This window comes from Chenopodium quinoa, unplaced genomic scaffold (assembly GCF_001683475.1).
Source record: "Chenopodium quinoa cultivar QQ74 unplaced genomic scaffold, ASM168347v1, whole genome shotgun sequence".
Taxonomy (NCBI): Eukaryota; Viridiplantae; Streptophyta; class Magnoliopsida; order Caryophyllales; family Amaranthaceae; genus Chenopodium; species Chenopodium quinoa.
This window is the reverse complement of record NW_018745024.1, coordinates 8,720,953-8,793,041: the sequence shown is the minus strand read 5'-3', so window position 1 is coordinate 8,793,041 and position 72,089 is coordinate 8,720,953. Positions and strand designations below refer to the sequence as shown.

The window sequence follows — 72,089 nt, the reverse complement described above, 5'->3', positions numbered from 1 at the left end:
TTGTTGTTTATTATTTTCCTTGAAGTTACTAACGTGTGTATTTTGTTATTAGAAAGAGGTACGAAGCATCAAAGTAAGTACTTTATTGATTTTAATTGATGTTATGATGTAGAAATCATGTTTATATTGTTATTATGATATTCCTAGTATCATGTCTAGGGTATTTTTAATATTAAAAATGATTGTTGCGATGCTTCCTATATTCTTCCTAATATTTATGTTTGTTAGTATCATGTTAGGGTTAAAGATTTGATTTTTAATGCTTAGTGACATGCTAGAGTTTGTTATTAATCTTGTTAGTATCATGCCTAGGATCTTGCTATTTTTATTATGCTTTAATGTTAACATGAACATGATTATAATTGTTATAATTTATGATGATTATGAATATTATTATTATTATTATTTTGATGATGATTATTTTATTTATGATGATTATTATTGTTATGATTATAATTATTGTTCATGATTATTTATTATGTTGCTTGATATTTTACATTATTCTTTATTGCTTGATCACCTTTTATGCATGTTAAAGGGAATTTGGTACTTGTAATCATGCTTGATAAGATAATTAATAATCTTGTTAGGTTAACTTTGACTATAATTCAAGTGATCGCCAATAATAGTTTATTTGTGCATTAAATTCAACCAACATAGATTAAACAGGTTTAGGGTTAATCCTATTGATTGCATGTTAATCAGAAAGCGCACATGAATATGATCAGAATAGAGTAGAGGCCTATTATTTGTACCATCATCCCCGAACCCTTATTTGGTTCATGACCTTATGGAGTTGACGATCTCTTGGATCGTTAAGGGGTGTAACCTTCACTTCGTGAATGGTTTACAAGTTCCTTAAAAACTTGTTGGCGACTCTTTTGTTCTATCTTCTTCCCTTTTGGACACCACCGTACTTTAGTGTATGATCACAATGGGGTTCAAGCTAGTGGGATTTAAAGGCTTGAAATTATTCCCTACAGATACATATATGATATTTTTTAGGTAATTATTTTATGGCCTCGTATGGTTCTTTATATAGATAAGAAGATGGGAGGAATGTCATTAACTTAGACGTTCAAATTAATACAATTTTCACTTTTAGCCTTTGTTCTTTTGAAATAGTGTACAATCATGAATTACCATCCAAATAACGAAGTTTGTGCTATTTTTATTCATGCTAATTATTTTTTCTTTAGCTAGCTCTGGGAGTGGAGCAAGATTCAAAAGCCCTATAAAACATTCAAATGAAAATCCAAAACCCAAAAGTTATTATAATAATCGCAGTTTGCCTCCACCTTCAGGACCATCAGGAAGACACCACGGTGGTGATTTTACGAAGAATGATGATGTTGCTAATCAAGTTAATCATCATAACATCTTAGCTTGATAAGTCAATTACTTTGAGCTCATTCGATGTTACTGTAATTTTCAGTTTTTTGTTCTTAAAAGTCATATGACATATGTCATATAATAAATAAAAAAGTAGTCTTACGTAATGAAATCAGAGCATTTTGTTTTATTTTTAATTTTTATTTTTTATAGGGAGTATCTTTTTATTGTCATTGTTCTTTTATTTCGTTATTACCGTCAAATGTTCAATTTTTCCTTACAAGTAGATGGAATTAAAGTGTGAAAATTAGCACATGGTAATATACATACTAATTAACTCCTAATTAAATAAGTGACTAATATTTATTAAAAATGTTAATTATTTATTAATAATTATATAGTAATTGCTTAATACTCCCAAATAATCATTATAGAATAATAAACTATAACCTATTAGATAGATAATAAATAGATAAGTATGCATTGCCAATTACTATTTTGTAATTACTAGTACTCACGATATATAGATGAATACTTACACATAATAATAATGTCCTTCAAAGTCATTTTGCATCATAACAATCAACATTCAACAATGTAACAAATAGCCATTAGGCAATTACCAAACAAGCTAGGTCTAAGGCTCGTTTAATTTCTGTTCAGTAAAAATAATTTCAGTTAATTAAAATTCTAGAAGAATTATAATAGAAAATCAGTAAAAATAATTTCAGTTCAGCAAAAATAATATCAGTAAAAATAATTTAAGTTCAGCAAATATAATTTTGTTTCAGTAAACATAATTTTGTTTCAGTAAATAATTTCAGTTTAGCAAAAATAAGGTGAAGTTAACGGGGCCTAAGTCATACATGTCGTGTTTATATTAAGATTCTATTTTTATTACTATATTTAATTTTTGTAGAGGGCTAATTAAATCAGAAAAGTGATACTCCGTAATTGATAATTTTTATTTTATAAATCAGTATCTCCATTTTTAATGACTCTTATGATACAGGAGCATTTAGGGATGAAAGGCCTTGTTCTCTTCACCTTAAAAAAAATATTAAGTAAATATAATTTCAGTTCAGTAAAAATAAGTTCAGTTCAGTAAAAATAATTTTAGTTCAGTAAAAATAAGTTCAGTTTAGTAAAATTCAGTTTTCTTGAAGAAGAATTATAATAGAATCGGTAAAAATAATTTAAGTTCAGTAAAAATAATTTCAGTTCAGTAAAATTAAGTTCAGTTCAGTAAAAATAAGTTCAGTTCAGTAAAAATAATTTTAGTTCAGTAAAAATAATTTCAGTTCAGCAAAATTAAGGTGAATCAAACAGCGCCTAAATGAGCTATACATTCGTGAATTACTTGCGAACAAGCTAGTCAAAGCTTGGTCAAAAGTCGTTTGTTAAGGTAACAAACAAGCTTGAACAAAAATCTTAAGCTCGTCAAATAAATGAACAAAGCTCGAACAACATCATGTTCGACTCGGTAACGTTCATGGACGACTTGTTTAAGTCCATTTATAAGTTATTTCACAGCCAATTAAAACTTGGAAGATTTATAAATCTTTTATACATACATATTTGTAAAAAGTATTAATTATTTCATCATGTAAAGGTATGAAAACTCCGTCGTTACTTTTTTTCAACAGAAAGAATATAAATATCTTATATAAAATTAAATGAATGTGTTAAAATTTGAAAGGAATCATATTTTTTATGATAAATTCGACTCTTTTATTTAATCAAGCCCGATTTAGACCCTTTCAAGCTCTTAAACATGAAATGCAAACGAGTATGTTCGTGAACAAAGTGTGAACAAGCCAAATTTTTAACGAGCCCAACTCAAACAAGATTTTTAAAAGCTCGTTCAAGCTCGAGATAGTTCGAACATAAATAATTTTATCAAACTTAGCTCGAACAGACTAAAAGTCGGCTCGGCCCGGATCGTTTGCAGCCCTAGGAGCATTGTAGCTTTGCCATCAAATTAACATTGGAATTTTTCACATTTTCAAAAGCTTATCAACTCCATTCTTGCAATGTTGTATTCTAGAATAACTTTTTTTTTTGACGGGAGTATTCTAGAATAAATTAATGGAGAATTAATAAAGCAAAAACTAAAGAATATTCATACAAATATGTTTTGAATCGTTTTCAAATATGTTTGTGATCAATGATCCATGCACTTTGCTCTCTTCACCATTTTATTTAAATTTTGTGAATATATATATTGTGATCCGACTGGTTTAAATAGTTTCTCGCTTCATATATACTCCCTCTAAATAATTAAATATAAATAATAATAATGAGCAATACCCAGTCAATTCCCCAGATAAATAAAATTTGTTTATCTGAGGGTATAATTGTCTTTTTAAGAATTAGTGGAGGGGTATATGTGTCTTTTCATGTACTAGTTGAGGGGCACATGTGTAATTTCCTCAATAAACAGTAAAAACAAAAGGCAAATAATAATTGGACAACTCACCAAAAATACTGAATAAATGACCCTGCTTTTTCAATATATTTACAAAAATGTCATCAGATTAACAAAAATTCGTTTATCTGACAGATTAACTTGTATTTTCCCAATAATAATAAATAAATAAATAAAAGAGCTCTATATAACTATTCCTCACTATTTCATGTACGAAAGATCTTCTGACTTGTGTAATTTTAGTTTTTTTTTTTTTTTTTGACAAGACGAACAAACAAAGAAAAAACCAAAAACAACTAAAAAGACCAAAATAAAAACTGACGACGACGACCTGGGAGGACTAACCAATGAGCAGGAGCGACCCATTGACGAGGGACCTTTCTGAGTTCGCAAGCAGAGAATCTTCGAATGAGATCTTTAATATCCTGTATCAACCAGCAGCAGGAGATATCCTTACTTCCCCTGTCTTGAAGCAAAGATAATAAAGTGAAACAGTCCGTATAAATCAACAAGCTTCTAAAACCACGATGACCAGCAGATCTAAGAGCCCATAACAATGCCTGTAACTCCGAGTGTAAAGCAGAGGAAGAAAGAAATGCTCTGGAACCCCCACCAATCACTAATTCCGAACTTGGCCTTCTAAAAACCCAACCTGCTCCTGCAGCATTATCATGACATTAAAAGCCCCATCAAAAACCAGGCAAATATCAAAGGAAGAACCCCAGAACCCTGAAGACAGCAAGAAAAACAAGAAGACTTTGTTCGAGGCTTCGCTCGAGTACTGGAGCCAATGCTGGGAACTAAAGAAGAGGATTTAAATTCCTGAGATGCTAAGCCCCTCGACGTCCAATCTTGCATTGTGAGGAGAATAAACGCTGGAGAAATCACAGCTTGTCGAAAGACCTTATGATTACGAGCTATCCAAATTGCCCATAAAAACGAAATCAAAACCATTAAAGCTTCCCAAGACTTGGATCTTCGTAAGAGTAACACCTTATCGACAAACCAAACAGAAAAAGGCTGATCACCACGAACTGTAAGGCTCTGAAGAATTGGATTGGCAGACCAAAGACTGTTGATAAAGGAACAGTCACGAAACAAATGATCAACCGTCTCCTGATTATTATGACAAAGAACACAATTTGAGTCTACCGGAATTCCACGAGCTTGAAGAGTCCCGAATAAGGGTAAAACATTATGTACGAATTTCCAACAGAAGCATTGCAATTTTGGTAAAATAGGCAGATTCCAAAACACCTTCCACCATGCAGAGGAAAAGGGGAACACCCCATCAGAAGGACTAAACTGACGAAGCATCATAGCATAGGCGGACTTGGTAGTAAAATTTCCATCCCTTGAAAATTTCCAGTACACAAAATCATCCATCGGTCTGGTCGGATGTTCCAAAGCCAAAATAAGATTTGAAGTAGAGGAATCAAAAAGCCAATGAACTAGAACCATATCCCACGCGTAAGAACGCGGATTAATAATAGAAGAAACATGAGATGGAAGAGGCATCTCACAATTGTTGCGAAAAGAGAGAGGTTCCCCTGGAACCCAAGCATCCTCAAGAACACGAACTTGAGAACCAGAACCAACCTTCCAAGCTATACCCTTTGACAAAACAGATAACCCTTGCAACAAACCACGGCAACCCCAAGAAGATCCAGAAATCGATCTAGTCTGAACAGACCTAAGAGAAGGATACTTCGCGAAAAGAAGCTTGGAAATAAGAAGTTGAGGATTGTTTTGTATACGCCAACATTCCCTAGCCAAAAGTGCAGAATTGAAGGAATCCAAACGACGAATGCCCAGACCTCCCATTCCTTTTGGGAGATGCAGAAGCGTCTTGGATCGTAAAGCAAGGCCCCGAGAATGAGGATCCGACTTCCACCAGAAACGAGCCAACAAATTATCAATCTTAGCGCAGATCGAAGAAGGAACCTTAAAAACTGACAAAATATGGTTGAAAGAGGCAACCAAAATTGAGTTAATGATAACCAACTTTGCAGCAGAAGAAAGGCGTAATGAAGCAAAACATGATAGACGTTGAACAACCTTATCTATAAGGAATCCAAAATCTGCCACTTTACTGCGACTTAACTCCACGGGCAAACCTAAGTAAGAGCCCAGAGAAGGCGTAACCTGAAGTTTTAAACTCTGAGCAAGAAAATCACGGTAATCCGTCGGAGTATTAGGACTAAACTTCACAGCAGATTTCTGTAGGTTAATCACCTAACCAGACAAAGAGCAAAATTCTGATAACAAAGTCATAAGATTGGCACAAGCATCAGGGTTAACCTCCAAAAATAATAATGAATCATCAGCGAAGAACAGATGAGAAATTGAGGGGGCTCCTCTTGAAAACTAAATTCCTTTAAAAAGCGAGGAGCGTTCCCCTCTGCGCAGCATAGCAGACAAGACTTCCATACATAGAACGAACAAATAGGAGGATAAAGGGTCGCCTTGTCGAAGACCACACTGAGGCTGAAAAGCCTTAAGAGGATTACCATTAACCAACACCTGAAAGGAAACTGTGGAAACACACTGACGAATAATTTGAATCCAATATGGGGGAAACCCATAAGCCTGAAGCAAACGAAACAGGAAATCCCAATTAACCCTGTCATAGGCTTTATTCATGTCCAGTTTAATAGCTGCGAAGAATTTCTTCTTAGCTTTTGGCTTATTCACATAGTTAAGAACCTCATGAGCGATTAACGCATTATCCGAGAGAAGACGGCCTGGAACAAAAGCGTTTTGAAAACCAGCTACCAAACTAGGTAACACTTGTCGAAGACGACCCGTGAGACACTTCGCAATACATTTGTAGATCACATTACACAAGCCTATTGGACGAAATTGAGAAACAACTTCCGGACTATCCACCTTCGGAATTAAAGCCAAGAATGTACGATTCCAGTCTTTCAACAGATAACCATGAGCAAAAAAATGTTGAACAGCTGAAACCACCGAAGAACCCACTAAATCCCACATAATCTTGAAAAAAGCAGAAGGAAACCCATCAGGACCAGGGGACTTGCTATCTTCAATACTAAAAATAGCAATCCTGATTTCCTCCGATGAAAAAGGCGTCATTAGAAAATTCTGCCGGTCAGAAGATAGAGTGGGTAATCGGACACTATCCCACCATTCTGCATCATATGACGAAGCCTGATCTGAGGTCGTATAAAGGTCCTGATAAAAGTCCAAAATCATTGAAGCAATTTGAACTGGTTCCCTATGCCAAGTTCCAATAGAATCTCGAAGGCCCAAAATCTTATTCTTCCGTTTTCGAGATTGAACTGAGGAAAAAAGAAGACGAGAATGAGAATCCCCCAGCGCATCCCATTTAAGCTTAGCCCTTTGTTGCCAAAACAAGTAAGCTGCTTGAGCTTCCGCCACTTTTTCATTCTTAGTAGAAATAAACAAACATCGATCCACTCGGGAACAGAGAGAATTTGAAGCCTGAGTAACCTCAAACACTAATTGCTTCCAATTTATACCCCATGCCTTCTTGTGAGAAATGCACCAAGCAAGAAGACGATCCCGAGAAACAGAAAGTTTATGGGACAAGGAAAACATGGGAGATCCTGGAAAGAATAAGGAGAAAACGGAAGCAATGATATTATGCACCTCTAAAGCAGATAAACACCAAAGTTCAATTCGATAAGGACGTTTGTTACTGTCCGAATCAGTAGTATCTGACAAGATAATAGCCGCGTGATCTGAGAACAAAATTGGTTGATGGATAAGATGAGTGTCAGGAAGTTGGCAAACCAAGAGGTGGAACCGTAGGCTCTATCCAAACGTTCGAAAATGGGATCAGAATCAATCCTATTATTAGTCCAGGTATACTTTGGACCTGAAAAAGGAACATCTACCAAATCTAAACCCATACGCCAATTTATGAAATCAAATTGACCAGGAATCGAGAAATTACCATCTAACTTATCCGAATAAAATTCCACCTGATTAAAATCACCAATAATCACCACATTCGAAATTGAGTCCAAGATACTACTAATTAAAAACCAGACCTCTAACCGATTAGCAACATGAGGTGAACCATACACAAACATCACATATTTTTATTTCATCTCCTTGCACCAATTTACAGAGAAAAACATTTTGAGATCTAAAAACCGGAACTAGTCCTAAAGGAGCAAACCAACATATAAACACACCACCACTAAGCCCTATAGCATCAATGCCTGTGTGACCCAAAAAAGGCAAAGAAGCTAGCTTTTGTACAACATTATCTACAGAAAGCATAGTTTCCAAAAGACACACTATATCTAAACTGTGAGAGCGGACTAGAGAGTAATATAAGGAATTTTAGGGGAGTCCGCTTGTCCCAAACCCCTACAATTCCAAAGAGCTACTTTCATCCAAAATGTGGTGACCCTTCACGGGAGGTCACCGATCCCTCAGAGGAAGCACGAGAATGAGTACTTGTATGTATGTCAAGTGTTCATGAATTAAGCAGTGATACACTGATACCACTCCTTACTTCAGCTACATTAGCTAGCTTATGCAGCAGCATCCCTTCTCCTCTGAACTAGCTGATGGCCTGATGCCATATTCTCCCAGCTCTCCAAGACACGATTTGTGTTTCGGCCATTTAGTATACACATGGCTAGATCATAGAAAATTGTAAGATCTCCTTCTAATTTATAACATCTGTTTTGGATGATCTTAAAGTAACTCAGATGAGATGGCAGGTGCAGTGGTAAAGACGATTCTTAATAATCAGGACAGTCAGTCAGGATCTCATCTAACATACAACGTACAAGCTTTTTACATTAGAGAGACATACAAGAACTAAGGAGATTCAAGTAACATAAATTCTGAATTTTATTGAGATTAAATTCAACAATAGACTTTCAAAACTATTGAGGATTGTTTAGCATATACCTAGCAGAGCATTTAGTTTACCCCATTCTATTAAGAGAAGTAGCAACAAAGAGCAAGATAAAGCATACAATTTGATCAATATATCAAAGCTCAGTTATGTATAGTTGTATACTGCATCTCGTAAGCATCTGTCAGCATGCATTTTAAAACGCCTTCTTCTCATAAGACACCAGGCCATGGACTCCACCTTCAGCTTGTGCTGCACCAGTTCGAGCCTATAAAAAGGACCATTCAAACACTTCAGATCACATAAGCATAAAGAACTTTTCAAGCACATCTCATTACAGAATTAAGGTTACACATAAGAGAAGCGGTAAATCAATAAAGACATACCTCCAGTCTTAATACTTCTGATCTCAATAGATGATGGGCAGACTGAATTGACGAGGCACCAAGATCCTGGAAACCTTGTTTAACTGCTTGCATTGCATATGGCAGAAAGTGTAGAATAGAACCCCTGTCTGCAACAGCTCCAACAACACCTTGTGCAATTTTAAGCTTAGACTTGTCCCCGAGATACCGTTGATCACTTCCTTTTGTCATTGCTTCCAAAGAACCCATGCCTCGATATTTCTTAAGACGGCGACCATCCTAACACAAATTATCATCCCAAAATTTATCAAATACTTCACTAGAGGAAACACTGCACCCCAAGCGTCTAACCACAATCATAGTACAAGAATACATGGACAATACATAAAAAGCCTCTGGTAAATAAGGAATCAATGTTTTAGCATATATTTGTAAACTAATTTACTGATATGAGGGATAATGAAGTATTTAACAGGACATACCTGCACTACATAAGCACCAGGAGCCTCAGTGCTACCAGCTAGATAGCTGCCCATCATCGCAGTAGAAGCCCCAAGAACCAGGGCCTTACCAATGTGTCCGAAGTTTGATATGCCTCCATCAGCAATGACAGGGACACCACTTTGTGAAGCAATAGAAGAAACTTTGTATACAGCAGTAGCCTAAGTATACAAGAAATATTATGTTAGTATTATAGTTTCTTGAAAGTACAAAATTAACAAGTGAAGCAACATTAAGAATTTCAAGACTCGATTTTATGTAAGCACTTAGGCTCAGACTAAAGTAATTTTACGCAAAACGAAACACTGTGTAGCTTTTATAATAAGGCAACAGAGTGCTGATACAAACAATGACTGCCTGCTGAGCTTAATCGTCATTTCTACCATGGGCCAAAATGTAACAGTGGAATATTGTTAATTGTCTTCTCTCACACAGATATGTTATAATGTTGCATCCCTATATAATGTTACATCAATTTACAAACACCACCTAAGCTATAATGTTGCATCCCTTTATACCCTGAGAAGCTGCTGATTATAGGTAATTATAAGATATAACAGGCAAATATATCCCTCCCTATTCTATATTTGATTCAAAATAAATGGATGTAATAAGCAGAAAAAAAATAGAACATTGCACACATTTAAAACATAGTTTCAAAAGGACCAAAGAGTCACCTGTCCTCTGCCCACGGCACAAACCTCCTGAGTTGTACAAATCGACCCCGATCCCATGCCAACTCTCAGCCCATCAACTCCAGCTTTGATCAAATTTTGAGCTTGGTACATAGTCACCACATTCCCTCCAACAACATCCAATCCTGGGTATGTCTTCTTTATATACTTAATCATATCCAGCTGATAAATAGAATTCCCTTGAGAACTATCCAACACCACTGCATCAACCCCACCCTTCACCAAATACTCCAACCTCTCTTTATCCGATTCTCTAGTCCCTATTGCAGCTCCCACCAAGAAATCCCCATTAGGAGTTAACGACGGCAAACCACTCATCGGATACTTCTGAAAATTCTCTATATCCTCCAATGTCATCACATCAACAACTTCCCCATCACTCTCTCTCACAGTTGGCACCAATTTAACCCCTTTATCTCCCAAAAACCCAGCAATTTGATCCAAATGATAGCTACTTGGCACTGAATAATCCAATTTCAACATATAATCACAAACCCTACCATCCTTATTCTTCAAATTCACCCAATCAGACTTCAACACATACCCCAAAACCCTCGATTTCCTGCTCCCCGTCTCAGTAACCAAAATCACAGTTCCATACCCAAAATCACTCAATTCAATCACATCAGATGGGGATTTAACCTCAAAATCAGATACAAAAGGGATACGCCGCGACTTGGCAGACTCGAGTAGAGCTAACTGCTCAGAGTGTGTGTTATTGGAATGTAAAATACCAATCCCACCAAGATAAGCCATAGCTACTGCCATGTATGACTCAGTAACAGTATCCATTGGAGATGAAACACAAGGAGTTGATAAAGAAATGTTCTTGGTAAACTTGGTATTAAGCTGAACTGATTCAGTTGCAAAATCAATATAACCGGGGAGAAAGATAATATCATCATAAGTATATGAATACCCTTGATTAAAAAGCTTTACTGCTGGGAAACCATCTTCAAGAATTAGGTTTTGGGGTGTTCCTGCCATTGCTGCTTCAATGATTCTGGGTTTAAGGTTTAGGGTTTAAGGGAAATACAATCAAAAACAATTGAAACAAATTAGCAATTAACAACATTAAAATTCACAAAATAATTAAAATTGTAACTACCCAGATGAAAAATTAAACACCCACTTGGAATTTTTAGTGTTTAAGGTTAATAAAATCAACAAGAATTGAAACAAATTAGCAAACAGCAAAATGAGAAAAGCACAAAGAAATTTAAAGTATACCTCAGATAAATGAGTTGCTGGTTTTGTCTTCGGTAGATACGGCCAATTGCCTTTTATAGAGTTGATGATGAATGTCGTTTGACCCTAGTTCTACTATGGCCATTATTTTAATTAGGTATTAAGCTGACCCGATCCGATAGCCCAATTCGAAAATAGCAAATTTGGATTGAGCTTTTACTGGGTTGACACAAACCTGACTTGAAGTTAAATGAGTTAAGTGGTTGGATCATTTATTTGTCTTTCTATCATTATTTTCCAAAAAAAAGAAGAAAAAAAAAATAGACCACTAATGGATAATGTTCTATAGCTTAATGTTATGTCTAATGACAAACTTTTAAATGAAACGGATGTTCAGTAACATCCGGTATAAAGCGACAATAAAATGTGCAAAAGTTACACTAAAACGCACAAAAGTTACCCTGACAAATATAAAAGTTATTTATGTTTCATTGATAAATTTGACAAAAGTGACACTAAATTTGACAAAAGTGACACTAAATCTGACAAAAGTGTACCCGATGTTCAGTAAATTACTGAAAACTGGGTGTATACAAAAGTTTTCCATGTCTAATTTACCTGGTAATCCTAACCCGACCGCGACCCAAAAACTGACCCAAACTAACCTGTACCTTACCTAAAGTGGAGTTGACCCAAACGTGATTGTTGACACCGAAATTTTGTTAATTTTTAGGTGTCAGATATATGTAAATAAGGTGATAATATAAAAAGATATAAGATATTTATCTTCAAGATCTCGTAGAATATTTCATAGATATCTTGTTTACTACTCTACTACACTCTCTATAAAGAAAGTCGTTTATAGGGTTTAAGAAGGCTCGGATGGAACAAGTCACAAAAATCCCATCTCCTCCCTACTACAAAACATTGTAGTTACATAGTATAGATTAAGCTAGCCGACAAGGCCCCAACTATAAACATATCAAGACTCTTACCCTTTGGAGAGAGGAATCAAGACATCTACGAGAGTTGTACCCCACAAATTATTAATAAAATCATTGTTGCCATATATCTTCTTCCTCTTTATTTATACATTGCAAGTTTGAATTTTTTTTGGTTCATAATGATCCAATACTCGAAATGACTTGACCCGAAATTGACCTGACCTAAAGTGAATAGGGTGAAATGGTGAATTTATGATTCTAGCCTTCTAGGGCTTCTTACTTAGGTAATCACTTTTGTTTTTGTTTAATTATTTTGAAATGAATAGATGATGTTGTAAGACCGTCTCTCAAGAGTTTTTGTGGAATATGTTGGTAGCCAGGGCTATAGATGGAACTGAGCTGAAGCCTCGCACGGCCCAACACGAAAAAGCACATTATGCCACGGGCACAAATAACTTTTATACCTTTCGATAAGTTTTTATTAACTTTTTTTTTTTCCCATTATACCATTTGATAATTCAAACTTTTTATTTGTATCACATTAAATTTTAGTTATACCTATTACTTAGTATAATATTATACTTGTATTGAACAAGAAAAATTTTAATAAACCATTTTCTCCATCATTTAGGTTTGTGTGATTATTTTAACCCTGAAGTACATGGGACATAACACATATAACAATGAGTAAATCAAAGCCTCACAGTATAGCATACAATAGTATAGATTTGTGTTCAAAGTCCATTGCATCCTGAGTTCCTGACTGCCTCACACAAGGTTGCGATTTCAAACCGATAACAAAGAAATGAATGCCACATATTGGCTAACTTAAACCAAGTCACTAGTTGTAGGCGAGTCTAGCGAGGTGGAGGACCGAATGGGGAAGGTCCATAAGGTCCTGGTGGTCCGCCAAAACAGTCTTGTATTAGCCAGCAGCAACACAAGCAACTCAAGCTGACAAAAAAAAAACAATTAAGGGGTGAGTTAAATTTCTAAAAAATTATTCTCCGTAATATAGAATGAATATGTACGTATGAGTTGTGCATTACAAAGTACTAGTTAACTAGTACTCCGTAGTCCGTACTAGATCATGGTAAGGTTGTCTTATATTGGCTCGAAACATCGAGCCTTATGAATAAGAGCTAGCTTGGCCAAATCAAACTAAGAGGGACAAAGATAAAAAGTGGGTTAAACACTGCTCGATAGTTAGATTAGATTGTATCTATAAGATGGCTCATGTTGGTTGAACATGCCAGATCATTAATTTTCGTTATTCATGCGCTTCTCCTATAGTTAAGCTAAAAAAATTGTTACTTTTAAATTTACGAATAGGATAATAATTATAATATGAGTATTTTTTTTTTCAAATATTTGACTTCAAGACTCAACAAAAATCAAGATTGCAAAAGAGTTGAACAAAACAGAAGAATTGAAAATTGATTCCTTAGAAAAAAAATATATACTCCCTTAATCCCATTTTATTTTATTTTATGATTTTAACAAAAAAGAAAACATTTTACCAAGAGGCTAACACATTGCAAAGACCACCAACGAATGGCACTGGTACGGGTCCTAACAAAGGAGGGCTCCATGGTCCTGGTCCCGGGCCAGGTCCTAGGCCTGGACTTGGTCCTGGTGGCCCTCCAGGTCCCATGGCTGAGTTCGAACCCTTTCACCTGGCTCACTGAAATGGAGGCACAACAAACTTGAGGATTTTTATGACTTGGTGAAAGTTGTAAATGGTATGTACATAACTTATGGATTGGTAGATTGACGTATTTATATCAAGATAATAAGATGGCTTATGTTGCAAGACCCTTAGTCACGATTTTTTACCTAACATTCTCCTCATCTACCACTCAAATCTAATGACTATTCAAACGTTAGTCCTTAGCATGTGCATACATTTTGAGTATACCTATACTTCCCTTCAAACATATTTGTATAATAGAAAGGCATACCACGACTTAGATAGGAAATCTCTGTCTAGGTTTTTTTTTAGGAAAATTTCACATTTATTACCAGGGAAAGCACCATGTTTCACATTATTTGCTACCCCTTTAAAATTTTATTTTATTTTAATACCATCGGAACACACTAACTTTCATAATCACTACCACTTAACGGAATCCGTTAGATTTTCGTTAAGTTTATTATAAAAAATTAAAAAATTAAAAAAAATTAAAATAATAAATAAATAACTATAAAATGAAAAAACCACCCAAATAACCCTAGCCCTCCCCGTCATCCACCCTTCCCCCTCCCCCTGCCGGCGGCCGGCGTCGGTGATTCGGGTCGGAATCGGACCCCTCCCCTTCCCCACCCAAAACCGACAATCCTAACCCTAATCCCCCTGCCCGAAACCACCCTAAACGATTTTTAGGGTTTCGCTTAGGGTGGTTGTTGGTGGCAGGGAAATCCTTCGTCGCGGCCAGAATAGGGAACGGGGGACGAGGAGGGGCTGGATCTGGTTTCGAGGGGAGAGGGGCTGAGATCGACGGGGGTTTCGAGGGGAGATGGGCTGGGATCGACGGGGGTTTCGAGGGGAGAGGGGCTGGGATCGACGGGGGTTTCGAGGGGAGAGGGGTTGGGATCGACGGTGGTTTCGAGGGGAGAGAGGGGCTGGGATCGGCGGGGGTAGGGGAGAGAGGGGCTGGGATCGATGGAGGTTTTCGAGGGGAGAGGGGCTGAGATTGAGGTGGGTTTCGAGGGGAGAGAGGGGCTGATCGGGTTTTCGAGGGGCTGGGAATGCGACGCCGACGCCGACAATCAGGGTGGTCGGAGTCGCGAGCAGCAGGGGATTGGGCTCAGGTGACTATGGCAGTGGCTTGGTGGCTGGGCTGGACGGTGAGTGGTGGTTGCGGCGGATTGGAAACTGGTGGGTGGGAAGGAGTGGTGGCTGGACGGTGGTTGGGTGATGGTAACGGAAATACTAACGGTGTAAGTCAAGTGGTAGTGATTATAACAGTTAGTGTGTTTGGGTGGTAGTAATATAAAATAAAAAATTAAAGGGGTAGCAAATGTGAAAAAGGGTCCTTTTGCTGGTAGCAAATGTGAAATTTTCCTTTTTTAAAAAAGCAAAATTGGCCTCAATACCTGAATTATGGCTTGGGTGCACCTAGCACCCTATACTTTGTGTAGTAGCCAAAAAAAACCATAAATTGATGACTTGGGTGCAAAGAATGCCTTTAGTAAGCTTTCCGACTAACATTCTCGTCGAGGCAGGTGAATTGAATTTTTATTTATCGATTTGCGTGCTAGAAAATGTCTCGTTAAGGTTTCATGGGTCATTTTGGCACTTAAGGATCCAAATTGAACTTGAAATAAGCAAAAAAAAAAAAAAAAAAAAAAAAAAAGGTAATGACTCAACTCGGCTTAAAAAACAATGACACGCAAATCGAGATATTTTCTAACATGTAAAGCGAGTCATTTGCGCTATTTTTTCTTAATCCGAGCTCAATTTGGACTCTTAATGATTAAATTACTATCAAAACCTTAACGGGACATTTTAGACACGCAAATCAAAAAATAAAAATTCAATTTACCAACTTTGCCGAGAATGGTGGTCGGAAAGCTCACTAAAGGTTTACTTTGCACCCAAGTCATTAGTTTATGATGTTTTAGCTATCCCGCTGGTCGAGTCTAAATCTTCCGCAAGTGTACGGGTCAATTAGTTCTAGATTTCGGATATCGCCATTTACTCTATAATGAAATTAAATTAATTGTAGGGTTGAACATATATAAAGTAGCAATGATCGAATTACCAATGGTATGTAATCTCCTCTTCCAAGGTAGAAAACGTATATTTAAATCAACATTATGTCTACTTCCGTGATCACAACAATTGAAATAAACTCAATAAGAATAGAAATTCAATAAGACCACCCCAAGTGTATAACTAGTCCTAAAATTATACTACTTGACGTTGATAATCCCACGAACTAGTATTGAAATTTCACTTCCGCTAATAATCCAATACCATAAACATACAATCAATTGGCCAGATTAAAAGTACGAATTAAAACAAGATAGTCAAATTGCAATCATATAAATAAAACCCAAACAAAGTAATTCAATTCATTGATAGAAAATAAAGGACTACATCCCTAACCTAGAACAAACGAAATTAGCTAGACATAGAAATCAAGAGGACACAACTAATTAATGAAGAGTCAATATTAAACATATCAAATCAAGCAAAAACCAGTCAATTGCATAAAATTAAGGGAAGAAATAACGCTGCTCCAAGCTCGGTCCAGTCACGACTCTCGCGAGGTGCTGCTGCTCCGTCCTCAATCTCGGGCTGTTGTTTGCCTCCTCCGTCTTCTCCTCTTCGTCCGTCCGTCCCCTTTACTCCTCTACTGCCTCGTCTCCTTAAGTACAGTGGAGTATATTGAGGGTTTAGGATTTCTTCCTCTCTGTTTTGCCTCTTCTCCGCCGCTGCTGCTTTCTTTTTGGGAGTATTGAGTTCGTCGGTTTTCAACCCACTTTCATTCTTGGGTTTTTCTAAGCTATACCTCTAAGGTATTCGAGTTTATAAGGTGTACCCATGCTTTTTCGAGTTTCTAAGTTGTGCCCCTCAACTCACTACCATTAATGAATGGTACCCTCCTTGGGACTTCCACGTCACCTAAAGTTAACTATAAATTTAATAGAAAGATGATAAAAGGTAAGGAAATGGTAGGAGAAAGAAATCTTAGCTACCGCAACCATAATAATGAAAACTGAAGCCACGAAATCACACTCTCAAATAACTTTTAAACAACTAATAAGAGTACATTTTAGTATTGATAAGGAGTTGAAGGGCACAGCTTAGAAACTTGAAAAAGCATGGGTACATCTTAGAAACTCGAATACCGTAGGGGTATAGCTTAGAAAAACCCTTCATTCTTTCTTTGGTGAAGTGTATCACGTTAGGAAGTCAAGTGGGCTTTCTTTGTTTAATTATTTTCTTTTGCTCCATTTCACTTAACTAATGAACATTGACTTGAGCTCCTTTCCCTAAAATAATAAAAATAGATTATGCTCATTATAATTATCTATTGGAAAACATATTAAAATACAAGGGAAATCAAATTCATTGATTAATTCTAGCTTATTATGAGTATAATTCACTAAATATAATTAATCGAGTATTACAATATAAAATCTCATAATAAGACAACAAAGCATTATAATTTTATAAATTTATACTCTAAAATAGCATTAAAATGATATAATAAAGTATATAAAATATTGACTTATATCACCCGCAAAGTACAGGGTATTGGATGCACTACTTAAACCATAATTCAAAGTGTTAAGATCAATTTTGCCTTTCAAAATGGTCACGTGCACATACTCACACTAGGCCACTTAGAAATAATACGTATATATATGTACCACGTATTATCTGCACAATGCAAAGTGCTTATTTTATTTGTTCGGGTGCAAAAGATTAAAGATTTAGGATTTAGGGTTTCATCGTCTCCGAAAGTATCTAGAAGGTCATATGAATTTCTTCACCCAAACAATTACACATCCGTGGATCTTAAGCTGAATTAGTGCTAACTCACAGATTATATTACATCAGATGAAGTTTTTTTATTAAGGCGATCGTTGATCGGAACTGCGATGTAACTAATTCTAAGGTGATTTGTACTTGTATTGAAATTTTATATTTCCAAGGAATTGTTTGTAAGTGTCGTTTGACTATCTTTTATGAATGAAATCCTTTTCCTTCTCGTCAAAAAAAAATGCTAATTACATGTATAACCTTTGTTTTTTTGAAAGGTAATAAAAATGAAATTACTAAAAAGCCCTCCTTATCACAAGGGGAGTTCCTAATGTATAAGAAGAAAGAATAGTAAACATATAATTACAAAATCCATATCTATACTACTAGTTACTAAACGTTTTACATTAGATATCCAATCTGCTACACGGTTTGTCACTGGTTTATGTGTTGGATACTCTAATTGCGAAAATAAAGTTAGAACGAGTGTCTTCAATAATATACTCGTTCTGATAAGGTATACTTAAATGCCTTTGATACTAATTAAGCCATATTATGTTCATATTGCACTCCGTGTAGTTAATTAGGCTATTATATACTTCGTATCTTCCACGGAGTAAAATGGAGCGAAGTCACTAGTAATTTTCATTAGGAACCCATTTTCATTTTCCGGCGAGTTTCTTCACCCTAACTAATATGTTATCTCTATTATATACATTATGTAATATGTTATGATAAATTTCAGTGATTAAGATAGTAAGTACATAGGCGGACCTAGGGGGTGGCCTGCCCAGGCCATGGCCCGGCCCATAATTTTAAATAATCATATATACTTCTGGTTGTAGTTATAAACCTCCGTTAATGGTTATTTGCAATTTTGGGGTATTATTTGTGAGATATAAAATATTCCAAAGTTGCAGATAACTGTTAACGGAGGTAGTAGATTATATTGATTTGGCTAAGTTGGTTATGTGCTTCCATTTTGTTACAATTGGTTTGGTGTTCGACTCCAGTAGCCTACCAAATTCAACTTTTAGTTATTTATTTTTCTTTGTTTTTGGTTGGGTAAAAGCTATTACTTGAATAAGCTTTAGACAATTGGCCCGGTCTATATAAAATTCCTAGATCCGTCCTTAAGTAAGTAGTCTTTGTAATTTTGTTAATGCCTTTAACTCTTCATTGAGCCATGGCCCATGCATAGAGACGAAAGAGTGACACAATAATACTAATATTATTCTACTAGATCAACGCATGAGCTTGAAATTTCAAAAACATATACTACCTCCATTAATTGTTATCTGTAACTTTGGAATATTTTATATCTCACAAATAATACCCCAAAGTTGCAGATAACAATTAACGGGGGTAGTATAATGAGTTGATGACCGATGATAGCAATGACTCATAATGTATTACGGAGTATAATTACACTATTAACAATAATCGGCATAAATATTTTGTATTGAGAATGTACTCCCTTGGTCCCCAAATTTTCGATCCTTTTGGGTTGATTTTGCGATCATTAAGAAACTTAAATAAAAAGAAATAAAAGCATTTTGGAAAGATAAATTTATATGGGGCTTGTAAAAAGTAGATTGATAAAGTATTAAAAATACACTATGAAAAAACAAATTTTTATATGGGAAAACTAATTTTGGACAAATACTGTTATAAATTAGTGGGTATTTTAATGCAAATGGATCGATCATTTTAGAACTAAAATTAGGCCAAAATGGTCGAAGTTTTAAGGACGGTGGGATCGAAGGTAGTTTTTTTAAATTTTTTTACTGTAAGTAATGATCGATTATTTAAGGAGTTGACTTTTATATAGAATAAAGGTAATAAATGACGATTAAAAGTTTAAAACAAGTCATCACAATCTACATACACAATTACACACACCATGCATACATACATATATACATACTAAATTACTAATAATTCCAAAAAAAAAAAAAAAAAAACAATTAGACGTGTATGTAAAGTTCCCTAATTAATGCTGTTAACCACAGATCTGAGGAAAAAAATTAGCATACTTTCGTTAGTGTTGAATGAAGTAATAATAATACTCTGTATTATTATAAGTAAATAAGAAATAAGGACATGTTCACATTTACTGAAATGAGCTGAATTGAACTGAACTGAACTGAACTGAACTGATTGGAGTTGAACTGAACTGATTGGAACTGAACTGAACTGAATTGAATTGAGCTGAAATGAATATTTTATGAGAGAGGAAAATTAAGAGCTGAACTGAACTGAACTGATTGGAGCTGAACTGAACTGAACTGATTAGAGCTAAACTGAACTGAACTGAACTGAACTGAAATTAAGTAAATGTGAACAGGCCCTAAATCTGTTTACTTTTTTTTCATACTTAACTAGTGTGTGGCCTGAGTTTTGCCCCGGGTGATACTTTGGATAATTTCGTTTATATATTAGACGCTTTAAAAAATGTAGTACTTTACAATTTTTTTACATGGTAAATTTGAAAAGGAAAAATTGTCAAGAACTACATACTTAATAGGGGTATTTGGAAACAACTACCCACTAAAAAAATTTATAAAAAAACTACCCCCTAAATTTAAAAAGTTAGAGTAGCACTCCCCATTTTCATTTTCCGACGAGAAAGTTCGGCGTGTGGGGCCCACTTTTTCAATTTTTCTTCTGAAAATTCTTAATTGAAGAAGTGAAAACAAGTAGGGTATGCAATTCATAGGTAATTCTTCTCTTTTAATCCATTAATTATGAATTTTGATGTTAGGGTGTAACGATTAGAAAAATTAGGGTTCTTAGATTTTAGGGATAATTTGAAATTGGTTGAATTTGTTGCTTTTAATTCAAATTGGTTATCTTAGGGTTACAAACTAAGGTCCAATTTGTCATTGCATCGTGTCTTTTCAAAGAAAAATTGAAAAAGTGGGCCCATGCACCGGACATTCTTGCCGAAAAATGCAAATGGGTAGTGCTACTCTAACTTTTTAAATTTAGGGGTAGTTTTTTTGATAAAATTTTTTAGTGGCTAGTTGTTTCCAAATACCCTTATTAAGCATGTAGTTCCTGACAAATTTTTCATTTGAAAACAATGACAACAATAACTCATTTTGGTTTTTTTTTTTTTTTTTTTTGTGTTTCATATTACATTATAATACTTGTACTATATGTATTTATACATAAATGTTGAAACATAGATTATAATTTAATTCTAGCTAAGATGGCAATGCATGTGCTTTTTGATGGTAGAGGTTATTGAATGATGATATGGTGTAATACGGGTGTAAGAAGGGGTACACAATTCTATAACCGCCTTTTAATACTGCAGGCATACTCGTATCAATTTTCAGATGCTTTTCATTTAAGGATAGTGAGGTTGTCTGAATTGTCCTGGTTGGAAGACTTGGAACTAACTAAAAGTCAATGCCTATGGGAAATTAATTAATTTCTCAATTAGGTTATGATTTTCATTTAGGCTAATCTTGACCAATTCCTTATGTGGTAAATGTTACAGAGTATATACGAGCATACGTTTATTGTAACTTGTTAGTGTAAATGTCATCAATTATATATAGTACGGAGTACTTATTAATTAATAATTCGTATTATGAGAGTCGATTGATCTGATGCGACGATACCTTTAGAATTTAATTTCATCTTAAGATTATATGCGTGTATGACTCTTTGTACACCAAATTAAGAAAGTTGGCGTAGCAAGTCTAACGGACAAAAGAATTTTTTATCATGGGATCGTGGACGTAATATATATGGAATATTGACTACGGAGTATTAATTTTGATATATACTTGTATGTTCTTTTGATTATTGGGTATTTGGGTGTATATTGCTTGTATGTGCCTCATGTCACATACTTCCTTTTTTTTTTTTAGTTGCAACACTTCTCTTTTTACGCTTGCTGATGTATATTTTGAATCGTTAATAACTTTGATTACCAATATATAAAAATTATAAATTCTAGACATTAAAATTATACAAATCGAGACGATTCTTACAAGATCCCACGTGATTGTATTTTTATTTATGTATATATCGTCAAAGCTAGTCAAAGTAAAACAAATTAATAGTGTAAAAGTCAAACGGTTGCAAGTATAAAAAAAAAAATGGAGGTTGTATATTTTTTTCATTTGTCCTCTTTATTCTTCACATTATTCTACCGTTTCTCTACTTGAGATTTCAAGTAAGAAAAGCAAAGTAACAAAAGGCTCAATTTGTCTATTCTGCTTCTTTTTCTTTTCTTTTCTTTTCTTTTCTTGTTTTTCAAGATATTCAGCTTATTTTTGTTTGAATGTATCCTATATTCTTATCTAATAAATTGATGTTGTTTGATATTTCTCACACACACACACACACACACACAAATAAATAAATAAAATTACAAAAAATATTGTGTAGAACGGACTCATGTGAGTCCGTTCTACTTACAGGCCCATGCGCGGCCCGTTTTTTAATAGTTCGGCCCGCGCGCGGCCCGACTATTAATTATCAATCATTTTTTGATTTTTTTTTTAAAAAAAAACGTCTTCCAACGTTCCGCCTTTCTCCTCCTTCTTCTTCCCCACGTTTTCTGCAGTTACACTCCATTACTCTCAACTTAACTACATTTTCCCTAAAATTTCGCATCACTCCTTCATTTTCTAGCTTATATTTTACTTGCATGTACTTAATTTTTATTTTTTTTACATAAACCCTAAATTCCGTCTTCCTCACCTACATTAATGGCTGGCCTTCCTCCTGTTGATGATTCTCCTTTAAAAGTTTATATGAAACGATCATCAAAACAGCCTCCGAAGATAGTTGAAATGCCAGAAAGGTTAATAAATTTTTTAGTTATTCGTTTTTTTTAAAAAAAAAATCAGTAATTTTTTTTTTTATTCTTGTTCTTGTTTTGTAGGGATGATTCACAGCATCCTAAGAAAGGTGGTCCTAAACAAGGTTCTAAAAGAAGTCGATCTATGAGGTGTGATATTCGAAATAAATTCTTTTAAATTCGGAAAAATATTGTTTTGTATATTCAGATGCACGCCAGGTGTTCGATGAAATGTAAATTGTTGTTTTTACTTTGAATATTCTTGTGTAGGATTATGTTATTTTTGATTTAATTACATTAGTTGTAATTTTGATTATTTTGAGGATTGACTATTATATAGTCAGGAATTATATTATTTATATCAGAAATAAGCATTTTATTATATTATCTTTAATTGTATTATTTTATTTTGATAATAGTATATGTTTTTCAGGATTTAGATGTTTTTCATCAGAAATTAAGTTGTTGTTGTCTGTATTCAAATTTATCATACTCAGGAATTAGCATATCTTAAACAGGAATTAGATTTTTTTGATCAGGTATTATGATATATTATTCAGGAATAAAATTTACTCAGTCAGGTTTAAGATTATATTAGTCAGGAAACAGATAATAATAGTCAGGAATTGTAATACCAATATAATGTGCAGTAATTAAATGTTTTAGATTTATAATACCCAGGAATTAGATCTTATTAGTCAGGAATTAAATAGTTTTTGTCAAAAAATTGATATGGATAGTCATTTTAAGGATAATAATATTTAGATACATTATAACTCAGTCAGCTTTAAGATAATATTAGTCAGAAAATAGATAATAATACTCAGGAATTGTAATATCAATATTTGGATACAGTAATTAAATGTTTTAAAATTTATAACATTCAGGAATTAGCATATATTAGTCAGGAATTAAATAGTTATTGTCAAAAAATAGATATGGATAGTCAGTTTTAGGATAATAATATTCACATATATTATAACTCAATCAGGTTTAAGATAATATTAGTCAGAAAATAGATAATTATACTCAGGAATTTTAATATCAATATTTAGATAGAGTAATTAAATGTTTTAAAATTTATAACACTCAGGAATTAACATATATTAGTCAGGAATTAGATAGTTATTGTCAGAAAATAGATATGGATAGTCAGTTTTAGGATAATAATATTCACATATATTATAACTCAGTCAGGTTTAAGATAATATTAGTCAGAAAATAGATAATTATACTCAGGAATTGTAATATCAGTATTACATACAGTAATTATATGTTTTAAAATTTATAATAGTAAGGAATTAAATGTTTTAAAAGATAATTATGCTAAGAAATAAGTTTACTGTTATCAGGGATAACATAATTTTTTTCAGGAATAAGTGTGTCTTATTCATGTTTTTTATTTTTCAGTGCTCTTACTGAAGATGATATTTCAGACCTTGAAATTGGTACTAAATCTGGTCCTAGTTATCTTTGTACAATTATGGAAGATTTTAGTGATGAGCAAAAGAAGGATGTTATAGACATTGGTTTTGGTGGATTGCTTCAAATGAATTTGCAGGACAATATCAGTCATCAGTTGTACAACTATATAGTAACTCATTTTAATCCTCATGCTAGAAATCTTATTGTTGGTAAAAAGGAACATGCAATTCAAATTGATAGTTCTGATATTGCTGATGTGTTGGGTATTCCTTTTACTGATATACCTGTGAAAGAGATTTCTAAAATAAAGAAATCAATCAATCCTGATGAATATTTGAAGATAGAGTGGAGGAGGTTCTTGGGTTTGGATATAGAGGATGACTCTGAACAGGGAAATGAAGCTGAAGCACAGAATCAAAAGAAGAGGAAAACAGAAGAAAAAGTTGTTCAGGGTAGGAAGAAGAAGAAGACATATGTGAATATTATTACTTATAAGATGATGTTTGAGAAATATAGAGATGGTGGTGCTGATTTTAAAAAGTTGTTTGTTATGTTTGCTGTGTCTACATTTTTGGCTCCAATTGGTGATAAGTCTCCTAATTTTAATATCATCAAATCTTTAGAAGATGTGCGTTTCATTAAGGCTTTCAACTGGGTTGGTTATGTTATGGACTTCTTATGTGCATCAATAGCAGATTTTCAAGCCTTTGTTTTGAAAAAAAAAAGGAAGGGAAGGAGTTGAAAACAAAATCTAAACAAGTTAATGGCTGTTTAGTTGCTTTTGTAATTGCATTTTTACAAAAGTTTGAGTTTGGGACAACTTTACATCGCAAGCCGTTTATTTTGAACTGGACCTGTGAGAGTTTGAACCAGAGGATTAAGTCTGTTGCTGAAAATATGGATTATGGTACTGTGAAACTGTACCCTGCTGCCTCACCAAAACAATATGCTGGCAAATCTGAACAAGCTCTTCTTAAAAGTTTAAGGCTGGACAGTATTGAGTTTAAGATTGAAGACAGTGATGAAGATGAATATTTGGATAAAAAAAAAAGAAAGAAAGAAGGAAGATCAGGTTGTACAATCTACTAGCTTTAAATTGAAGGATATAGATGACAAAGCTAGATATATAATGTACAAGATTCCTAAAGAGTTTCCTACTGATGCTGAAATTGATAATATGGATATCGATGTAAGTTTAAACTGCCATCTTTTTATTATATTTTTAGATTTTGTATAATTTTCTTTAATTAGAAATTAGAATACTTTTATCAGGAATAATAAACTGTTAGTCAGGAATATGGTAAATTTTGTCAGGAAATTAAATTAATATATTAAAGTTGTTGATTTGATAATATATTATTATTGTCAGGATTTATTATTATATTATCAGGAATTATGTACTTTCTATCAGTAATTAGCATTTTCTAATATTTTATTTGGATTATAGTATATGTTTGTCAGGATTTAAATTCTTTTCATTAGAAATTAAGTTGTACTTGTCAGCAATAAGAAACTATTAGTCAGTAATATGAAACTATTAGTCAGGAATATGGTAAATTTGGTCAGGAAATGAAATTAATATATTAAGGTTATTGTTGATTTATTTACATTGCTGTAATTTGGGAATACATTATTATTGTCAGGATTTTCTACCATATTATCAGGAATTATACTTTTTCTATCAGAAAGTAGCATTATCTAATATTATCCTTAAATCTATTATTTTATTTTGATTAGTATCTGTTTGTCAGGATTTAAATTCCTTTCATCAGAAATTAAGTTGTTTGTCAGGAATAAAAAACTATTAGTCAGGAATAAGATAAACACTCTCATAAATTAGATTACTATTATCAGCAATAAGAATTATGTTATTTTCTTACATTTTACTAATAAGAAACTATTAGTCAGGAATAACAATTATGTTGCTTTCTTACATTTTACTTATTCATTTTTTATTTTATTTGTTGATTAGCCTGTGAAGAAGAAAATGATGAAATTTGGTCGAGACTTGAAGATTGTATCAGAGAACCAAATAGACTTTGCTATTGATTTGAAGGATGAAGCAAAATCATATTCACAAGAATCTCAATCTAAAGGAGAGGATGATTTCTATTCTAATCCTGAATTTTTATCAAAAATTGATGCAATAGTTGAAGCTGCAATGCAGACTAAAACTTTAGCTATTGATTTAAATCAGTTTGATAAAACAAAACTTAAGTATGATGCAATTGTAAGTTTGATTACATTTATTATCATTTTTTTATACTTATTAAAATCATATTAGATATATATCTGATATTATTCTTTATTTTGTATAGGTGAATGATATTATTTCTGATCTTGGTTTGCAAAAAGATCTAATTGAAGATGCAGAGCAAAATTTAGAGGATGCAAACCAAGGAAACACGGAACCAGAGAATGAGGCAGATAATCTTGGTTTGAATAATGTTCAAGGAAGTGATGTTGGAGACACAACCGCAGAACCAGAATTAGTTGAAGGCACAACACCATCAGAAAAAGAGGTGCATTCAGTTAGTAATGAAGGTCTACTTAGTTCCACATCACCTCCAAGAACACCAAAGAAACCCAAGGGACTCAATGAAATTTATTCATCTGCTATGAATGAGAATCAGGCTAGGCTTGTGCAAGAAGGGAGGAGTTTCCTCCAGGGAGATATTTCTTTGCCTAGATTTCATTTAATTGCTCCTACTCCTCCTACTTCTCAAGATACACCAGTATCCCAAGAAGAAAATGCACAAGTTACTGAAAAAGAAGTTCAAGAAACTTCTGAAAAAGAAAATGATAAAAACAAGGAAGATGACAGCACATCTAAGGTGTAATATTTGTATTTTAACTCAATAATTTATTTTAATAGTTATTGTATTTAACTATCATATTTTATAAAAATAAATGTGTTTATTATTCTATATTATTGTATTTATTTTTATTTGTATTATTCATATGCTTTCAGGTTTTTACTAAATTTGATGATGTTATTCAGTCTAAAGCTACAGAGGAACTTGCTTTAGCTATTTATCAAGGTCATCAGGTAATGGTTTTTGTCAAAAATTATATATTTTTCTAAGGAATACTGAGTGAATTAGAATAAGATTGAGTAAGTCAGGAATAAAATTGTTATTGTCAGGAATTAAATTACTTATATCAGGAATTACATTCTTTATGTTAGGAATTTGATCGAGTTAGTCAGGAATAAACTTGTTATATTCAGGAATTATATTGAGTTAATCAGGAATTAAATTGAGTTCATCAGGAATAAACTAGTCACTGTTATTAATTAGATTGTGTTAGTCAGTAATAAACTTGTGGTAGTCAGGAATTAAATTGTGGTAGTCAGGAATTAGATTGTATTATTCAGGAATAAACTTATCTTGGTCAGGAATAAACTTGTCATTGTCAGGAAATAGTTTTTGTTAGTCAGGAATAAACTTGTCATTGTCAGGAAATTAAATTACTTTTGTTATGATTTATATTATGTAGTATAGATTATTATTGTCATGATTTAGAAGACTTTTGTTTGATATATATTTTTTTTTTACTTGTAGGAAGAACAACCTCAGCCTAGAGATGCATGTGCTGTTTTAGAATTGCTGAGGAATAAAACTGTTGCTGCTGAATCTATTCCTATTCCTATTGATTCTATTCCTTTGGAGTCTCCTACTGCTGCTACTGGTGACATTATTCTAATAGATAAAACTCCTGCTCCTCCTAGTATTGATGATGATGAGTTTATAGTATCAGAAAAACAGCCTCCCAAAACACACATTGAGTTAATTGATGTTGATAGAATTCCTAGTCCTACAGATTTTCCTGGTGAATCTACTATGATACCAGCTGATAAATATTCTGGAAAAAGGGAGAAGAGAATTCATGAATTAAGACAAAGGCAGGAGGAGAGATTGGTAGCAGCTGGTGGTTTAGATTGGGATCTACCACCTATTCACAAGATTCAAATTCAAAATAAAGACAAGATTGTGTGTAGGAATTTGCAAGAAAACAAGCCTTTGTATCTAAAAAGATTGACTGAACATGAATTATACATGTGTGATTACTTGTTTTTTATGCACTATTTTGAGCAGCTTGAGTTAGATCCTACTAGTGAAGATGAGGGAGTTAAGAGGCGTAACAACAGTCTTTACGTAGAAGATATAGGTACTGTTATCTGTCAGTTTCTCACTGAAGATCCTGAACAGAGTGATCTTATTTTGGTAAAGGAGGAGTTCTGTTCCCTACGTCCGTCTGAGTGGGTTAATTCTGCTATTCATGATACTTGGGCTACTGTGCTCAACATTGAAGAGAGTAAAATAACTGACAGAGGAGTTTTTCAATATAAAAGATTTGTTTTTCAAACTGAAGTTGCTGTAAGTTTTTTTTTTCTTTCTTTACTTCATTCAGAAATAAATTTTATTTATAATATACTGTATTTAATATATTTTTTTGTTTTGCAGAATCTTACATGGAGATACTTAGAAAAAAGGGCAATTTACAGAAAAGAAGTTGCTAACATAAAGAAAAAGGAGGCAATTTTGAAAACTTTGAAAAATAACCCAGTAGAATAATAAGTGTAAAGAGGAATTGGTAAAAATGGAGATGGATTGTCAATTGAATATGCATAAAGGTGAGGACATTTATGATAGCATTTGCAAGTGGGTTAAGCGTTTTCCTTCATTCAACATAGCCGAAGCCGATTTGGTAAATTTTTAACTTTATTTCTTCTTTGTATATTGTATATTCAGGAATAAGCTAAACCTAGTATGATACAAGCTTTTATTAGTCAGATTTTATATTATTTTAAATCAGGAATTATATTACTTTAATCAGGAAATAATTTATTTATGTTAGTAATTAAACTGTGTTAGTCAGGAAAAAAATTGTATAGTAAGGAATTAAATTGTTTTAGTCAGGAATAATATTGTTTTAGCCAGGAATAAAATTGTTTTAGTCAGGAAAAAAATTGTGTTAGTCAGTAATAAAATTCTGTAAGTCAGGAATATAAATGTTTTACTCAGATATTATGATCTTTTAATCTGATATTTGCTTCTTTTAGTCAGTTAATAAATGTGTTACTTATTGTGAAAATTATGTTTTATTTATTTTGCAACTATTCTTTCCCATTGTGTTCGATAATCATCATACTCTGCTGGTTTTCAATTTCATTGATGGTATTGCTCCAAGAATAGATTGGATAAATAACAGGACTGATATTGATCGAGATAAATTAAATGGAATAGACAGAGTGCTGGTAAGATAATTTTAAATTAAATTTGTGAAAATTATACTTTTAGATGCTTTTAAATTTTATAATTTATATATTTATAATTACAGATTAGAGCTGTTGGTATTTTTTTGAAAAAGCATGAACATCGACATGGTGACACAAATTTGGAACAATTGGAATGGCATGAACCTAAGTTTACATGGCAAACAAGCCATGAAAATGAGGATTGTGGCCTTTTTACATTAATGTGTATGAAAAATTACAATGGTATAGCTGGAGGTCTTGTCGACTTGAAATATGTAAGTATTTTTTCTCCTTTGGATTTTTACCTATTGTTTTTTAGTGTTGTTATTTTGTTTTTTATATAAATTTGTAGAAGCAAAATCGAAAGATATATAGATGCCAACTTGCTTATCAGATGGCTACTAGAGAAGAGAATTTTTTGCGGAAGAAATTGTGGAATGATTGCATTGAGTTTTCAATTAACAAGCACAAAATTTGGAAAGCTCAACCTGCAAGAAAGAAGCTAGAGGCCCAATATGAGAAAGCAAAGGAAGCCATTCAAAAGGAAAAAGAGAGGCAGTGGAAGTTGATGCAAAAACAACTAGAAAAAGAGCAGCAGCAATTGGAAATTGATCAACAACTTCAGCAAAATGAAGAGGAAGATTAGATTTTTTTTTTAAACAATTAATCATACATGTACATATATTTTTTTTTTTGTAGTTAGGCATTAGTTTTCTTTTGTATAGATACTTATAAATTTGGTTTATATATGTATATATTTTCTATTAAATCCGTTTTCTATTAATCATACATCTATATATTAGTCAGATATTAAAATACTTGTGTCAGAAATTAATATCAAATGTTAATTTTAAAATTTTTAAATATCAAACTTAAAATGAAGAATATGTTTGTCATAAATTAAATTACTCTTCTCAGGAATTATTTTATTTATGTTAGCAATTAAATTCTTTTGGTGAAGAATAAAATTTTGTTAGTCAGGAATAAACTTGAGTTAGTCAGGAATAAACTTCATTTAGACAGGAATAAACTTGAGTTAGTCAGGAATAAACTTGAGTTAATCAGGAATAAGATTTTTTAAATCAGGAATAGAGTTGAGTCAGTCAGGAATAAACTTGAGTTAGTCAGGAATAAGATTTTTAAAGTCAGGAATGATACTGTGTTAGTCAATAATACAATTAGTTTACTTAAGAATAAGATTCTAGAAGTCAAGAATTAACTCAGGAATTAAAACTCGGTTATCAGAAATTAAAATGTAATAGTCAGTAATAAAATTGAGTTATCAGAAATTAAATCAGGCATGAAATTGTGTAAATTAGGATTAAAGTTAGTTTAGTCAGGAATAAAATTTTGGATGTCAGGAATAAACTTCAGTTACTCAGCAATAAGACTTTTAAAGTCAGTAATAAAGTAAGGTTAGTCAGGAATAACATTGATCTAATCAGAAAATAAAATAATTTTTTTCAGAAGTTATCAAACCTCAAAATGCCAAAATATAGTATTATTTACAATTATCTTGAATAATAAAATAAAAAATTTGAAGATTGGCTTTATGATAGAAGAATGCAGCAATAGGGATGAATTAAATGAGTTGTGGATTAGGAGTTATTGTTCCAAACTCATTTGGATCTCTTGTTGCTGTTCTTCTTCTTTCAAAATGTCCTCTAATTCTTTTGTTCTTCTTTGGCCTTCCCTTTATTTTTGGTTGTTTTGGATCTTTTACTGTATTTCTTCTTTCTTCTTCTTCATCAAGTTCACGAATTTTTTCTTCATTTGTTTGGAACACTTTCCTTACAGATTTGTACATTTGTTCCAAAGCATCATCACATATTTTTGATGCTTCTTCATTCCCTTGACATATTGTCACAAGGTTGTAAAAATTCTTTGTTATTGATTGTCTCCAAGGAGTGTTTATTAATGAATGATCTGTGGTTGAATTTCCTAATAAAAAAAAAAAAAAAGATTACTACATTTTTGTTAGTAATAAGGCAATTTTACTCAGAAAAGAATGCAGCTCATGAATAATGATAAAATTTTTTGCTTCAATAATATTATAATATCAGAAATAAAATTATTTATATCATGAATAATGTAAGAAAAGTCAGCAACGAGCTATGCCATAATATTTTTATTTTCTGTTTCAGCCATAAATTTTCTGACAAAATTGATTTAAAGGCTGTTATCAATTTTAAAAGGTTGTTATCAAAAGTAATTACAGATTAATTATTACTGTTCATACATAACTCTTTTCTATTTAAAGGCTGTTCTAAATTAAGTTTTTTCTATTAAAAGAGTTATATTATACAACCTCCATTGTGTTCTATAAAAGGTGCATTCATGTAAAAATAACTTATATTTTTCTTCATCTAATCAATCATCAAAATAATGGTTGATTTCTACGCAAATAAGGAGAAGTGTACTATTATTGTTAAACCAGTTGATCGCATTAGTATGGTAAATATATTACATTAAGTTTTAAATTTATAAATTTGTTTTGTGTTTTAGTAAAGATTAAATGATATCATTTTTTTTTCTTTCAGGGTCTTCCTGAAGATTGGAAGCTTTTTCTTCTGAAATTCAAGAACTTTGTTAGAGTCTTTGCTAGGAAGAATGGCAGAGAAGATAGATTTTGGGAAGTAAGAGTCATAAGCATACCAGAAAATACAGGTTGTGGTGGTATGTTGATTGATCGTGAATGGGAAAACTTTGTAGCTGCGAACAACATAGTTGTTGGAGACAAACTTGATGTTTACCATGATCATTATAACATTTATATTAGAATTTTTAATGCTGATGGTACTGAAAGGCTTCCTAATGAAGCAGGAAGTGGTACCAATGTATAAGTTTTTAAATATTTATATAATTTTATGTTTGTAATAAATCTGATTTTATATCAGAAATAATAAAATATATATCAGATATTATAATATTTTGTTCATGAATAAGATTATTGGTATAACATTATATTATGTTGTTCAGTGTTCGTTATGTTCAGGAATTAGATTATTTTTTTCATTTATTAGATTTGTTTTGTCAGGAATTAAATTTTGTGTGTCAGGTATTAAAATTTTTTGATTACATAGGAATTAGATTGTTTCAGGAATAAAAATGTTTCAATCAGAAATTAGTTATTATAAATTAAAAAGGATTAGGAATAAGATAAAGTTTGTCATCTTTAAGATTTCTTTGGTCAGGAATCAAAATATGTATGACAGGTATTTTAAATTTTATTCAGGAATTAATTTAAATATATCAGGAATTAAATTGTACGCTTCAGGAATAAACTTGTTTCAATCAGAAATAATATTATCTTTTTCATGTATTATATTTTTCACATCAGACATTAAGTTTTCATCTATGTCAGCAAATTATTTATGACAGTAATTAAAATGTTTATCTCAGGAATAAAGATATTTTTTTATACTAAATAAACAAGTAATAAATTTTAAAATAACAAAGTATGTACGTACTTGATTCACTGCCATCCCAAATGTTTGATTTAGCAAGCTTGGTCCAACGTTTCAGAATGTATCTCTCTGAAATAGCATGTATGCTGTACATTTGCATTATCTTGATAATGTGAAAGCACAGCAATCCAGTCTCTGTGAAGCACATACAAGAACACATAAACTCATTGTTTTGAGTGTAATATATGACTTGATAGGTGTGCATATAATCTTCATCAAGAGAAACATCAAAGAATTTGACATATTGCATTGAAGTGGCTTTTTCTCTTGCATATGCTCCAAGACTTGTTTCAAATTCCAGCTTAAAATCCTTGTATAAGTTTAGAGTATAAACTTCAGCTGCATGTTTTAATATCTTTGTTGTTGTTCTTGGTCTCTCAGTAGTACATCTGAAGTTGTCACTCTTTTCAGTGCTTCTCCATCTTTTCACAGTAGCCTCAAAAATGTGAAAGAACTCCAAAAGCTTTGTGGTTTTGTTGGCCTTAAATGAAATTGCTCTGTTTGTTACTTCTACCCTTTGAGATGAAAGAATTCCAGCTGAGAAAATATCCTTGCTCAATGTTGTGCACCATTTATCTCGTAGACCGTATAACCTATCAAACCATTCTTTTTTCTCTAGCCCATGTTTTTGAACCATCTTGTGCCAACAATCTTCAAAGTCAGATTCAGAATCACATCCACTTAAGCATTTGTGAAACATATTTTTGAATTCAGGATTGGTTTTTAGAGTTCCAAAGTGTGACACAAAATTCTTTTGCAAATGCCATAGACATAGCCTATGTCTTGAGTTTGGATAAACCTGCAACAAAAATTAAATCACTGGAGTCAGAAATATGACTATTATAATCAGAAATTAAAAACATTTAGTCAAGAATTACATAAATTATGTAAGACATTTGTATATTTTTACTCAGGCATAACAATATTAGAGTTAGAAATTAGCATATTTTAGTCAGATAATAGAAAATTTAAATCAGGTATAAATATCTTTAGGTCAGTAATTAAATATTTTTAGACTTTTTATTTAAACTTATTTTTAAAATCAACATATTTTTCAGATTATCAGTCAAATTAATCTTCCACTGTAATTCTGCCATTTGGGTCCCAATAAACGGCTAAAAAACAGTAACTTTTTTCCTTTTATAAATCATTTCCTTTCTAATTCAACTTTGCATCTCAACTTCAATCTCTTTATATATTACACATATTTGAGCTAAATTGTAACTGTACAAGCAACAAAGGAAAACTTATTCTTGAGTTTTATAAATCACTCATTACGTTTCAGATGACCCTGGTTTTTTGGCTGACTGTATCATTGAGTACAGGATGAAGAAAAATGGGACTTGGCCACCCCCTGGTTATCCTCATTATGGTGCCCAACCACCACAGTGAACAGGTCTGTATGCCTAAAATGTGAATAACTTATGTTTGTTGAAATATTGTTGCATAAACTAACATCTATTATATGTTATTGTAGGTTACAAGGTGTCTTGGAATAAGTCATCACCCACAAACAAGAAGAAATGCATATCAGGAATATAATTATTTTAATCAGGAATTAGCATATTTTGGTCTGATTTTAGATGAATTATGAAAGGTATTAGTATATTTTGGTCAGGAATTAATAGTCTTAGTGTTCACTTGGAGTTTTGAATAAGGACTAAAAAAATGTAATAATCAGAATTGTACTTGAGGTACTGGATAAGGACCAAAACAATGTAATAATAATAAAAAGGAATATATTTAAAAATTATCTTTTTTTTTAATATTTTTTATCTGTCTATAAAAGTATTATTTACTTAACATTTTGCATGTTTTTGTACTTTGGTATATTCTCTCTCCTAAAACAAACTTTTTTTCAATATTCCTCAAAAATGCAAAACAATTCTCAGTCTTCTACTTCATCAAACGATCCTCAATATTTCTCAAATATGCAAAACAATTCTCAGTCTTCTACCTCATCAAACGATCCAGAAGAAAATGCAATTGATAACTTTGAAAAAAAATTAAATGATCTGTTGGATAGAAGAGATAGAGTGAAGAATGGATTGATGAGGCTCTATGAAAAAGTTGAAAAGAATGAAATCGAAGAACTAAGCAAGAGAAAGAGAGCACAAGAGATATGGCAGGAAACACAGAACAAAAAGCAGAAAGAAGAAGATCAACACAAGAAGGAAGAGAAAGAACAAACAGAAGATCAAAAGAAAAAACAAGTTTAATATCTGAGGAAGAACAACAAGAAGATTATGATTTTAGGGTTTTTTTCTTTATCTTTTTTTTCCTGTTAATTTCTAGTCACAATCAATATCATTAAAATATATGGAAAATATGATATGCTTTTATGTTTATGTTTCTGTATTTCCTGTTTTTATTATCAAAAGATTTATTCAGATATGGTTTAAAATGATATGGTTTTGTTGGTTTTTATTCATATATTGATCTTTTTTTTTTAGTATTAATAATTTTTCGTCAGGAATTATATTATTTTAATCAGGAATTTTATTAATTTGTTATATATTCAATATTTATTTCAGAAATAAAATAAATTATCACAATCAGAAATAAGAATATTTTACTCAGTAATTATAACATTTTGCTCAGAAATAAACTTGAAATGAAATTATCACAATCAGAATTAAGAATATTTTACTCAGTAATTATAACATTTTGCTCAAAAATAAACTTGAAATGAAATTAAATAAATTTGAATTAGTAATGACTTAATTTCGATCAGGTATTAGAAAACTTATATCAGGATTAAGGATCTTGCTATCATGAATAAGATTCTGTCAATCAATATTAAATATTTGAACTTATTAATATATCTTAGTCAGGTATTGCCTTTATTTTATCAGAATTAATATATTTTTGATCAGGAATTATATTACATTAAATTATGAACATGAAACATATATTATTAGTCAAGAATTAAACAGATATTTATCAGGAATTATATAATTTCTGTCAGGTATTGATCTGTTTTTATCAGTTATTAAGTTATTCTAATCCAGAAACAATATATTATGAAGACAAAAATTCTTACCTCTGGTATGGCGTTACTCATTGCAAGATCCTGATCAGTGAAGATTGATTTTGGTTCGATTCCACACATCGACTTTTTGAAAATTTTAAAAAGCCAAACAAATGTGTCAGTCCTTTCGTCACTTATGAATGCACATCCAAACATTGTTGTTCTCCAATGACAGTTTATACCAACAAATGGTGCACATATCAACCCATATTTGTTTGTTCTGTATGTTGTATCGAAGATTAAAACATCACCATAGGCTTTGAAATCTTCAAGCATTTGAGAATCACGCCAAAAATAGCTCACTACATTGTTTTCTTCTCCAAATTTCAGTCTATAAAAGAATGAAGGATCATTATCTGCTCTCTCTTGAAGGGTATCTAATACATTCTGCATGTCTCCACCTTCAACCATACTCATTTTCACCCTTGATACATAGTTAAGGTGGTCTCTCTTAGTATGACCTACACATTCTTCTCCTCCAGCTTCATTGGTGATATAATTGTAAGCATCCATTGGTTTGATACCACTTTCAACCATGCTTTCAATTAGTTCACCCATTGGTGCTGATATTTGCCTTTCTGATCTTAGATGATGACGTTGAACTGCTATAACCAATTCATGATTATGCTCCAACTCATGTGTAACAGCTTCGAAACTTCCTTCTTTGGTTTTCTTGAAACGAATATGAGCTTTGCATCCAGTTCTTGTCTCATTTACCTCCCTATCTTTTCTCTTTTTTTCATCAGTTTTACCCAACATGGGTATTTCCACTGAATTTTGTTCACCTTCCATCTTCATTTTACCCTTTGTATGCCCTTCTTTAGAACATCTAAAATAAAACTCATACAATTTATCATTATTATCTCTTCTCTTTGTTGATTTTCTGACACTGAAACCAACAGACTTTGAATGAGCTTTGTATAAAACAAATCCCTCATTGTAGTCTGATACAGTATAACCTGCTAGACATTTACTTATGTTTTCATCCTTGTCATATTTGTAATAATCTCCAAGAAAAGTATATATGAAACATATCATAATTTATTTTTGTCAGGAAATAAAATATTATACACAGTAAATAAATATTCTTTAAATTTATGATACTTTAGAATTATCATGTCTTAGTCAGGAATTACATTATTTAAATCAGGAATTACCAAATACTAGTCAGGAAATAAGTAATCTCAGTCAGGTTTAGGTTTATGTTCAATCAGGAAATAGATAATATCAGTCAGAAATAATAATAATGTATCTGATTATAATATGTTGTTGATTATTTTTTCAGGAATTAGATTATTTATGTCACTTATTAGTTTTGTTTTGTCAGGAATTAAATTTTGTATGTCAGGTATTAAAAATTTTTGATTAGGAATTAATTTGAATATATCAGGAATTAGATTGTATATTTCAGGAATAAAATTGTTTCAATCAGAAATTAAATTGAAACAATTTTATTAATTTAATTTCAGTAACAAAAAATAGTCAAAATATCAAAAAATTGTTCGAATCGGAAATTAGATTATTATAATCAGGAATAAAGTTATATTAGTCAAGAAAATACATAATAAATTACTCAGGACTTAAATGATAAATATACAAAAATTAGAATATATCAGGAATTAAAATGTAAATTTCAGGAATAAAATTGTTTCAATCAGAAATTAAATTGAAACAATTTTAATAATCTAATTTCAGTAACAAAAAATAGTCAAAATATTATTCGAATTAGAAATTAGATTATAATAGTCAGGAATAAAGTTATATTAGTCAGGAAAATAGATAATAAATTACTTAGGACATAAATGATATGGTCAGGTTTAAGATAAATATAGTCAGGAAATTAGAATTTAATAACTCATGACCTTCCCTCTTCCCTTTTCAAAAAACACGTAAAATCATTTACCAGACATAAAATTAATTGAATAAAATGAAATGAATTTACTAGAAAAGAGGTTAATTATAAATGAAAAGACATATTTGAAAAGGCATGACCCTCCCTCTTCCAAAACACTGCATCTATTCACATTCTAAACATTATATATAAGTAACTATATTGTCAACAAACTATATTCAGAAAAAGAAAAAAAAATCCATATAAACTGCTTCAGTTAGAAATTTTAATTAATCTTATAAGAATATAACTACTGTTATTACAAAAGGTATATTTTTTTCGTATTATGATTATACCTTTGTTAGTGTTGTTTTATTGAGTTTTGTTATGATTTATGTTTTCATTTTGTTTTGTTTAGATGGCTAATCAAATCCCACACCCAATTGACGCCTTAGAAGATGCACATCCAGCAATGGCTGTTGAAGAAATATTATGCATGCACATTTTCCCTAGGTGCACATTCAAAGCCCAGGAGATGATTAACTGTACATGTAAATATTATAATGAATTATGGTATTATAAATATTGGATTCCAGAAACAGTAAGAAGAAATCATAATTCAAATGAATGGTGGGTTGCATATGACATTATGTGGCATAATGGTTATGGATTTCATAATGGCATGGTGCAAGACTGGGCTGAATTTCTGAATGGATTACGTTTAGTTTTTGCTGAAGAAGAAGCCAACAAATTAAAGAGAAAAAGAGAAGAAGCAAATCATCCATGCAGAGAGGCAAAAAGAATTAAAATTGAGGAAGATTATCTTTGTAGCTTATTTTCAATGTTTTGTACTTTATCATAATTAAATAACATTTCATTAATATGTAATTTGGAAATTTAGTTTATGTATTTTATTTTTGAAAATTTAGTTGATGTTATTTTATTTTCGGAAATTTGGTTGATGTTATTTTATTTTTGGAAATTTGGTTGATGTTATTTTATTTTTTGTTTTAGTTGATGATATCAGTAGCTTATACTCAGGAATTAGCATATCTTAAACAGGAATTAGATTTTTTAGATCAGATATTATGATATATTATTCAGAAATAAAATTTACTCAGTCAGGTTTAAGATAAAATTAGTCAGGAAACAGATGATAATAGTCAGGAGTTGTAATACCAATATAATTTGCAGTAATTAAATGTTTTGAAATTTATTATACCCAGGAATTACATTATGTTAGTCAGGAATTAGATAGTTCTTGTCAGAAAATAGATATGGATAGTCAGTTTAAAAATAATAATATTTAGATACATTATAACTCGTCAGGTTTAAGATAATATTAGTCAGATAATAGATAATAATATTCAGGAATAATAATATCAATATTTAGATAGAGTAATTAAATGTTTTAAGATTTATAACACTCAGGAATTAGCATATATTAGTCACGAATTAGACAATTATTGTCAAAAAATAGATATGGATAGTCAGTTTTAGGATAATAATATTCACATGTATTATAACTTAGTCAGGTTTAAGATAATATTAGTCAGAAAATAGATAATAATAGTCAGGAATTGTAATATTAATATTAAATACAATAATTATATGTTTTAAAATTTATAATACTCAGGAATTATCATATATTAGTCAGGAATAAAATAGTGCTGGTCAGAAAATAGATATTGATAGTCAGTTTTAGGTTAATAATATTCAGATATATGATAGTCAGGTTTAAAATAAAATTAGTCAGGAAATAAATTATCATAGTCAGGAATTGAAAAGAAAAGAAATAAAATTATTCAGGAAATAAATAATGATCGTAAGATTTTAAATAATGATAGTCAGTTTTAAAATAATTATAGTCAGATTTAAAATAATAATAGTCAGGCAGGGATACTAGATTTTTAAATGCAGTTAGAAATATTTTGAAATTTTCAGGAATTAGATTATTTTACTAATTTTGTTTAGGAAATAGGTTCTATTAATCAGGAATTATATTATCTGCAATTACATCAATAAATTACAGAGTATACTTTTACAGAACATTTAATTATCTGTATACGTATTATACTTGCAGCATCTTCATCTCTTTCTGCATCATCTCTTTCTTCATTTATATTTTCTTCTAGAATAACATTATCTGCTGCATTCATCATTAGTGTTAGTATATTTGAATTTCACTCTGAAATTATCAAAAAAATGGATTCAAATGAAAATTAATTTTCTGCGACAATTGTAGTTACATATTAAAACAGCTTTGCATGCAAATCATAAGTTGAAATTAAATTCGATCGAATACTATAGTAAACTTGATTTCAAAATGAATAGTTGAAATAAAATGTAATTGAAAATAAATTAGGCCTGATTTCAAATTATAAGTCGAAATTAACTACGATCTGAAATTCGATTGGCATTAATTGCAAATAATAAGTAGAAATTAACTCGAATTTAAATACGATCTGATATTAAATTGAAATTTAATACGATCTGAAATTCAATTTGTCTTGCATGCGAATTATAAGTCAAAATTCATATTTCAAAATCGGTATAATACAATCTGAAATCATGCGAATTATAAATCGAAATCAATATTATATGAAATTTGAAATTACATGCAATCAAAATTATGAATTAGATTGTACCTTTTTCAGCAGTAATTGAGCTGGAAATTGATTCTATAGGTGAATCAGAATCTCCTTCAATCATCATCCTATTGTTTGATTTCTCCATGTTTTTATGGAATTTGCAGATTTGAATTATACGAATTTTGCAGATTTGAATTTTATGAAATTTGGGGAAATGAAGTGGTTGAATTTCAGTGAATGACGGCGCTCGAAATTTTATGAAAATGATTAAAATGATTAAAATGACAAAATTCAGACAATTTATAAAATGGCGCGCGGGCTTTGGTCGGGTTGGTCAGGCCCGCGCCTTTTTAATTAATGAGCCCGGACTCACGTGAGTCCAGTCTCACGCAAAACATTTTGATAAAATTAATTGTTTGAATAAAACTTAAATTATACTTTTTCTACATTTTGTTTGAATTCACTGGGACTTGTACTTATAAGATATAGTAGTTCGTCTATTTCATAATAATTGCAACAATTCTCTTTTCACTCTTATCAATGTACTATTTCAATCGTTAATATCTTTAATTACCAATGCGTAAAAATTATAAAAATTTGATATTATGAAAGCATAAATCAAAACGAGTATAACAAGATCCCATGTGATTTTATTCCTCTAAACCTATAAATCACCAAAGCTAATCAAAGTAAGATATGTGATAGTGTAAAAGTCATACTGTTGCAAGTAAAAAGAAACAGAAAAAGTATGTATTTGTAATAAGTGAAATAAGCCTAACATAACGGGCTCCAAAAGCTACAAAATCCGTGTTTTGATAGAGGTTCTAGTTCTAGCTAATGTTGTTCAACCACTCTATCCCCCTAAAATTTATTCCTAGCTAAAGTTTAAATGTGTGAAAAGCAATTTTATTTCACACTCTAAAAATCAAATTGAATCAAAGTAATAATTAATTAGAAATTATTCAATGTAAAGTGGCTTTTTGGTAGAAACATATAACGGAGTGTCTAAAATTAACATTTAAAAAAGAAAAACTTTTGTGTAGTCTTTTACGTACTTAATTTATTTATTGGATCGGCTTTATAATGGCCAGCGTTAAAATTATTCTAATAAAACAAAGTCGTCGTTAGGGTCACATGCTTTACAATTTGACTTGTATATTGTATTATTATTTCCTTTAAATGCTAATTGTAATTTTCAAAGTCAATCCAAAAGTTAAAGACTCTTTGGGAGAGCTTGGTCAAACTTAGTTACGGAGTAATTACGACCTCCTCTCTAATGGAGGAACTATGGATATCAACTTCATTGTATAATTACAATGATTAATTAAAAAGAAGATCGAAACACCTTTTAATTAACATAGAATGTACATTTTAATTAAAACTTGTTAATTACCTGATTTTGCAATTAATTTGTGAATTCAAGTGAGGAATTGAACGTTTGCATAATAATTTGAATAACATGAGTGGAAATTTGGGTATTTATATATTGAATATACCTGATTTTTATTTTGTAATTAATTTGTGAATTCAAGTGAGGAATTGAGCATTTGCATAATAATTTGAAGAGCAGAAGTGGAAAAATGATAAAATTTGGGCAATTATATATTGAAAATAATCGAAGGACTATTGAGAGAAAGCATGCACGCGCTAAGAGAAGAAATTCTATTTTTTGGAGAGGTAGAGAAAGAAAAGAAATGCATTTATTTTTAAGGTTTAATCACAATGTTTTAGTTATGGATTTTTGCTTGGTTGATATTATGTAACATAGGGTTCAAGGTCGTACTCATGGCTTGAATAAACAAATTAAAAGGACACATCACAAATCACAATCTTAGGAACTACTCGTCCAATCTTATTTCCACACAACTTTGAGATAGCTAGACTCTCACTTAATCTTGTGAAGTGGATTCTCTATCTTGACATGATGACATAGAGTGTAGGCTGTGCAGCTGTGCTCATGCCCGAGAGTCTTGCTTGGTTAAGTCTTAAGGAAAAAATTAAAATTAATTAAGAATTAAGATGCATGCACATGGTCCGTTTCTTTTGGGCATAAATATAGCTTAACTCACTCTTTGAGAAAATTCTAATACTACCTACTAAAAGTGTCCCACTTTCACATCCTTTAAGTCCTAACTCTAAAAAAATCTTAAAAAAACGTCAAGTCGTGCAATTTCTACGTAAAAAATTCACAAAAATTACTCTACTTTCTTTCGTTGACCCGACCCGGTCAATACTCGTATGACTCAAATCTTCTATAAATCATGCATCATTTGTTCTCCTTCTTATACTTCACTTTCTATCATCTTAAATTTCCTACTCAACACTCCATTCATTTCCTCCACATCTAAGATTACTCTCTTTGTCCCTCTCTAGTAATCTAGTCTCTTCCCTTTTCTTCCACTCCTACGTAGGTGTTATCAAAAATATGCCGGAACCGCAAGTAAGTCTTCTTTAAATACATGATTATAATACTACTTTCGTGACATATTATTTGCAACGATTTGACATGAAGTAGAGGAGGAAAAATGTCTAATCGTTGCAAATAATATGTAACGGAGGTAATATAACATACATTGATACAGTACAATGTGATGTTAAGCTATTAGCATAGAGAATCATATGTTTAGAATTAATTAATTGTCGCGTGTAATAAGTTGATTGTATAATACGAGTAATTGTTAATGTTGTATTGATATTTTGTGTTCATTTTTATTTGTACTTCAGAAGGTGGTGTTGGCATTAGATGTACACGATGATAAGCAATGGAAGAAAAAGGTTTTGAAGATTGTCTCTTCAGTTCATGGTATTTGATAGTTTGACTTTTAATATTACTTTATAGATTTACGGAGCATTTAGCAAAGCTTGCTAGATATATCGTATACATGAGTACATCTTAAGAAAAAAGAATTTCACAAACTTAAATAATTAGCTTTTAAAATTAACTGTGTCATATATAATCTAGTATCTTTTGGATAGTGTAACGATCATTTCAATCCATAAAAAATAATTTAGAAAATATTTTTGTTAATTTTTAAATGTAATTCAATTTCGATCTCTTTTGGGGTGTATTAACAATTGAGGTAACCAAGGGTTTGTTCTCTTCAGATTATTTTCAGTTCAGTTCTTATCTTAATTCCCTTCTCTCATAAAACATTCAGTTCAGCTCTAATAAGTTCAGTTCATCTAAGTTCAATCAATCAGAACAAGCCCTAACTTTACTATTGCTTGAATTGTAGGAATTGATTCAATCTCATTGGACATGGAAAAGAAGAAGCTAACCCTAATAGGAAACATGGATCCATTGGAAGTGGTGAACAAATTAAGGAAGTCGTATTATACAACCATAGACACAATTGGACCTGCAAAAGAAGACAAAAAAGAAGAAAAAAAGGATCCTGAAATTGTCCCTATTGTTTACGATCCATTTTATTACCCTAGGTGTTACTGTATTTACTAGCTATCACACTTGTGTGTTACATGTACTAGCTAGGATATAATAAACGAGGTCATAGTTATTTTGTTATTATTTTATATTTTTTATTTGGTGTTTAGAGAGTCAGGCGGGGTGAGAATCGATCTCAAGATCTCATAAAATCGGGAAGGAAGCTCTAACCACTTGAATCATACTTCACTCTATGTTATTATATTTATGTATGTGGCCTTCAAAATTAAGAAAATATAGAGTTATTGTGATACTCATATTATAATACTATAATAATATGATAGTTTATATGAAGGTCGTGCTATCATTATTAGAGGATTTGGAGTTTATTAGTACTTCCTCCGATCTGGTTTTTTTAGTTGACATCATTTGACATTTAAATTATTTATACAATACACTTTGACTCGCTTTTGTGGTTTATAGATACGATAAAACATATTTTTGTAGGATTTTATTTGAATCGTTTCAATATATATTTTGTTGATATCTACTTTTTATAATTTTACAGTGTTAATAATAATTAGAGATATTAATCGTTAAAAACATGCGTTGACAAACATAATAATAGAAAAATATCGATTAAAAAAAAAAACAAAGGAAGTACTCGTATAATCGTATTAAAGATAAAGATGGTTGCATTTTAAAAACAAAAAACATTTATGTTTTTTTGATCTTATGATCGAGGGGCAAGACGTGTACGTAGGAGCTACCGAGCTAAGGTCACATGCCCCACATGCCCAAAGCCCCAAAACTTACGGATCATAATGTTGATAATTTGATATGAGTTTGGAAGAGACTATTTCCAAAATGGCCATAATCTTATTGACTTAATTGACTTTGAATTACTGATGAATTTGCATCAAAACTTCATAATGCCATAAAAAAAATAAAAAAATAAAAAAATAATAAGCAAATGAGATCGAATAAATCAAATTAAAATTTGAACTAAATGTCTGTTGAGTATAGCAATTTGGATTATTGTTGTTGATTTTTCTTAATTTTTTGTTGGAACGTTATTACATGATTCAATATTCTCATTTTTGTAGACTCTAGTACAAGTACTCAAGTAGACTAGTATGAGTCAATGACCATTTTTGGCGATTTTTTGTTGGAACGTTATTACATGATTTAAAATTTTAATTAAGATGTTGCGATTACTACCGAATCCCCATTAAACCCAATTATGATGTCATTATATCACTTTAACCCATAGTTAAAGCTCTTAACCATGGTCAAACATGGGTTAAAGGGATATAATGACATCATAGTTGGGTTTAATGGGGGTTCGGTAGTAATCGCAACATCTTAATTAAAATTTTGTGAGGTAGAAATTTACAAATTAGTATTAACTTGCGGTAGTAATTGGCAAATTACCCTCATTTCGAATCAAGTCTACATATATGTCACGTTTGAATCAAGTCTTTGGCTATTTTATATATATATATATTGAATACTTATTGAGTTTGTTCTTTGCGTATTTTAAAAATTTTACAAAAATTAAACCTTTTGCTTTTCAAATATATACTTTTTTTTTTTACATATTAGTAATGTGTTGGTGATTGACTTAGGATCTGTTCACATTTATTAAACTGAGCTGAAGCGAACTGAATTGAGCTGAAATGAATATTTTATGAGAGAGGGAAATTAGGAGCTGAACTGAACTGAATTGAATGAAATTAAACTGAACTGAACTGAAATTAAGTAAATATGAACAGGCCCTTAGACAATCAAATAGTCAACATCTTTGTTATAAGTGGTTGGGTGTTCGAATCTCCTTAACCTTATATTTTTATAGGGAGCAATGCTGGTTTTTTTTTTTTGGTAATGTGACATAATAGTTAAGATTGTTATAAATGACGTGGCGTCGTGAGATGTTGAGAAGCTAACGTAGCGTAATAAAAAAGGATCTACCACTACGTGAAAAAATGAATTTGGCACCGGTTCAAACCCGGCCTAAGGCACCGGTTTGAACCGGTGCCAATATGGGGGATGCCAAAAAGTGGTTTAAAAAGGCACCGGTTCAAACCGGTGCCAAAACTGGGTTAAAAAAATTATGGGATTGTTTTTGGCACCGGTTAACCGGTGTCAAAAGTGCCAAAAAATTATTTTTTTTGTTTAGAACATCAAATATCAAAAAATTGAACATCAAACATCAAACATCAAAAAATTAAAAATCGACCAAAATTATTTAGAACATCAAAATATAGATCGAATATCAATCAATATAATAAAAAATTTACAATATATAATAAAAAAAAAATTACAATATAGATCAATACAGTAGTTCAATTACAACATATAAAAAAAATTACAATATAAATAAAAAAAATAAACTCAATATTCGTGCATCTTAATTCTTCCATTTAAGATCTAACTCAAGATACCTGCACCAATTAAAGCAAAAAAAAAACGATTAATATAATTAAGTTTCGAAAAAAAAAAATTAAGATTCAAACCCAGAAAAAAATTGAAATCGCAAAAAAATTAAATCAAAAAATACCCAGAAATAAAAAAAAAACCCAGAAATGGAAATAAATTGAAATCAAAAAAAAATTGAAATCGAAAAAACCCAGATAAAAAATAAAAATTAAAAAACCCAGAAATCGAAAAACAAAAAATCAAAATCGAAAAAAAAAATATATTAAAATCGAAAAAACAAAAACAAAAATCGAAAAAAAAAATTCAAAATCAAACATAAGAAAAAATATAATCCAGAAATCGAAAAATAAAAAATCAAAATCGAAAACAAAATATATTAAAATCGAATAAACAAAAATCGAAAAAAAAATCAAAATTGAAAACGGAAAAAAAATAACCCAGAAATTGAAAAACAAAAAATCAAAATCGAAAACAAAATGTATTAAAATCGAATAAACAAGAAACAAAAATAAAAATAAAAAAAAAATCAAAATTGAATTCGGAAACAAAATAACCCAGAAATCGAAAACAAAAAAATCAAAATTGCTATCGAAATAAAAACCCAGAAATCGAAAAAAAAAATCAAAATCGAAAAAAATAAATTTATTAAAATCGAGTTAAAAAAACCAGAAATCGACAAAAATAAATCAAAATCGCAAAAAAAAAAAAAAAAAAAAAAACCTAAAGTGAAATCGGAAAAAAAAACCCAGAAATTGAGGGAGAAGGAGACGTGTTCGTGGTGTTGCATGTGCTCGTGGTGGTCTCCGTGGTGGTGTTCGTAGTGGTCTCCGTGGTGGGCTTGAAAGAGAAGGAGACGGAGACGTGGTAGTCTTGAGGGAGAAGGAGGAGATGAGAAAGGGAAGGAGGATATGAGAAAGACTGGTGAGCAAAAGAGGAGGAGAGGAGAAGAGGAGAGAGAAAGAGAAGGAAATAGGAGAAGATAGAAGCGGCGAGAATGAGAAATAGGGTTTGGGGGGTTTATATATGGGCGGGTTTTTTTTTTAATAATAAAGTTTAAGCGGTTTTTTTTTAATTAAGGACCGGTTCAATTGGCACCGGTTCAAACCGGTGCCCTTTTAGTTTTTGGCACCGGTTTGGTCTGAACCGGTGCCTTTTATATTTGTGTAAAATGGCACCCAAATTTGGGCCGGTTTAGGACACCGGTTTGGCCTGAACCAGTGCCTTTATGGGGGTGTCTTATTGTATTTTTCTACTAGTGTACGTGGCACAATGGACATTGACGTTCTTAGGTACACCTTTTAATATATAGTATGGATAAAAAAAAATAGAAACATGATTTATATAAAGATTCGAACCCTTGATCTCAAGGTCAATTAATAAAAACTTAACCATTGAACTATGTCTTAGGGCCTGTTCATATTTACTGAACTGAACTGAATTGATTATAGCTGAACTGAACTGATTGAAGCTGAACTGAACTGAAAAATTAAAATGCATAGAACTGAACTGAACTGAACTGATTAGAGCTGAACTGAACTGAACTGATTGGAGCTGAACTGAACTGAAAATAAGTAAATATGAACAGACCCTTAATATGTGTCTTTAATAGCAAGAAAATAACTACTTGTATAAAACATGTCTTACAGTAATGTGTATATTTAATACCACTCACAATTATTGTACTATGTAATAAATCGGGACATTGCCCAAGCCTAAAAACTAGTTATCCATTAAAAAATCGATTTTTTATACTCCCTCCGTCTCTTTATTAGAATCCCCATTCTTATTTTTCATGGGAATTAAGGTTTTTGGTAGATTCCTTAAACAAGTACCAAATTATTTTACTCACTAATTTTCACCTTATTGGAAATTAATTATTCGTGGTGACAAATTAACTAAATTGGTACGATATAAAACTTAACGCTTCTTTCCCAAATTTGGTTGGAAAGTTGTTACTACTAGATTAGATCCCGTGTCATGCACGGTTTTTCACACTTCGTTACAGAATATCAATTTTAAACTACATTTAAATATAAAAATAATGGTCTAAAATTTATTTTTAATGTTATCCCAAATCAAGCAACATAATATACTACTATTATTTTTTTGGGAAATTCTACGTGGCGGCCTCCAACTTTTACAAATTCTATATGGTGTCAAAAAAAAAAACACATAATCTCTAGTGAACCCAAACTTTCATTAAACTCTATTTAGTGGCCAAATCTCACTTAGAGTCGGTTAACCACTCAGTTAGGGTTAGATTATTAACTCTAATCAAGTGAATTACTAACCTACTCCCATTTAAATCATATCCACCTTTTTATTTCAACTGATTATATTAAAACCATTGCAGGCTCTTAAAATCCTCCCCTTTTCTTCGATAAATTAGGGTTCTTTAAAAAAAAAAATCTGACTTCCTAAATTTGCAATTGATTTAATTGGTTTTCAAGCAATTGGTTCAAGGTCCAAATCCACCATTACAAAAACAAAGAGCTTCAATTTCTGATCGCCTTCAATCGCCGACTAGTCCCCTGTTCTTATGCTCAAACGACGACAAACTTGAACGCGCTCAAGCCCGTGCCGCACGCGCTGCCGCCGTTCGCCGTAAACTCGCCTGAGGTGATCTATTTCTGCTATATATCTGAAATTCTAGTGTTTTTGGGTAATTTCTGGTTTCTGCTTGGATTGGTGTAGTTTAATTTTTTTGATTCTATTAAACTGCAATTTGTGAAATTCAATTGCCCTTTTTTGTAATGATTTATGGGATTTTTATTTTTTTTGCTTGGATTGGTGTAGCTTAATGTACTGGTGAAATTCTCTTTCATATCATGTTACTTTGCTTGATTTTTGAGTAGATTTTTTTTTTAAAAAAATCCCAGAAATCATTACATGAATTTTATTAAAGATGCTGGATTTCTGTAACTAATTTATTGTTTAGGGGAATTATGTTGGAAGTTAAGGAATTATGCTCATGTCAAGAACTAAAAATTAGATTAAGATAGTTGCCCCCCTGATGATCGAACCTATAATACGATCATTAGAGGTTATATACTCAATAATGACTTGTCAAATGCATTATACTATTGTGATCTTATGGTTGGGAAAAGATTTGAAGCTGATGCAGACACTTTGTCATTGTTTGTTGGCCTCTTGTCTTCTGATAAATTAAGTGACTCAAACAAGAATTTGCTATCGAAGTTTATCAGCTGAATTTCAGTTAAAATGTATGCAAAGATTTTGGACCTTGAATATGTTTTCTGCAGAGAAAATTGAGATGGAGTAGGATGCTCCTAGACAATCTATGAATAACAGACCGCTTTTAGCTCCAATTGGCATGTTTCTTGTGAGCTTTGGTGCAGAGATCACCAAAGAACAATGATATCTTGTTTGTATCCAGATGCTTCACTACTTGGTTTTGTAAATATTTCTGTACTTTAATGTATATATTATGCTCCTTTACTTTGTTGTTAACAATGTAATGCCCTGAGAGGTTCATTTGCAAAAAAAAAAAAAAAAAAAAAAAAAAAAAAAAAAAAAAAAAAAAAAAAAAGAACTAAAAATTAGATTATTTTTCAAGGCTATTAGCTCAACGGGTAGAGCAATGTACAGTAGTGTACATGGTGTGGGTTCAAGCCCCGCATAGCCTACATAACACTCCTAGAGTGATCAAAGTTGATGCTAATATTCCCACCCATGGCATATCTTAGAGTAAAGCAAATGGATTGTATATAAAAGGTTTAATCAACATTAGAACCATACTCATTACCTCATAAGCACACTGAAGCTTCTTAAACGACTCACTTGCTTGTGGACTACCCATATTTTTATCAGGACACACTAGCACAGAAAGATAAAAGTGCCAAAAAATTTATCCTTTTGTTAGCACGTATATCCATTCTGCATATTGTTGCAACAGAAAGATGCATAAATAACATGAAATATTCGGCAATTTATAAGAGCCCATTGCTCAGCACTTCGGCATGAAAAGTTTACTGATCTTACTACATAAGGACAGCCATCTTTGGCATTTAATTGCATTAAAGCCATTTAGCTGGAAGGTAGTCACATGTATACAGCAGCAGATCTGGCTGGACTATCACTAAAGTGAATGTATGTAGAAGTTCAGGAATCAAAGCAACACAAGATTAAAAGTAGATAGCAGCAGTCTGACAAATGCCAATTGATGCATAAAAAAATGTTTCAGAAAAAAAAGAAAAAAAAAACATCAAATCTAGTACATAAGTTGACCTTTATTTACTACTAAATAAAAGATACTCATGTTGAAAAAACCAGACCCCAGGCTACATTTTCTCTTTCCCTTTGTTGTTGTTCCTTGGCTTGGACTGAGATGGCTGAGAAACTGGCTCTGGTTGGGAAGAAGATATAGTTAAGCTTCGTGTAACATTAGCAGTGGTTGGCTGGGATGCAGAGGCAGCACCAGTTGTCTTTTGTTTTTTCTCGGTACCGTGTGATGCTTTCTCCTTTGCCGTCATACCACCTTTGCATGTTTGCTTGTTATGGCCATATGATTTACAGAGTGAGCATTTGACTGTGGTTGACCTTTTTTCTTTATCTGGTTCATCATCAGCTCTTCTTCTCTGTCTTGATGGTCTTCCTATTCCTCTCCTCATTGTAGGAGCTTGAATTGTTGGCTGGTCAATTTCTGGCCAATGCTCAATGTCTGGAATTGAGTTGATGGCATGTGAATAACATTGTTTGTAGGCTGCAACTGAGTACCATGTGCTAACATACTTATGAGGATCATGTCCTGCAGCTAGTATAGCCCTTAATGCATGCCAACAAGGGATGCCTGAAATTTGCCAAGCCCCACATATACAACTTCTATTATTGAGTGACACCGGGAGAATTGACTTACCCTCTCTTATTTCATATTCTCCCTCTTTACTCTGGAATGCCTTGCAAGTTCTAGAAGCATTGATCAGCATTTGGATTCTCCTTACAATGGTAGGACATGGATCAAAATCATTCCAATCTTTACATTTCTGTCTTCTACTTGACATCCTTACCATACACATTCTTCGTATGCCTGCAAAAACCACATATAACCAAGCATACAATTCAACATAAGAACCAAGTTATATTTACAAAAATAATTATAAAGATTAAGAAAGACATAAATTTTTACCTTCCAAAAGAGTCAGAACAAGTCTGCATCTGTCCACTCCTAAAGTGGCATTGAAACTCTCCACAAAGTTTGTTTTATTCTCATCTGTGCATATCTTTGGGTCAAACTTGTGTCTTGACCACCTCTCTTGATCTCCTAGATTAGCTAACCATATTAGTGCCAAGTGGTTTGTCTTCTGAATTCTTTTCATAGCCTTTTTAAAGGTGAATGTTGAAGTAGCACTACATGCCAACCAAAATAAGGAGTGCATCAAGGGTCCTGGAAAAGCTGATTTCCAATTTTTAGCTAAGTGCTTGCAGCAATACCTCCTCCCTACTTTTGGCCATAGCTCAGTTAAAGCAAGATCTATTCCCTACAAGAACACATAATGAAGAAATTAACACATCATTCCCACCATTGATCTCCCTAAGAGCAATACTCCTCATTTTATAGAGAGTACTAGTGGCCATCTGCACCCCATACCTGGTCCACAACAAGTCATTCAAAGTTTTCCCAGTTATATCATTGTTTGCCCTTATATCATCAATTAGCTTACTTGCAGCCCATTTCACATTAACTAAAGGATTCCTCTCATCCAAACCCCTACAACTGTGCTCTTGATCTTTTATACTCTTTATGGCCCAAGTAGTGCCATCAGGGAGTACATTTGAATGTATCCTCCAATTACAGTTCAATTCCAAGCACTGAGCAGTGAATCTAGCTGGACTAGATCTATCCACTACAATGGCAAACCCAGATTGTATACAATAATCACTTAGAACAGATAGGAAATGTGCTTTATCAGTAAATATCATCCATGGTTTCAAAACAATACTTCCAAACTCAACATTTTCAACAAATTCTCCATTCTTATACATTTTACTGACATAAGTGTCATCATCAAGTAGTTCAGTTTGCCATACATCAGATGCATAAGCATCATAATTGTCAATGATCTCACCAAATTCCTGATCTTCTTCATCTGAGACGCCACCTCTTTCAAAATCTATGTCTAAATCTTCATCTCCAATGTTAGCATTCATTTCTGGCCGTAAAGTTTCTCTATGCTCAAACCTCCTATTAAACTCCTCTTCGGTAATCACTTGTGCCTCTTTTTCATATGGTTTGTTCATCAAGCCCTTCCTAGCAGCAGTAGTCTTAGGTATTTTATGAATAATCAAGGCTGTGTTGTTTGATGAGGTTGGATTCAGGGTAGTTTTTTCAAGCAAAGGAGCATTGGAAAAAGTAGTAGTGTCAGCTAGAGTAAGTGGCTCATTAGTAGGTAAACTCCTTTGAACAGGTAACTTAACCCTAGGCTTAGGATTGCCCCCTCCCCCCTTTCCCTTCTTTTTAAGTGTCTTACATCCACTCGCTTCCTCTTCCATTCTTTCCCAATTGTCTATAAGTGTTTCATTTAACCTAGGTGGACTAACATCAGGCATGTCACTAGTCCCAACATCAAAGCTTTGGTTGTTTTTCTTAGGTGGACTTAGACCATAATGCATATTGGGTTTGTTTTTCAATGACTCTTTAAGATTCCTAGCTGCAACTACACATTCAGAAGGTGTTTCAACTGAACCCACATACACTGTAATCACTTTCTTACTTCCTCCTATTCTATCTAACATAGACATTAAATCACTGTCACTAGTAATTTTAACATCCTTCTTATTATAACAGTAATGGAAACTAGGATATTTAGGCATCATATACGCATTTTTCCTAAACAATTCCTCATACTCAATAATCAAATCAATCCACATTACTTTATCAACATCATCAACATTAATATCAACCACATTCTCTGCCGTTTGAAATTTTAACACAATTGAGTCCATTCTGCAACATTAAACCAAACACACAAAAATTCCAAATAAATCAAGGGAATGCTCAATAAAATTCTCAAAACTAAGCTAGCTGCAAATCGCACAAAAAAAAAAACCAAAAAAATGCTGCAAATCGCACAAAAAAAAATTAAAAAAAAAAACAGAGTAACCAGATAATTTAGCATGCATATATGAGCAAAATTCAAAATTTATTGAAAATATCTTCAACTGATTACCTGGAAGATGTTTACCACATTAATGTTCAGTCGCAAACCGTTATTTTGCAATGAATCCAACAGCAAACCCTAGCCGTCGATTTGAATACTCAATTGCAAAATTGCCAAAAAATACAACACAAAACAGAGAGAACTTTGTGCAAAATCTGTAAATAATCAATTTACGTTCTTAAAATTTGCTCAATTTCAACGAGTTTGAAGTGTTGTTATAGATTGCACTTTGAATTTTAGGGAAGAAGATGAACATGTATATGAAATAATAGGGCAGTGGAAGAAGATGAACAGAGAGATCATCAGTGCGTGAAATATAGTCAGCATTAATGAAATAAGAGGAAAGGATTAGAAATAGGGGTATGTTAGTAAATTCATAAATTAGAGTTAATAAAGTCAGCATTAGTGAGTGGTTAACCGATTCTAAGTGAGATTTGGCCACTAAATAGAATTTAATCAAAGTTTGGGTTCACTAGAGATTATGTGTTTTTTTTTTACACCATATAGAATTTGTAAAAGTTGGAGGCCGCCACGTAGAATTTTCCTATTTTTTTTTATGACTACATATTATAATTCAAACTTACTTTTTTATACTTTTCACATTTTTAAAAAAAAATCATTTGATAATTATGTAAGGTTGAAAGATTATATTTATGATTTTTTTACTAATAAATAATTTTTTTTTTTGAACGGGAAGAATAATATCATTAAATAAAAGCCATACGACATCTACAATAATAAGGATCTGTAAACCACAGATTTAGAGAAAATATCATAACTTTTGCAATCAAAATCATAACTAATTTGCATATTTGGCATAGCTCATACTCCACCGCTTCAAGCTTGACGCGAGCAATGATTTTCGATGTCTTTGCATCTTTCCAAGTTGAGACCTCCGCAATCTGCGCTGTTGTTTTGATCGATCGGTTGATGACAAATCCCAGACCCATAGGAATCCAAATCACCTTCCCAATTATTATAAGAACCCTAAAAATAAAATTCTCATCCATAGATGAGAATCAATCCCAGAAAATTGTGAAAAACCCAGAAAATTAGGACAGACTCTCACAGATGGAGAGAACAAAACAAAACAAATAAACCAAACAAAACAAAAAACTAAATTGAATTAAAGAAAAAGGGTCAGAAATAGTCTAATTTCCGAAGAAATTAGACTATTTCCGGCCTAAACAGCCAAGAAAATTAAAACCCTAGAAGAGAGAGGAGAAAGAGGAGAAAGGAGAGAGAAGAGAGAAAAAGGGGCGGCTCTACTAATAAATAATAATTATACACATTAAAAAACAATTACTTATATAGAAATAGAATGATATGATTAGATATCTAAGTTAGTAAATATATTATTTTACGATTGTTTTTCTAAATTTTGAAAGAAATATTTTGCTTATATTCAATATACTAAGGACACACCAGAAGATGACATGTGTCATTGCTGGTGTGTCTTTAAGTATATAATGATTAAACACAAATAACTTAAATTTATGTGATGACAATTGAGTATAAATTTTAGATTCATTGGGATCAGGAGTACTCCCTCTTAAAAAAAACATTTAAAAAAAAAAGATCATGAGTACTTGTGTAAAACTTTGATTCATGCAACATTTAGCTAATTATTACCAAACCTAGCACAACAAAATAGAGCTAGTAAAGGTTGACACGATACGAATCAAACACGAAAAAATTGAATTAATGTAAAGGATTTACACCACATTTAATTAAATGGGTCGACACAATACAATATGTTTAGTTAAACAGATCAAGTTAGGGTTTATTCTCATACGTTTATAACTTTATTTTCAGTTCAGTTCAGCTCAACTGAGTTCAGTCAATGAGAACAGACCCTTAGTGTTGAAAGTTCCAACACAAAACATACCACTTTAAAAAAATAACCAGCAATTTATGAAATTTATTATTGATATTTTGAATTGGACATATTTACTTACAGCATGACAACACGATACCTGTCAAAAAAATGACAACATGAGACAAACCAAATTCGAAAAAATTAGTCTCAAGGGTTTCCGATGTGATTAGAAAAACGAGTCAACACAACATGACACATTTATTATTAAACGGGTCAGATTAGTGTTGAGTTTCTCCAACCATTTACAGTAACTTTAAATACGAACATAAGAATGACATGACACCTTTGCCAGCTCTACACTAAGCAAGGACTTGAAACATGATAATTTGTCAAAGTGGAGCAACTTGCCACTATTAGAGCCCCAAGGGGTATGGCCCAATACTTAATCACGTATTTAACTGTATGATAGAGTGGCAAATTGACCCATTTTGCTGAATGACACATTGGGCTATACACCTTCATTTTAATTATTAAGTCCAACAAAGCCAATATTTAATTACTTCGTACATAAAATCAATACTAGCCTGGCCTACTAGTAACTAAATTCTACCCTGGTGTATTTTGGTTGGCATCGTCAAGGATATAAGTAAAACTAGACAAATTGACCCAACTCAATGTCTCAAACAAATCATGACCCAAATGATTTGACCCAAACTCAATTACTACCAATTTACTATAAGCGGATGACCCAATATTTACCCTAATCTGATTTAGTTTGACAAAAAATTAAATCCGCCGTTAAATTTAACATACTTTATGCCTAAACAATCATATATTGTCCAAAATATACTCTAATATTTATTATACAAGCATTCTTGATGATCCAAAGCCTATTAAATTCTAACTAATCCAAATTTGAGCCTAATCAAGTCACGATTGTGAGGAAAACTCTCCCAACTAGTGTTGTTGCATTCTCAATTATCGACCTCAAAAGCTTGGTTAAGGGTCTATTCTGATTTACTGAATTGAAATGAGCTGAGCTGAGTTGAACTGAACTGAACTAAACTAAACTAAACTAAACTAAACTGAATTGTTTATGAGAAAAAGGAGGAACTAAACTAAACTAAATTGAAATTAAGCCGAAGATAACAGGCTAAGTTAGAAAAACTCCTTAACTAGTTGATCCAAACATTTATAAATATCATACTCTAATATCACCTGACCTAATTTATTTACAAACCAAACCAAAAGACTCATCAACAACATACAATTGGAATGGAATGAATCCAAACAACACATTCCATTTACCAAAATTTGACATAAAAGTCATTAATTGTAAGCATAAAAAATGATGGTGTAAAGGATTAATATAAGGAAAGAAGAAAGAGAGATTGTGGTCAGTGAAGATTGAATTTGCATGGATATGGTCCACAATAATAATCCTAAGGTTTATACACACGTAATTGGCATTATATTCAACATAGTGACCTAATTTTAACATAATAATCTTTATTACTCTCTTCGTGTTTTAATAAGTGTTACACTTACCAAATCCGGTCATGTTTAAATAAGTGTTACGCTTCTTTTTTTTTTGGCAAAAAGCTACCTTTAAATATTATATTTCTCTCCTCTCATGGTCCTCACCCAAACCCACTATTACTTTGCTTATTATATACTTCCTCTCACATTCATTACTTTTCAATAAACTATTAACCCTCGATCTTTCTTTTACAACTTTTTAATACTCCAAGTACCCCACTTACCTATTATTTTATTTAAGTCAATTAAATTGCCTACAACTATGTGTCGTGGTTAAACTGTAACACTTAGGCCCTGTTTGATTCACCTTAATTTTGCTGAACTGAAATTATTTTTACTGAACTGAACTTATTTTTACTGAACTGAAATTATTTTTACTGAACTGAAATTATTTTTACTGAACTGAAATTATTTTTACTGAACTTAAATTATTTTTACTTAATATTATTTTTTTTAAGGTGAATAGAACAGGGCCTTATTAAAATACGGAGGGAGTATTCATATTGACCATTATATTAAAAATTTCATTAAAAAAATTAACCTCTTATAACTTTTATAATGTCACACTAACTTTTATTTCAACATAATAACCTTTATTTTAATATAGTGACTTTTTTTAATTAAAAAAACAATCAAATTATCTCTAATGTTAGTGGTCCACAATAAATTAGAGTGAACCATGTCCATTTAAGAATTTGTATATTATCTATCTAATAAATTATAATTTATTATTATTATTATTATTTGGGAGTTGAGTATTAAGCAATTACTATATAATTACTAATAAATAATTAACATTTTTTAATAAATATTAGTCACTTGCTTAATTAGGAGTTAATTAGCACGTATATTACCATGTACTAATTTTCACACTTTCATCCCATGTACTCGTAAGGAAGAAAAATAAATATTTGACGGTAATAACGAAATTAAAGAACAATGACAATAAAAATACTCCGTATAAAAAATAAAAATAAAAATAAAAAATAAAACAAAAAACCGTGATTTCAATACGTAAGACTACTTTATTTATTTATATGACATATGTCATATGACTTTTTAAAACCAAAAAAGTGAAAATTACAGTAATATGGAACAAGCCCAAAGTAATTGACTTATCAAGCTAAGATGTTACGTTGATTAACTTGATTAGCAACATTATCATTCTTCGTAAAAGCACCACCGTTGTGTCTTCTTGATGGTCCTGAAGGTGGAGGCAAACTGCGATTATTATAATAATGTTTGGGTTTTGGAATTTCATTTGAATGTTTTATAAGGCTTTTGAGTCTTGCTCCACTCCCAAAGCTAGTTAAAGAAAAAATAATTAGCATGAATAATAATAGCACAACCTTGTTATTTGGATAGTAAGTCATGATTGTACACTATTTCAAAAAAAAAAAAATTAAAGACTAAAACTGGAAATTGTATTAATTTGAACGTCTAAGTTTATGACATTCCTCCCATCTTCATATCTATATATAGAACCATCTGAGGTCATAAAATAATTACCTAAAAAATATTATATATGTATCAAATAAAATATTATTCTGAATTTCCTTATAAATATATATATCATATGAGGACATAAAATAATTACCTAAAAAATATCATATATGTATCAAATATAATTTATTCTGAATCTTCCTTATAAATATATATTTATCATATGAGGACATAAAATAATTACCTAAAAAATATCTTCATTTTGACCCATTTTGCTGAATGACACATTGGGCTATACCAACATTTTAATTATAAGTCCAACAAAGCCAAGAATTAACTACTTTGTACATAAAATCAATACATGACTAGCCTGGCCTACTAGCAACTAAATTCTACCCTGGTGTATTTTGCTTGGCATCGTCAAGGATATCAGTAAAACTAGACAAACTGACCCAACTCAAAGTCTCAAACAAATCATGACCCAAATGATTTGACCCAAACACAATTACTACCAATTTACCATAAGCGGATGACCCGATATTTACCCTAATCTGAACTAGTTGACAAAAAACTAACTTGGCCGTTAAATTTAACATACTTTATGCCTAAACAATCATATATTGTCAAAATATACTCTAATATTTATTATACATTCTCGATGATCCAAAGCCTATTAGACTCTAACTAATCCAAATTTGAGCCTAATCAAGTCACGATTGTGAGGAAAACTCTCTCAAGTAGTGTTGTTGCATTCCCAATTTTTGACCTCAACAGCTTGGTTAAGGGTCTGTTCAGATTTACTGAACTGAGTTGAGCTGAACTGAATTAAACTGAACTGAGCTCAATTGAATTGTTTATGAGAGAATGAAATTAGAAAATGAACTGAACTGAACTAAACTGATCTGAAATCAAGATGAAGAGAACTAGTTAAGTTAGAACAACTTCGTTATTAGTTGATCAAAACATTTATAAATTTCATACTCTAATATCACCTGACCTAGTTTATCTACAATCCAAACCAAAAGACTCATCAACAACATACAATTGGAATGGAATGAATCCAAACAACACAACCCATTTACCAAAATTTGACATAAAAGTCATTAATTGTAAGCATATAAAATGATGGTGTAAAGGATTAATTAAGTAAAGAAGAAAGAGATAGAAGATTGAATAATATTAAGAGGGGGCAAAACCCATAATGTCTCCATACAAAGTTGCTGCTGGATCGGTAGCCTTGGAGGAACCAATTTGTCACGTGGACCGGCCCAAACTCACCATTAACCACCCTACAATTTTGCATGCTTTCATCCCATAAAACACGGCCACTCTGATTTATGCTTTTTTCATTTTACTACTTTTTTTATTTATTTGGATTGTTAGGATCTATTCTGATTTATTGAATTGAACTGAACTTATTAGAATTGAATTGAACTGAAGTGAACTGATTGGAGCTGAGCTGAACTGAACTTAAGCGGAAGAGAACAGACCCTTAATGCATTTTTAATACTTGGGTGACAATAGTTTAGTTTATATTCTACTCCATATTCGACTTATTTTGTTTTTTCAAGCTTAAAGAAAGCCACTAAATACAGATGGAATTTAATCTCAAGTCTTAAATACTACCCATTAGAATTAACTAGCTAAACTAGTTGTCTTCCATATATTCAACTTATTATGTCAAAACATATCTCATATTTCATCTTTTTCTTAATTAAATATGTATTTTATTCAGTAGAATTTCACTTATATATATTAACAACACGTTTTCTATATGGCTGATCACACCGTGTGGTCGGCTGACACACGAGTAACCCTTGACCAGCTGAGTAACCCTAACTGACTTAGTAATTCCTGATCAAGTAACCCCTAATGATATGGTCACCCACATATGAAATTTTGTGATATACTAAATTTATTATTGAGACTAATTTGATTTTATATATATGTTTAATTATTGTGTAAATATGAAGATTAGAGAAATACAGCCAGCCTTACTATACCTAGATTTAGTATAAGCAAGTTATATGATGAATTTTGATCCCAAATTAAATAAAATAACTCAAATTAATAATGATAAGTAATAATAGATAGAGTGTTATGGAGTAGCTGCTATGAGTGCTATTGAGTACATTTAACAAGTGACACTGTACTGTACTTTTAAATGGCAATTAATCATACATATTAATTAAGTGACTTATTATGTGGAATAAAATAAGAGCTAGCTGAACACACAGAAGTTCATGCTTTATAAGTTCATAATCTCGAAAGCTTTAGCAAGACTACAAGATTTCAATGCGATATAAATATATAATGATATATATTTATATCGCATTGAAATCTTGTATATATGGTTCACATGTTTCACAATTCAAAATATACGTATAAGTCGATTATCATAGTATATATGCTAATGTTGATTGAGAATAATTACAGAGCATAACTATTTTAGGTCAACATCAAACTTCTCGTGAGTTAATTTATAAAGCATATTATATAATAAAGATAAGAAATGATGACGTAATACATACTATCTTTAATTAGGATATAAAAGAATGATTGTTAATTACTTTTTGAAGATAAATAAATGAATGATGAGGTGTGAGAGTAATTAATAATATTTGTAAATAATACTAGGGGTGCTTTCTTTATGCAAGTCACATCAAAAGGTGAGTGTTTTCAGCTAGTGAAACCATATGAATATAACACAACCAATTAAAGATAAGATTTTACGCAAGTTTTTGTTATTGTTTTTGTTGTTTACGCAATTTGGTCGTGCGCCCAAATTATTGTTTGCAAGATTTAAAATACTACTACTCGTTTAGGTCAGCGAGAAGACATGTAAATATTCAGTTACCTTGTTAAACAAATCACGTAATATAAATATAATAAATGTCATCCCAAAACTAATTCTAGTATATACATCATCATCACTAAGAACTAAGAAGTCCAATTGTCCTAGTTTATGACTTGTAACCCTAAAATGCGGAATTATATCAGCTTCTTGTTTGAATGAACGTTAATGAGTCTAACTGTTTCATGATCTAGAATTTTTAGCCTAAGTATAATTATACTCATATTGAATTGAAATAGATACAAATTTAAATGAATTGAACTTAAAATATTGCACAATATGTAGGTAAATAGATATTAACTTGGTTATAATTTCATTAAAACATGAATAGATTCAATTGAGGTTTAGACTAAATTAAACATGCGTACGGGTGCATCAATTAAACATGTACGCATATTCGATTGACCTTTAGGTTAAATTAAACCTACAAGATCAACCTGTATTTTCTCTCGTTTTAGTATGCACTCCATATATGCTGCTCTATAGTCAAAATATTTTTACTTTTGAAGAAAAACTACTTAACAAATCTAATTTATAGACATTGTAAACTTGTAGATATCAAACAGTCAAAGTTTGTAAAAAGTTTGCCGCAAAAATCAAATCAACAAAAGATAAAGAAGAATATATGATTATATGGACTTGGAAGAATCATGTATGCATGAGTATGATCATGATGGTTTGGCATTAGACTTGCCATATATAGTGGAGCCTGACCCAAACTTTGAAATTAATTTGAGTATCTGTTTAATTCATCTTATTTTGACTTTTTTTTTTTTAGCAATATTAATTCATACAACTAGTTAATAAAAATAAAGTTAAAACAAGATATTAGTAGATAATTTTTTTAAAAAAATCATTTTCTAAACACAATAATCTTACATGCAAATAAGACAATTTTAATTTTAGACAAAAATTATTTACTAAAGAAATCAACAAACAAAAGCTCAAAATTTACATAATTCACTAACGATGATCTAATAAACATGTTTGCGAACAAATAAGATTATTACTTTTGAAAATAATTCCTTAACTAGCCGATCAAAAGAGAATGAACGATTCAAGACATATTATACCACCATTTAATTTACAACTTATTAATTCAATAATATCCGACCCAAACCCGACCAAACCAAAGTTATCCAATACGACAAGTCGAAGTGAATTAAAGAGACGTCAAAGAGTAATCAACCTTGATCGAATAGTGACCAAGAAAAGGGAATCTAATGTAAGAAATATACAATGATAGCACTGTCACAAGTCAACTACTCGAACATGGTAAAACAGTTCCCTTAAATCAAACGAGTTACCTAAATTAAAGTAATGATGATTAGCTCAAAAATATTTTTAAAATTTAATAAAACATATCCATCATCATTGTTACGGTAGCGTATTACTAAGCTTTTTGGCAATTTTTTTTTTTTCTAAGTAATTTTAAAGGATTGGAATTACATCTTTCAACTATGACACTAGTCAACTTACTTTGCGTAACAAAGAGTATCTGGTTCTTAATAATTTGGCGGTTTTTTTTTATAAAATGAAACTAGATTAGGCTTGTACGATGCACGATTTAAACAATAATTTACGATTTTAACTATATTTTTTAGCTTATTTGTGTATAATATGTACATAGTAGAAATAATTTTAAGAAAAATCTAATAAATTGATAAATTAATAAAGAATGGACACCCCAATTCATATAATCTGTATAAAATATACTGAGTAGGAGAAAAAAAATAATGTTTATAAGAATCCGACCTTCCTTTAATTCTCCAATGGAAATTGCGTAATTAGTCAACTCAAATATAAAATCTATTAGAAAAATATATAATTAATTTATCATTTTTACATTTTTATTTATATTAATTGAAAAAAATAATGATGTCATTATTAGTTTTGGAGGGAAATTTTTTATAAGAAATTGACATGTGAAAAGTAATGACATCAGCGGTAATTACTTTAGTTATATTTATAAATATTTATAATTTAATAAAACATAATAACAACATCAAAGGTATCTATGATACCTTAGATCATTGATAGAATCCCTTATTTTCCTTCTTTTCCTTTTGTATAAAATGGGTCTTTCATGAGCTTTATTTCCACTATTTTCTTGATTGTGAGTGATGCTCTTTTAAGAATTTCTATTTTTCTTGACACCAATTAAGTTATCTTTAAGAAAAAGGTAGGGTGGATTCTATTCTAAATAAAAGGTAATATGGTCAAGTTTGATTCAATGAGGTGATAACTCATAGGGCAATAAAGAATTGATAATTGAGTATTAAGGGAAATTACCTTTATAATTTGATTTTTATGGATGTTTACGGCTATTAACACTAATAATTATATAATATAATGAAATGAGAGCTTGACTTGTGTTTTTTTTAGCAGTGTAACTTGAACAAGACTGAAATTTTTATGGATGCTTTAGATTGAAATTGGCTTCTCACAAGGACTTGATCCTACGTATATAGGTCATACGTACTCTATAAAACAGGGAGATCGATAATGAAAATTTCTCATCCTAAATCCAATGGTTCAAGATCAAACTCATAACCTTAATGCCAATCGCTAAAATACATTACCAACTAATATATTTGCCCTTGTTTTACACCTTAAGTTTAACCCTTCTAATTAATAAATTATGTTACTCTTTATTATTATTATTATTATTATTATTATTATTATTATTATTATTATTATTATTATTATTATTATTATTATTATTATTATTTCTACTCCCGTTAAATATTAGTTGCAACTTTGAAATATTTTATATCTTACAAATAATATCTCAAAGTTGCAGCTAATATTTATGAAGGTAGTATTAGTTCTATTTTTTTGCTTATTCACTTGTGTCTTTCTTTGTATATTATTTATAAAATATCATAAACTAATTTTCACATATTAAAATGAATTTTACATAATAGGAAAAGGCTACTCCATATGTTAAAAGTGAACACAACCTTACATTACAATGAAATGAAGTGTGAACATGCTAACAAATTTAAAGCCAAATTTGCTAACTTAAATTTCAAGCCAGAAAAAAAGAAAAAAAAAATATGTTTCACGTGAGACAAGCAAGAAAGAATGGCGAAGCATAGATAAACAAGATAGGTCTCGCAATACTACACGAGTGAAACGTCAAAGTGATTGAAACGACGGCACGTTTGATTATGAGCCGCATCCCTTTTTCTTCCTTTCTTTATTCACAAATGCAACAAAAGTCCCATTTTTTGCGGTTGCTTGTAAGACTCGTGCCCTCTCATTTTTTTTTTTTTTTTTTGGTCAAAAATTTGTACTCTATCACTTCATTCTTTTGTATTGATGCCAATTGGCAATGCTTTTGTAAATTTATGATCTACTAGTATTTGTTTTCAAATAATTAACCTTGTGTTTGGATGATCAAATAACTAAAGTCATATGATTTAAAGAAAGCATTAAAGGTTGAATCTCACGACCTACTTTGAAACTCAATCGGTTAATTTAAACACAATTTAGTTTATAGGATGTAAGAATGCAAGGCAATAAATAAGCTTTAGGTCTCATCTAACTAGTCTAAGACCATTGACTAAGGCTAAAGGTGTAAAGCTCTTAAGTCGTTCTGTCAAGACATTTATGACTATTATAAATACCAATTAAGGGAAAACTCTCAAGATATGTTCAATTTACACACCTATTTGCTCATAATTCATAAGAAAGATTGCACCCTAATTCTCTCTTAAAGTATTGACTTAAGCATCAAAGTGAGAATTCTTGAAATTAAACCTCCCAAGCTCATGTCTTTGTGTTGCAAGTAAAGCATTATCTTGTGCGACTCATAATAAAAAAACACTCATAAATGATCATACTATATATCAAGGTAAAACCCTTTTGTTATATATAAAACAAACAATTTTCTCTCAAACTGTTTCAGAATAATTGTCACAATCTCTTATTTATTTATAACCTACCACCAATATACTATTACTAATTACAATATTCTATTACCCCACCTACTATGACTCACTTATTTCCTCCACCCTCACATGTCACACTATAAAATGAATCCATTGATATTAATTTACATTAAACAACTCAGTGTGTTAATATATTTGAAACAGACTCATCCTATGTATATGCGCGTCTTTTCACTCACTGCATATTTAGCATTAGTTTGATGTATAAATATCACTTCTTCTATTTTTGAACTTGATCCTCGCCATTAAAATAAAATCATAACATGTTTAACAATTGCAAAGAATCAACTAATTTATTATTAAAGAGTTAGTAATAATTAAAATGAAAATAATAAAATAGTATAAAATAAATATATATATTTCAAATAAGTAATAATTATAAAAATAAAAATAAATTTTTTTAAACAATGACAAGAAAATTCAAATCAGAACAAACAGATTCAGATCAGATCACAAACATTCAACTCAGACCAGAAATATTCATATCCGGATAGAAAGATTCAGCTCAGATCAGACCATATCTTACAAAATTCGACCACATATCTTTATTTCAGGTAAAGAGAACAAGTACTGACTCTCTCTTTTTCTTCATGGCCACAATAACTTTTCCTCTATTCTTCGGTTCTTCCTCCTCTGGTCCTTTACCCACGACGCCACCCACGACTTTCACTTGATATCACCTTTATTCAATTCTATTTCCTTTAACTCAATTCGATGTCTCTTCTTATTACCCTTCTATTTCCTTAATATTTATAACTATCACATCAAAATACATAAAAATCAACTTTATACGAGTTATGTACTTCGTATTTAAAATTATTAAACATTGTTGTATACAATTTTTTTCCCAAGTTTGTATATGCATTCTAAGATCTATCCTTTTTTTCCACCTCAAAAGCTAAAAAAGCTATCCTCATTGAATAATTTTCCTTTACAAAAATAACCATAATAACTAGTCTCTTGCGATCTTGAATCATGTACATCCAAAATAATGGTAAATGATATTGTCAATAGTGCATGTGATTAGATGTTATAAAGATGGTCGTTCAGCAAAGGCTGTGTTGCTAAAATAAAGTGTTGTGTACTCAGTATTTTTGGTCCAACAAATGAGTGGGAGTGATGTCCATTCTTATGAAATCAACCATTCGATATTATTATTATTGTTATCTAATTTGGCACTTTACTTTTTATTAACAATAGTATATTGTACCACGTTCGGGCCAAAAATATTTGCGCATTATCTACAATTCTAAATGGATTATATATATTTTAAAATTACTATGCATAAACGGAGTACATGATTAGTTACATGATGGGAGTTAATTGATATTGGTATATCTATCAAATATAAAAATGGTTTGTTAGTTATATACACTATTATCGGTGTAAGTATATTGTTAAAAAAAAAACAAAAATCAAATGAATCAATGTGTAATAGCAAGTAAGGAGTAATAATAATGAACTATTTATTATATTTTATAAACAGCTAGTTGTTGGTCCGGGTGTTACCCCGGATCATTACATGTTTGATGTAATTAAAATTGAGTTAAGCAAATTAAATTCATAAATTTTAATAATTTTCCGCTTAATTAGAAATACCAATGTTCATCATTAATCCTCCCTAAAGTCTTAATATATAATTCGATGTATATACTACATAGTATAGGTAATACTATTTTTTTTCAATGCCACTTAGTTAATTTGTAAATAATGCTCACTTCTTCTTCTACCAAAGAATCCATTATCTTCATTCCAAACAAACTTAATTATTTTGCATTGATACTCTTTGCCCAATAGAACACATGGCGGAATGATACTCTTTGCCTTGAGTTTTAATAATACTATTGATTGATATATGCTTAGTAGATGAAAAGTTAAGAAAAAAAAACTACCGAGTTTGGTGAATTACCCAGAGAAGCCCTACTAGCTCTAATATTACAAACACTACAAATACAACACTAGTACAATGTCACTCTCACTCATGGGCAAAAAATAAAAATGCCACACTCTCTCTACTCACTTTCTCACTCCTCTTTTCCATTTTTTCTTATGGGCATTTTATTTAAGAACTCTTCCCACACTCATGGGCTAAACAAAAAAAAAAAACCACACCACCATCTCTCCTATATTTTCTCTCACAAACACTTACGGGCCCATAGATACTGTAGCAATTTATTTTTGCCATTCCTATGGGCATTTGATAATCTCCTCATGGGCATATTTTTTTTTGCTCATGAGTGGGATAACATTTTTAGCATTTTTACCATTAAATTCTCCTTATGGGCATTTTTTTGCCCGTGAATGAGAGTGCTCATTCATGTGGTATAAAAACCGTTGGTTTAAAAACATTTCATTGAGTCATCAATTGTGGATACTCTTTTTTTTTAAAAAAGAAATTGACCATTACCATATTGAAAATTTGAAACACCCTAGGAGAGCAAGGTGTTTTTTTTTTGGACAACTAGGAGAGCTAGGTTAAGATGAAAGGTTTTTCAAAGTAAGTAATTGAAATTCCATTACAAGTTACTATTGATGTAATACGTACATGAAATAAAGAAAGTTAATTTTATATGGTTATCACATATAGGACTCATATCAATACAAGGAATGGTATTAATTGAAATTTCGAGTTATTATTATTATTATTATTATTATTATTATTATTATTATTATTATTATTATTATTATTATTATTATTATTATTATTATTATTATTATTAAGAGAGCCACAAAGGCGGGTGGTGAAATTGATTTCAATATCATTTGAAATTAGAAGAGAAACTCTAATAACCTAAGTTATCATGTTGAAGTATATCATACCAAATAACACATATAAGCGCCCCACATTGATAAAAGTTGAGAGAGTCAAACACTTTATAAGGCTAAGGAGCTAAACCTCTTATTGCCAATTGGTTTTGGGACGGAAACTTCTTTGGTCTTTTGAATGGACTCTCTTTTTCCTAGTTCTCGGGTGCGGTCTAGACCCGTATTTAACATGATATTAGAGTCAAACCCACGGTTTGGACCTTTTTAATGGCTTGAATATATTGCTAGGCCCGTGGTTTTGGATCTTTAATGGTATTAAGTTAAAGGGACCTTATGTGTGAGGGGAGTGTTGAAGTATATTCTACCAAATAACATATGTAATAAGCGTCCCATAATGATAAAGGTTGAGAGAGTCAAACACTTTATAAGGCTAAGGGACTACTTCTCCATGACTCTCTCTCTCTTGGCTTGCGGGTGTGGCCCAGACCCGTATTTAACATGGAATTAAAGCCAGACCCATTATTTGCGACTTTTAATGGGTTGAGTACATTGCTAGGTCCATGGTCTGGGACCTTGATGGATGGATCGTTAGCAGAGTAGCGGACGAGCATTGCCCAAACGCCTCCGATCCATTGCCACCCCTAGTTAGTGTAAATAGAGACCACACATGGAGTCTTAATAAATAGAATCAAAGAAGTTTATATGACGTATTATAATGCTTCCAAAACAAACTTATAGTTTTATTTATGAACAGTTGTTGGCCCGGGCGATGCCCCGAATCATTTTAAAATTGTTAGTTAATATTTTTATTCACTTATAAATATGACTGAACATTAAAAATATGACTGAACATTAAACTTTTTAATTTCTGAATGAATATTATTTACAATTGAAAATGAAAAGTAATTTGAATAGTCAACCATACTCAAAACTAAAGTAGCAAAGTGGTAGATTTTCTTCATTAGAGTTTACATAATTAAAATTAATTAATTTCTTACAAATTAAACGGTAGGCTATTGTATAATATACTAAAGAGTTACATGATACTATTATATATGAAAATTAAATAGAGATGTTACACATATAAAGAGTTCTTCAAGTAGACTAAAATTACTATAATTAAGGAGGTTATGCATATGAAGAGTTTTATGTTAATACAATATGTGTGGGCACGTAGGATGACACGTATGATTCATGTGGCGCCAAATCATCTTGAGGTAAGGGAGGACACATGGCAATACCAAGTTGTCTCATTGAGTTTTAATAATATTATAGATAGATTTTATAAGCAACAATGTAAAATAAGATACTAGCTTAAATATTATATAAATGGAATTTTAAAAGCCCTAGATCTTTCAAAAAGGTGAAAAATTATTATCATTCCCACAAAACAAACATAATTGTTTAGTGTACCAAATATAATCATTTTATGAAAGATAATATACAAATAATTCCCCCATTTATTTTTAGTTGCTACATTTTGGATTTGAATACTATTCACATAAATTACCTTGAGCTCCTTTTTTGTGATTTATGCTTAAGAAAAATACAAAATCATATGAGTTCATGTTAGGTTTGTTGATATATATTTTCAAAATATAAATTTTTCATATATTTTTTTTTCTTATTAACAATGAAAGATATGGAGTATTGTGATTTAAATCATAAAATACTCAAGCACACTTAAAAAATGTGTCAACTAATAGAGGTAACAAAGGAATTATAATCAGTGGCGGATGTATAATATTTAAGGTGGAGGGGCACTAAATAAAAAATAAAAATAAAATGCTTGTATAAAGACTTGAACCAAAACTTTTAACTCAAATTCAATGCACTACCACTATGGCAAAGTTAATTTGATGTTATTTATTGCATTAAAATTGCATTTAACCTATAAATTTACATCTTTTACTTAATACTCCCTCCGTCCCCGAATGATAGTCACTATTTCCATTTTTGGACACCATAAATGTTAGTCACATTTCACAATTTTAAGTCCCATACAATAACATAAAATGACCTATATACCCTCATTTTTTTTGGATGTATTATATGTGCTTCCCAAAATACCCTCATATTTGCCTTTGTACTTGTGCCTTAATTGAATGAGTTGTCTCCCTTTTTAATGACAATGAGTTTCTCTCTCTTCTTTTTGTTTTGCAAATGATTGAATTTTAGTTCCCATGTACTTTATTTATTTCTCCTTAATTCCCGTGATTTTCACCCAAAAGTGACTATCATTCGGGGACGGAGGGAGTAATTTTTTTTTAAAAAAATGGCGGGGCCGGTGCCACCCAGGCCCCTTCATAGCTCCGCCATTTATAATCACATACTTTTTTTCTTATGAAATTATATTTATGGAATAAAATCATGAACATATCAAATGCATATACACCAACATATTAAAGTTAGTTATTGAAAAAAAAAACCCCTTCATATTAAAGTTAGGTAGAGAACAAGATATGAGGAGTAGAATACAAAGCTATCAACTAATTTGACTTTTAACATAAAACTTTATTACACAATTGTGCATAAATTGAAAACACTATATTTGGCAACAAAAAAGAAACTAACTAAATTATCAAAACTCTAATCATTATTTGACCCCTCTAAACCCCATAAAACCAAATCTCATTCCATAAGCAATAATAATAATCAATACCATAAGATACCAAATCAAAGTGAAAAAAAAAAAGGAAAAAGTTGATATTATAATCTAATTGTACAACCCCTAAATCATTCATTACATTACATTTCATTACACAAAACCGTAAAAAATAAAAATAAAAAAAATTCTTTTTTTTTCCTTTTTGTGAGTGGGTGAAGAAAAGAAAAAAAAATAAAAAAATCCACCCAATAAATAGTGAAAAATATTGACCCACTCACTCCTCACCCAATCATCTTTCCCCCTTATCTTCTCTCTCTAACACTTTCTCTCTCTAAAACTCAACCTCTTTCTCTTCATCTTCTTCTTCCTCCTCCTAATCTTTTGACTCAGATCCCATCTTTCTCTCTCCTCCATTTTCACTCTCTTCTTCTTCAGATCTTCAATCTTCTGCAACTTTTTCTCAGATCTAACAATGGAGCAAGAATCCCCAGCAAAAACCCACCTCAAATCCACCTCAAAAACCACCCCATTTACCACCCTTTGCTCCTCTTCCTTCCCAGAAGAAGTTCTCGAACATGTTCTCTCCTTCATTGAGTCACACTCTGACCTTAACTCAGTCTCACTCGTTTGCAAAGCTTGGTATGAGATCGAACGATGGTGTCGTCGTCGGATCTTCATCGGAAATTGCTACGCTGTTAGCCCTTCGATTGTAATCCGACGGTTCAGAGACATCCGATCTGTTACTATTAAAGGGAAGCCTCATTTTGCTGACTTTAATCTTGTTCCTGATGGTTGGGGTGGCCACGCTTTGCCGTGGATCGCTGCGTTTTCCGACGCTTTTCCGGCGTTGGAGGAGCTTAGGATGAAGAGGATGGTTGTCACTGATGAAGCTCTTGAGTTGATTGGGAAAAAATGGCGGAATTTTAAGGTTTTGGTTTTGTGCTCTTGTGAAGGGTTTTCTACTGATGGTTTAGCTTCTATTGCTGCTAATTGCAGGTGGGTTTTTGTTAGATCTTTCTGGGTTTTTCTAATTTTTGCTGATTTGTTTGAAGTTTTCTGCATTTTTAATGGTCATTTCTGGGTTTGACTGTTAATTTTACTTTAATTGGTTGATTAATAGAATTAATTGTGTGATTTTAGTTTGTGGGTTTTGTTTAATTTTATCTGGGTGTTTTAATTTGGTGGAATTTTTTGATGATTTAGTTTTAATTTGCAGTACTTTAGTTCAGTTGAGTATACTTTTGGTATTTGTTTACTTTATATTTTTTTTCATCATTTCAAGTAATTGACTATTGCTGTTGAATTGGGTGCTTTTGTGTATTGTATATGGATTTAAGATTTGACTTTGAGCTTTTTTTTAATGTCAACTTTAGCTGCTAGGTTTGTTGCTTCTGTTGAAATTCATGGTTGGTTTGGTGATTATCTTCAGACTTCAAATGAGATTATGCTATTTTGGTTATATTTGAACTTTATTGTATTGGATTTTTTAGAGAAGAAGACCATTTCCAAGATTGTAGCTGTTGATGTAATTACATAGTTTCTGTTTCAGATTTTGATTTTTGAAATCGCAGTCTCCTTGATTATGCAGGAAATAAATCAGTTTTTGTTCCTTAATTTTCACTTAAGATCTGATTTTGTTGTTGATTGCAATTATAGCTTCCTGGTCCAACCCCTGGCTTTGTTTTTCGGCAAAATTTGTGGAAATGAAGCATTTTTGGATCTTAAATGCTGATTAGGAGACTTGATACTTTGGCTATTGGTATAAATTAAGCTTCTGGGTTCTGTTTAATTAGTTGTTAAGTATAATTATACTTAATTATTTAGAGTACATATAACTTGAATTTCACTGCTTTATCTGCTGAATTTT

The 72,089-nt window shown here is 31.4% G+C and overlaps 7 protein-coding genes and 1 long non-coding RNA gene across 8 annotated transcripts in view; 3 read left to right on the top strand and 5 right to left on the bottom strand.

Moving 5' to 3' along the window:
• Positions 1 to 8,035, bottom strand: part of LOC110708902 — a 15,261-nt gene extending 7,226 nt beyond the window's left edge. Inside the window, exons 1-6 of the mRNA XM_021887126.1 lie at positions 7,835 to 8,035; positions 7,572 to 7,731; positions 6,185 to 7,488; positions 4,543 to 5,995; positions 4,106 to 4,418; positions 3,812 to 3,833 (exon numbers count right to left, since the gene is read on the bottom strand). Of these exons, the coding sequence (XP_021742818.1) occupies positions 3,812 to 3,833; positions 4,106 to 4,418; positions 4,543 to 5,995; positions 6,185 to 7,488; positions 7,572 to 7,731; positions 7,835 to 8,035 (3,453 nt within the window). The remainder of the gene's footprint in view (positions 1 to 3,811; positions 3,834 to 4,105; positions 4,419 to 4,542; positions 5,996 to 6,184; positions 7,489 to 7,571; positions 7,732 to 7,834) is intronic.
• A 558-nt stretch (positions 8,036 to 8,593) lies between these two features.
• On the bottom strand, positions 8,594 to 11,495 carry LOC110708517 (inosine-5'-monophosphate dehydrogenase 1-like). Its single transcript, XM_021886653.1, has 5 exons — positions 11,416 to 11,495; positions 10,168 to 11,188; positions 9,472 to 9,651; positions 9,011 to 9,268; positions 8,594 to 8,892 (listed from the first exon to the last, which is right to left on the bottom strand). The coding sequence occupies exons 2-5, from the start codon at positions 11,170 to 11,172 to the stop codon at positions 8,821 to 8,823; spliced, it is 1,515 nt and encodes a 504-aa protein (XP_021742345.1). The 5' UTR covers positions 11,173 to 11,188; positions 11,416 to 11,495; the 3' UTR covers positions 8,594 to 8,820.
• A 21,113-nt stretch (positions 11,496 to 32,608) lies between these two features.
• On the bottom strand, positions 32,609 to 34,153 carry LOC110708901 (protein FAR-RED IMPAIRED RESPONSE 1-like). Its single transcript, XM_021887125.1, has 3 exons — positions 34,094 to 34,153; positions 32,789 to 33,584; positions 32,609 to 32,673 (listed from the first exon to the last, which is right to left on the bottom strand). Exons 1-3 carry the CDS (start codon positions 34,151 to 34,153, stop codon positions 32,609 to 32,611), a joined length of 921 nt encoding a protein of 306 aa, XP_021742817.1.
• A 1,352-nt stretch (positions 34,154 to 35,505) lies between these two features.
• On the bottom strand, positions 35,506 to 36,854 carry LOC110708900 (protein FAR1-RELATED SEQUENCE 5-like). Its single transcript, XM_021887124.1, has 2 exons — positions 35,829 to 36,854; positions 35,506 to 35,571 (listed from the first exon to the last, which is right to left on the bottom strand). The coding sequence occupies exons 1-2, from the start codon at positions 36,852 to 36,854 to the stop codon at positions 35,506 to 35,508; spliced, it is 1,092 nt and encodes a 363-aa protein (XP_021742816.1).
• A 5,326-nt stretch (positions 36,855 to 42,180) lies between these two features.
• On the top strand, positions 42,181 to 43,762 carry LOC110708993 (heavy metal-associated isoprenylated plant protein 39-like). The gene is made up of 3 exons (XM_021887219.1): positions 42,181 to 42,678; positions 42,963 to 43,041; positions 43,475 to 43,762. Exons 1-3 carry the CDS (start codon positions 42,664 to 42,666, stop codon positions 43,693 to 43,695), a joined length of 315 nt encoding a protein of 104 aa, XP_021742911.1. The 5' UTR covers positions 42,181 to 42,663; the 3' UTR covers positions 43,696 to 43,762.
• Positions 43,763 to 47,997: 4,235 nt separating this feature from the next.
• On the top strand, positions 47,998 to 49,518 carry LOC110708516. The gene is made up of 2 exons (XR_002508755.1): positions 47,998 to 48,678; positions 49,323 to 49,518. It is a non-coding gene; the product is annotated as an uncharacterized LOC110708516 (long non-coding RNA).
• Positions 49,519 to 49,567: 49 nt separating this feature from the next.
• LOC110708515 lies at positions 49,568 to 51,970 on the bottom strand. The gene is made up of 2 exons (XM_021886651.1): positions 51,206 to 51,970; positions 49,568 to 51,106 (listed from the first exon to the last, which is right to left on the bottom strand). Exons 1-2 carry the CDS (start codon positions 51,453 to 51,455, stop codon positions 50,361 to 50,363), a joined length of 996 nt encoding a protein of 331 aa, XP_021742343.1. The 5' UTR covers positions 51,456 to 51,970; the 3' UTR covers positions 49,568 to 50,360.
• Positions 51,971 to 70,558: 18,588 nt separating this feature from the next.
• LOC110708514 (protein TRANSPORT INHIBITOR RESPONSE 1-like) overlaps positions 70,559 to 72,089 on the top strand; it is a 4,566-nt gene continuing 3,035 nt past the window's right edge. The window contains exon 1 of the mRNA XM_021886650.1: positions 70,559 to 71,218. Within this exon, the coding sequence (XP_021742342.1) occupies positions 70,695 to 71,218 (524 nt within the window). The 5' untranslated portion in view covers positions 70,559 to 70,694. The remainder of the gene's footprint in view (positions 71,219 to 72,089) is intronic.

Bases quoted from the DNA above. Each gene is read 5' to 3' on its own strand.
- LOC110708515 (XM_021886651.1), bottom strand. From the start codon at position 51,455: ATGCACTCCTTATTTTGGTTGGCATGTAGTGCTACTTCAACATTCACC. The intron at 51,107-51,205 runs GTAAAAATTTAT...TGGTTTTTGCAG, and splicing joins TGTTCTGACTCTTTTGGAAG to GCATACGAAGAATGTGTATG.
- LOC110708901 (XM_021887125.1), bottom strand. From the start codon at position 34,153: ATGAGGATAACCAGGGGGTGGCCAAGTCCCATTTTTCTTCATCCTGTA. The intron at 33,585-34,093 runs GTCAGCCAAAAA...TTTTTGTTGCAG, and splicing joins ATCCTGTACTCAATGATACA to GTTTATCCAAACTCAAGACA. The intron at 32,674-32,788 runs GTACGTACATAC...TTGCTGACATAG, and splicing joins TTGGGATGGCAGTGAATCAA to ATGAAAACTTAATGTCTGAT.
- LOC110708993 (XM_021887219.1), top strand. The intron at 43,042-43,474 runs GTATTTGATAGT...CTTGAATTGTAG, and splicing joins GATTGTCTCTTCAGTTCATG to GAATTGATTCAATCTCATTG.
- LOC110708517 (XM_021886653.1), bottom strand. From the start codon at position 11,172: ATGGCAGGAACACCCCAAAACCTAATTCTTGAAGATGGTTTCCCAGCA. The intron at 9,652-10,167 runs GTGACTCTTTGG...TTGTATACTTAG, and splicing joins GTGCCGTGGGCAGAGGACAG to GCTACTGCTGTATACAAAGT. The intron at 8,893-9,010 runs GTATGTCTTTAT...TCCTTTTTATAG, and splicing joins CAGAAGTATTAAGACTGGAG to GCTCGAACTGGTGCAGCACA.
- LOC110708900 (XM_021887124.1), bottom strand. From the start codon at position 36,854: ATGATATGTTTCATATATACTTTTCTTGGAGATTATTACAAATATGAC. The intron at 35,572-35,828 runs GTAAGAATTTTT...ATTGATTGACAG, and splicing joins TGAGTAACGCCATACCAGAG to AATCTTATTCATGATAGCAA.